The sequence below is a fragment of the Oryctolagus cuniculus genome, chromosome 9, assembly GCF_051225735.1.
Source record: "Oryctolagus cuniculus isolate XC-2025 breed Fujian yellow rabbit chromosome 9, ASM5122573v1, whole genome shotgun sequence".
NCBI classification, from domain to species: domain Eukaryota; kingdom Metazoa; phylum Chordata; class Mammalia; order Lagomorpha; family Leporidae; genus Oryctolagus; species Oryctolagus cuniculus.
Genome location: NC_142875.1, coordinates 103375455 through 103444447, shown reverse-complemented (window position 1 = coordinate 103444447; position 68993 = coordinate 103375455). Strand labels below are relative to the sequence as shown.

The 68993-nt window shown below is 54.0% G+C and overlaps 2 protein-coding genes and 1 long non-coding RNA gene across 6 annotated transcripts; 2 read left to right on the top strand and 1 right to left on the bottom strand.

The window, feature by feature from the left end:
- Positions 1–8469: 8469 nt before the first annotated feature.
- LOC127492056 (uncharacterized) lies at positions 8470–9555 on the top strand. Its single transcript, XR_011378982.2, has 2 exons — positions 8470–8865; positions 9314–9555. It is a non-coding gene; the product is annotated as an uncharacterized LOC127492056 (long non-coding RNA).
- A 21815-nt stretch (positions 9556–31370) lies between these two features.
- PLEKHG6 (pleckstrin homology and RhoGEF domain containing G6) lies at positions 31371–51686 on the top strand. Of its 3 annotated transcripts, none has more exons than XM_002712866.6 (16): positions 31388–31520; positions 32559–32760; positions 33944–34093; positions 35858–36022; positions 36391–36486; positions 36715–36765; positions 37101–37250; positions 38156–38266; positions 38422–38571; positions 38770–38907; positions 42384–42503; positions 42740–42872; positions 42998–43113; positions 49582–49718; positions 50692–51387; positions 51497–51686. In XM_002712866.6, the coding sequence occupies exons 2-16, from the start codon at positions 32626–32628 to the stop codon at positions 51504–51506; spliced, it is 2358 nt and encodes a 785-aa protein (XP_002712912.3). In that variant the 5' UTR covers positions 31388–31520; positions 32559–32625; the 3' UTR covers positions 51507–51686. The 3 variants fall into 3 exon arrangements, with proteins under 3 accessions (XP_051706154.2, XP_002712912.3, XP_089160697.1); XM_089304571.1 differs by lacking the exon at positions 31388–31520 and adding an exon at positions 31777–31914; XM_051850194.3 differs by lacking the exons at positions 42998–43113; positions 51497–51686 and having other exon boundaries at positions 31371–31520.
- Positions 51687–51838: 152 nt separating this feature from the next.
- Positions 51839–67143, bottom strand: TNFRSF1A (TNF receptor superfamily member 1A). 2 transcript variants are annotated; one of them, XM_002712835.5, is made up of 10 exons: positions 66780–67143; positions 59682–59832; positions 59328–59456; positions 58898–59047; positions 58653–58731; positions 54079–54152; positions 53860–53976; positions 53526–53554; positions 53022–53331; positions 51839–52928 (listed from the first exon to the last, which is right to left on the bottom strand). In XM_002712835.5, the coding sequence occupies exons 1-10, from the start codon at positions 66816–66818 to the stop codon at positions 52621–52623; spliced, it is 1386 nt and encodes a 461-aa protein (XP_002712881.1). In that variant the 5' UTR covers positions 66819–67143; the 3' UTR covers positions 51839–52620. The 2 variants fall into 2 exon arrangements, with proteins under 2 accessions (XP_002712881.1, XP_017198891.1); XM_017343402.4 differs by lacking the exon at positions 66780–67143 and adding an exon at positions 60813–61200.
- Positions 67144–68993: the final 1850 nt, after the last annotated feature.

Genomic DNA, 68993 nt, shown 5'->3' with positions numbered 1-68993 from the left:
CTTGTTCACTCCCCAATTGGCCGCAACAGCTGGAGCTGAGCCAATCCGAAGCCAGGAGCCAGGCGCTTCCTCCGGGTCTCCCACACAGGTGCAGGGGCCCAAGCACTTGGGCCATCTTCTACTGCTTTCCCAGGCCATAACAGAGAGCTGGATCAGAAGTGGAGCAGCCGGGAATTGAACCGGTGCCCATATGGGATGCCGGCACTTCAGGCCAGGGCATTAACCCTCTGTGCCACAGCACTGGCCCCTATAAACAACTTTTAATTTCATTTTGCCACCTTTTTTGAAGCCCCCTGCTGTAAAGGCAAAGAACTCTAAGAATTTGTGTACTGTTCTATCTGTAAAACTCCAGTCTATAAGATAAAAATAGTCTTGCTTTTTTAGAGGTCATTTTGTGAGTGCAAAAGGCACACTGGACACAGGACAGATGGAGCACTGACTTGGGAGCATTGCTATGAAGCAGGGAGCAGAAGTTCTATCCAAAGAGGTCTATCCCCTCCGTGCTGCCATCTGGCCCCTGAAAACTGGGGATGACTAACATCACAGTAGTAACAGTACCTGTGCCACCTGCTGGGGATAATTATTAATGAAGAAATACATGGTAAGTGCTTAGGATGATGGCTGGCATGGAGGAAGTATCTAACAGGGGCAGGTGTTTGCCTGAGAGGCTAAGATGCTACTTGGGACACTCACGTACCATACCCGGGGGCCTGGCTGTGAGTCCAGCTGTACTCCCAGGATTCCAGCCTCCTGCTTCTGTGCGCCCTGGGAGGGAGCAGGGGACAGCTCAGGCATTTGACTCCCTGCCACTGATGTGGGAGTGTCACCCTAACAAAAGCAGCTTCCCTTCCCTTTTCACAATTCACTTGGCAGGTGTGGGGGGTGAGGTTTACATTGGGCACGGCCCTTTCTCCTTTGGAAGTCAACCTGCAGGACCTGCTGTGCTGTGTCACAGCAGGCAGAGCCCCTGCCGGCATCCTATATGGGTGCTGGTCCCAGTCCCAGCTGCTCCACTTCCGATCCAGCTGCCTGCAGATAGTCCAAGTGCTTGGGCCCCTGCATCCATGTGGGAGACCCAAATGAAACTGCTGGCTCCTGGCTTCCACTTGGCTCAGCCCTGGCCTTTGTGGCTATCTGGAGAGTAAACCAGCAGATGGAAAATCTCTTTAGCTCTTTCGAATAAAAATAAGAAAATCTGTTTTTTTAATCAACCTGCTAGCCAATCTGGGGGGAAGAGCATGTTTGGGACAACAGAGTCCTCTTCCCTCTGGGCAGCCATGCTAATAACCTCCCCCTGCATGGGCCCTCATCTCCCCCAGCGTGCAGTACCCCGGGGCCAAGTTTTGTCGGGTACCAGGAGACCTGGAGTGACCTACCAGCTCTCAGCTTCAGCTGTTGCAGGCATTTGTGGAATGAACAGGGACAGAACATCTCCATCTCTCTGCCTTTCAAATAAGTAACAGCATTGTAAACACAAAGTATCCAGCAAATGTTAGTTCGCTGCAGCGATCATCCTGTGAATGCCTGATCAAACACTGTTTGGCTCAGAGAACCACCAACAGTCAGGGTTGAAGGAAATAAAACAAATCTTCGCTGTGACTCAAAGAGCAGTCACCAAGACACATTCTTTCCAAGGTGTTCATCAGGAAACAACGAGGATGAGAAGCTACTTCCTCCCTGATGCGTGGAGTGCGCTGGTCTGAGAGGCAAGGTGTTTGTGTCCGCGTTTTTATGGAGAAATGATTCACAGAACACAAACTTTCACCATTCTCTGATACACGGAGTGGGTGTTAGTCCATTCATTATGCTCACAACCATCCCCACTAATTCCATCATCCCAACATGGTACCCCCTTATCTTGAGGACGGGAGTTTGGTGTAGCAGCGAAGACACTGCTGGGGACACTCGCATCCCTTCTCAGGGGTCTGGGTTCAAGTCCCAGTTCCGCTCCTGATTCCAGCTTCCTGCTCCTGAGCACCCTGGGAGGCAGCAGTGATAACGTAAGAAATTAGGCCCCTGGCCCCCACACGGGAGACCCTGATTGAGCTCCTAGCTTCCAGCTTGGACCTGGCCCAGCCCTGGTCATTGTGCACATTTGGGAAATGGACCAACGATGAAAGATCTGTGTGTGTGTGTGTGTGTGTGTGTGTGCCTGTCTGTCTTTCAAACAAATGAAAATTAATTTTTTAAAAAGAAAGCAAGCCCATATATTGTGGCAGTCAGTGCAAATTCTCTCCATCCCCCTAGCCCCTGGCAACTGCCAGTTCTCCATGGATTCTCCTGTTCTGGACATTTTCTGTAAATGCGATCCTATAATATGTCGTCTTCCGTGTGACTTGCTTCACTTAGCATAATGCTCTCAAGGTTCAAGACGCTGAGGCATACAGACGTACCTCGCTCCTCCTCGTGGCCAGGTAGCATTCCACCCGTGGGTACGCCACATTTTGTCCATCCAGCCGTCACTGGACGGATATGTGGTTGTTTCTGCTTTGGGGTCTGATGGATGCTGCAGCGATGAACATTCGTGTGCAGGTTTAAGTGTGAACATGTCTTCACTTCTCCCAGAAGTAGACCAACTCCTGGAACTGCTGAGTCATCTGGGACTCTATTTGACCTTCTGAGAACCTGACAAACTGCTGCCCACATTTTTTTTTTGTCTTATTTTGTTTTTGTTTAAAGGTTTATTTATTGAAAAGGCAGTTTCAGAGAGTGAGAGTGAGACACACACACACACACACAGAGAGAGAGAGAGAGATCTGCTGGTTCACTCCCCAATTGGTCACAATGGCCAGGGCTGGGCCAGGCTGAAGCCAGGAGCCAGGAGCTTCTTCCAGGTCTCCCACATGGGTGCAGGGCCCAAGCACTCGGGCCATCTTCCACTGCTTTCCCAGGCCATTAGCAGGGAGCTGGACCTGGAAGCCCGAAGCGGAGCAGCCCCCGCTTCTATCTGGTGCCGGTATGGGATGCCAGCACTGCAGGCAGTGGCTTTACCCACTATGCCACAATGCCGGCCCCAGCAATTAGTCATTTTGACTTTCCTACCACTGATATACAAGCGTTCCCACTTCTCTATAGTTTCACCAACTTGCTGTTTTCCATCCATTGTGGTTTTGATTTGCATATCTCTAATAATTAATGATGTTAAACATCTGTTCATGAGTTTATTAGCCATTTCTTTATCTTCCATGGAGAAATGTCTATTTAAATCCTTTGTTGATTTTTTTAACTGGTTCTGTGAGCTGGCAACATGGCGAAGCAGATTAAATTGGTGCCTGGGACCCAGCATCTCGTATGAGTGCCTGCTCGAGTCCTGACTGCTCCACTTCTGACCCAGCACCCTGCTGATGGCCTGGGAAGAGCAGTGGAAGACAGCCCAAGTGCTTAGGCCCCTGCCACCCATACAGGAGACCTGGATGGAGTTCCAGGCTCCCGACTTCAGCCTGGGCCAGCCCTGGAGGGTGCAGCCAGCTGGGGAGTGAACCAGCAGATGGGATCTCTCTCTCTCTCTCTGTTGCCCCCTGCCCCGTAACTCTGCCTTTCAAATAAAAATAGATACATCTTTTTAAAAATAACAAAAACATTTTAATTGCTTTGTCTTTCATTGTTGGGTTGTAAGAATTCTTTATATATTCTAGAATCCTGGGCCCTTACCAGCTATGTGACTTGCAAATGTTTTCTTCCATTCTGTGGATTATCTTTCCACTTTGTTGCTAGTGACCTTTAACCCAAAAAAGTTTTGAATTTTGATGAAGTCCATTTTACCTTGGATGCCTGTGTATTTGGTGTCATTTCTAAGAAACCATTGTCCAATCCAAGGTCACACAGATTTTCCTTATGTTTCCTCCCAAGATTGTGATAATCTTAGCTTCTACATTTACATGCTTGCTCTATTTTGAGTAAAATTTTGTTTGTGATTCTCGATTATGGCAGCTTCAAGGTAGGTTTTGAAATTGGGAAGCGTGAGCCCTCCAGGTTTGCTCTTTTGCAAGTTTACTCCCGTCAACCTGGCCCCTTGAAACTGCACGAACTTTAGGATCGGCTTGTCCCTCTCTGGGGAATAAGGAGTGCGTGGCACCTGAGATCCATGTGGTAACCGCCGTGTTAGCAATATTAAGTTTTCCAGACAGTAAGTATATAATGTCTTTCAATTTATTTAGAACATCTTTTATTTCTTTTAACAATGTGTTTTCAGTGTGTGAGTCTTGCACTTTGATGAAATGTATGCAGCAGTATTTTATTCTTTTTGATGTTATTCTACATGAAATTATTTTCTTAATTTCATTTTTGGATGGTTCATGGCCAGTATGTAGAAATGCAACTGATTTTTGTATCCTGCAACTTTCTTATGTATTAGCTCTAACTATTTTTGTGTGTGTGGACTCCTTAGGGTTTTTATGTACAAAAGACTGACTTAAGGTTTTTTGACTTTATAATGGTGCCAAAGCAATATGCACTCAGTAGAAACCAGACTTCAAACTTTTTTTTTTTATAAAGATTTATTTATTTTGAAAGCCAGAGGATAAAGACAGAGAAAGAGATCTTCCAACCACTGGTGCACTCCCCAGACAGCTGGATCAGGCCAGAACCAGCAGCATAGGACTCCATCCGGGTCTCCCACCTGGGCGGCAGGAACTCAAGCACTAGAACTACCACCTGCTGCCTCTCAGGGTGTACGGCAGCAGGAAGGAGGAATTGAAATCAGAGTGGCTGGGACTCAAAGCAGATCTCTGAAAAGGATGAGGATTCTTGAAGCTACAACTCCGATACAGCCACAACATCAAAACCTTATCATGGGGCCGGTGCTATGGCAAAGCCGCCGCCTGCAGTGCCGTAATCCCACATGGGCTGCACCACTTCCAATCCAGCTCTCTGCTATGGCCTGGGAAAGCAGTAGAAGATGGCCCAAGTGTTTGGGCCCCTGCACCCACCTGGGAGACCTGGAAGAAGCTCCTGGCTCCTGGCTTCGGATGGGCGCAGCTGCTCCAGCTGTTGTGGCCAATTGGGGAGTGAACCAGCAAATGGAAGACCTCTCTCTCTCTCTCTCTCTCTCTCTCTCTCTGTCTCACAGTCTCACTGTCTCTCTCTGCCTCTCTGTGTAACTCTGACTTTTAAATAAATAAATAAACCTTTAAAATAAAAAAAAATCTATCACTTCCCCATGATTTCTTTTTAAGAAATTGGGGCCTGGCTCTGTAGCGTAATGGGTAAAGCCACCACCTTCAGTGCCAGCATCCCATATGAGTGCCAGTTAGAATCCCGGCTGCTCCACTTTTTTTTTTTTTTTTTTTTAATTTTTTTTGACAGTGAGAGAGAGAGAGACAGAGAGAAAGGTCTTCCTTTTCTGTTGGTTCACCCCCCAAGTGGCTGCTATGGTGCACTGCACCCATCCAAAACCAGGAGCCAGGTGCTTCCCCCTGGTCTCCCATGCGGGTGCAGGGCCCAAGCACTTGGGCCATCCTCTACTGCACTCCAGGGCCACAGCAGAGAGTTGGACTGGAAGAGGAGCAACTGGGACAGTGTCCCAACTGGGACTAGAATCCGGGGTGCCGGTGCTGCAGGTGGAGGATTAGCCTAGTGAGCTACGGCGCTGGCGCGCGGCTGCTCCACTTCTGATCCAGCTCTCTGCTGTGGCCTGAGAAAGCAGTGGAAGATGGCCCAAGTCCTTGGGCCCCTGCACCCTCATGGGAGACCTGGAAGAAGCTCCAGGCTCTGGTTTCAGATCTGCCCAGCTCCAGCCATTGGGGCCATTTGGAGAGTGAACCAGCAGATGGAAGACCCCTCTCTCTCTCTCTCTCTCTCTTTGCCTCTCTATAACTCTTTCAAGTAAATAAATAAAATATTTTTAAAAAAGCAAAAACATATTATTGGGTATATTTTAAAAACACTTTGGTAAATGGTAAACTTCACGTCCTATTTATTTACCACAACTTTTAAAACTCTGTGACATTCTACACCAGACCATGGAGAACTTTCCAGGGCAGCCGGGGGTCAGATAGGGACCTGGCTGCCACCGTCTCCCAGGGGGAAACCATCAGCCTCAACTTCTGAGCACCAGGCACTTGCAGACTCAGGTGCTGCTGCTTTGGCAAACCGTCTTCCCCCTGGAAGTTCTGCACGGTTCTGGCTTCAAGTTTCACCTGCTTATTTGGCACTGTCTGCCAGCCATGAAGCACTTGATGCCATTCCCAAGTCTTGGAACCACGAGACACGTCCTCTTGATTTAGTGAGAATCATCAGAAAACAAAAACTGGGTGGGGACTGAGCTGTGGTGCAAATTATCTGGCACTGGGGCCGGCGCCGTGGTGCATTAGGTTGATCCTCCACCTGCAGCACCGGCATCCCATATGGGCACCGGTTCTAGCCCCGGCTGCTCCTCTTCCAATCCAGCTCTCTGCTGTGGCCTGGGAAAGCAGTAGAAGATGCCCAAGTCTTTGGGCCTCTGCACCCATGTGGGAGACTTGGAAGAAGCTCCTGGCTCCTGGCTTCAGGTCAGCACAGCTCCAGCTGTTGCAGCCATCTGGAGAGTGAACCAACAGGTGGAAGACCTTTCTCTCTGTCTTTCCCTCTCACTGTCTGTAACTCTACTTCTCAAATAAATAAATAAAATCTTTAAAAAAATGTATCTGGCATCAAGCTGAATCCCCTCATGAAGATTACAAATACTATCCTCCTCACTGATTTAAAACAGAACTATTATGGTTACTTTTTAAATGTTTTAGGAGCCAGCATTGTGACACAGAGGGTTAAGCCGCCATCTGCAATGCTGGCATCCCATAGAAGTGCGTTTGAGCCCCAGCTGGGTTGCTTGGCTTGCCAGTCCAGCTCCCTGATACTGCGCCTGGGAAAGCAACAGAGGATGACCCAAGTGCTTGGGCCCCTGTCACCTATGTGGGAGACCCAGAAGAAGCTCCTGGCTCCTAGTTTTAGCCTGGTCCTGCCCTGGCCATTGTGGCCTTTAAGGGAATGAATCAGAGGATGGAATATCTCTCTCTCTCTCGCTTTGTCTCTCCTCCTGTCTCTGTAACTCTGTTTTTCAAATAAATAAAAAATGAATCCTTGGGCCAGTGCCCGTGGCTCACTTGGTTAATCCTCCGCCTGTGGCACCTGCATCCCATATGGGCACCAGTTTCTAGTCCCGGTTGCTCCTCTTCCAGTCCAGCTCTCTGCTGTGGCCTGGAAGGGCAGTGGAGGATGGCCCAAGTCCTTGGGCCCCTGCACCAGCATGGGAGACCCGGAAGAAGCTCCTGGCTCCTGGCTTCAGATCTGCCCAGCTCCAGCCATTGGGGCCATTTGGGGAGTGAACCAGTAGATGGAAGACCTTTTTTTCTCTCTCTCTCTTTCTCTCTCTCTCTCTGCCTTTGCCTCTCTGTAACTCTGCCTTTCAAATTAATTAATTAATTAAAAAAAAAAAAAAAAAGAATGGACTGATATTTCTTGCCCTGAGTGCTTCACAGGGCTTCCTATGAAAAGCAAATGAGAAAATATACATAGAAGTGGTTCAAACCTGTGCAAACGCAGCATCTTAAAAATGCATCTGCCCCCAGGCTTCCCTGTAGGTCTCATCCGTTATTAAGCAACTTGCCCCCGCCCCCAGCTCTGTGTGTCCAAGTCAGACAGCTGCCTTTTTTTTTTTTTTTTTTTTTTTTTTTTGACAGGCAGAGTGGATAGTGAGAGAGAGAGAGAGAGAGAAAGGTCTTCCTTTTGCCATTGGTTCACCCTCCAATGGCCGCCACGGCTGGTGCGCTGCGGTCGGCGCACCGCGCCGATCCGAAGGCAGGAGCCAGGTGCTTCTCCTGGTCTCCCATGGGGTGCAGGGCCCAAGCACTTGGGCCATCCTCCACTGCACTCCCTGGCCACAGCAGAGAGCTGGCCTGGAAGATCGGCAACCGGGACAGAATCCGGCGCCCCGACCGGGACTAGAACCCGGTGTGCCGGCGCCGCTACTTGGAGGATTAGCCTATTGAGCCGCGGCGCCAGCTAGCCAGTTGCTCTTGCCACCAGCCCTGCAGGAGATCCACTCTGCTTGTCCCTGGTGCAGAAAGTGGCCAGGACCCCTGGATCTGGCTCTCACCACTCTGCTCCTGGGGTTTCTCTGTCTGCTCTCCTCTCTTCAGCACCTGAGCTTCTCCCCTAACTGTGTGGAGGGAGCTGGGCTGCTGGTTAGCATAGAGCCGACCCCCTTCACCCCACTCAGCCTCTCTCCCACCCCTTCCCAAGGAAGCCCACACCTGGGACTCCACACACAGTGCTACCCTCCCCCCACACACACACACACCTTGTAGGCTGGGACTCTGAGCTGGTTCCCAGCCGGAAAGGGAGAGGAAGGCCTCACCCTGCAGACTCCACCCGCTCGGAATGGACTTATGCCTCATTGTTGCTGGGAACCATGGAAACCCCAGGTGACAGTGAGTCAGACCCAGTAAACAGGAGTCTCAGTATACTGGTTGCCTGGGACACCCTCAGGGCAGGGCCCCGGGGTCTTAGGTTTGGCCACTGATACTAGGGGCTGGCCAGAAAGCACAGGTAAACCCTCCTGAGTTCTTCCCTTCCCATCTCCCCCACTCCCCCACCCCTCCATCGTCAGCCCTGGCCAGCACCCTCTCGGCTCACCCCTGCCTCACTGCCTCCCAGACCCTCCCACCCCGTGAGAGTCTCTTCCCTATTCTGACTACATAAACACCAGTTCACCCTTCAGCTGTCAGCTCCAATGCCAGGGACTGAAGTTTGGCCTCTCCCAGAGTCTACAGATGCAGCTGGCTCTCCGGGGAGCCTCAGGGTCCCAGGCTCCGTCCTGCTCTGCCAGCCCTAGGACGAGCTCTATCGTCTCTCCTTCCAGGAGGACAACATCTTCAGCCCAAACAGCAGGTAGGAGATGGGGCGGGCAGGCATGCAGGCTGTTGCATGACCGCCCCCGGGGACCTCAGGCCAGTGTGAGGACAGCTCCTATCCACCCTCCCTCCCAAACCATGCCCACCTGGAGTCGGGCACCTGCCGCGTCTCTCAAGCTACCTGCCCCTTCCCATGCGTCACCTCCTCCACCTGACTGCAGGTACAACTTTCTATCAGTGGTGCACAAGAGTGGGGCAGAGGGAACCGTCTCCTGCCACAGCCAGGGGCAGGAAGTAACTTCCAAAATTAGAAATGAGATAGAGAAAAAGAGAGAGTGCTATATCCCGAGTGTTGCCATGTACAGATTCACTCTTACAAGAGTCAGGGTTGGGGCCAGCGCTGTGGCACAGTGAGTTAAAGCCCCAGCCTACAGCGCCTACATCCCATATGGCGCTGGTTCTAGTCCTGGTTGCTCCTCTTCCAGTCCAGCTCTCTGCTGTGGCCTGGGAAAGCAGTAGAAGATGGCCCAACTCCTTGGGCCCCTGTACCTGTGTGGAAGACCTGGAAGAAGCTCCTGGCTCCTGTCTTCGGATCGGCTCAGCTCTGGCCATTGCAGTCATTTAAGGAGTGAACCAGCAGAATGGAAGACCTCTCTCTCTGGCTCTACTTCTCTCTGTAACTCCTGTCTTTCAAAATAAATAAAATAATTCTTAAAAAAAAAAAAAAGTCAGAGTTGGGCCAGGCCAATCCAGGAGTCAGGAACTCAGCCCAAGTCTCCCACATGGGGTGCAGGGACCTCAGCATTTGAGCCATTACCTGCTGCCTCCCGGGGTGCACATTAACAGAAAGCCAGCATTGAAATCAGAACCAAGGGGCCGGTGCTGTGGCACTGCGGTAAAGCCACCACCTGCCATGCTGGCATCCCATATGAGCACAGGTTGGAGTCCCGGCTGCTCCACTTCCAATCCGGCTCCCTGCTAATGGCCTGAGAAAAGCAATGGAAGATGGCCCAAGTGCTTGGGCCCCTGCCACCCACGTGGGAGACCCGGATGAAGCTCCTGGCTTTGGCCTGACCCAACCTCGGCCATTGCAGCCATCTGGGGAGTGAACCAGCAGGTGGAAGATGTCTCTTTGTCTCTCTCTGTCTCTCCTTCTCTCTGTTAAGTCTGACTTTCAAATAAATAAATAAATCTTAAAAAGAAATCAGAGCCAGGACTTGAACCCAGGCACTCCGCTATTGGCTGGGTGTGTTAACTGCTAAGCCAAAGGCCCACCCCTACAGAGAATTTTAAAACAGTCACAGAGCCAAAGCCAGCCATTCTCTGCCACCTCCTGAGCCAGCAAGTCTAAATAATGTCAGTGAAGAAATAGTCCTCCCTGAGAAAATGCTTTAGGAGTCTGAGTTCTAAACCCAAACAAACACTACAGTTACCAGGGAGTTTCAAGATGTGAATCGGAGGTTGGCGCTTTTTTTTTTTTTTTTTTTTTTTTTTTTTACAGCTTAGCCCTTCAGAAGCATTATATTCCACACAAACCTCAGTTCCCAAAACTCACTGTACCAGGGGTTCTTGACACGCAAGGACTCAGTGACACGTGCTCCCTTCCAGAAGTTTCTAAGGGTCTTCCGGGCTCAGCCAGGGCCTCTGCCAACCCTGAGGAGGAACTGTGCGTCCCTGTGTCTCCCCAGTGGAGGCATGGGGGGGTGGGGTGGGGGGCTCGGAAGAGAAGAATGCATTCCGGTTGGGGGAGGGAGCTGAACGGGTGTGGGGTCAGGTCTCAGGAACTGACCCACCGAGGAGCGCACTGCACAACCGGAAGACGCCTTTGCACTGTTTGATGATGGTGATGGCGCTCGCGCTCCAACAGCTAAGGGCTGCCCAGTGTGGTGAGGTCTCTTGGGCCGGAGCCCGCGGAAGGACAGGTGCGGGATGTGATGGGTGAGGGACATGCGGACGGCTGTGGCGCAACTGCCTTCCCTGAGTTTCTGACAGTGACGGCCAGAAGAAGGAGACACAGCAAGGGAAGAAGAAACAGGAGAGGCACCCGTGTGTCGGACAAGGACGGCAACTGAGGCCAGCCAGTGGGGCTGGGAGTCTGTGGGCTCCTTCAGACATGGGTAGAATGTCCTTCACAAGCAAGCTGTCGGCTGTGGCTGGAAAGCCTGTCTCCAGACTGACCGGCACCTCCCCCACTCATAGCTTCTTGTGCTGCATGTGTGACCGTGCGGCCTTAAATCACACCTTCAGGGTGGGTGCAGTCTTCCACCCAGAGATGGCAGGGGAAGGGGCTGAGCCCCTGGGGAGTCGGACCAGCTGCAAGAGACCCTGGCTATCTTGTGTATCCTTGCAGTTTTAAACCACGCCTTCAGGTTAGTTGCCATCTTCCACCCAGAGCTAGCAGAGGAGGGGGCCGAGCCCCTAGGAGACGGACAATCTCCAGGAGACCCCCACTGTCTCCATGAGCCCCACGCCAATCAACATGCATATGTGAAACCCCCTGTCCAATGGGCACCCCCAATAGGATAACCCAATGAACAGAGAGTCACACCTTAAAAACCCAGGACACGTCCTCAAAGCCGGTGTCCCACTCGGGCACTCCACGGGCTCTCCTCTCGGACCAGACGCTTTCTCTGTCGCTTGCCAATCAAAAGTTTCTGCCTCTTTGCAAATTGTTCCCCAGCTTTTTCTTTCTTTCTTTCTTTTCTTTTCTTTTTTAAGTTTTTTTTTTTTAATTTTTTTTTGACAGGCAGAGTTAGACAGTGAGAGAGAGAGAAACAGAGAGAAAGGTCTGCCTTCCGTTGGTTCACACACACCCCCAAATGGCCGCCACGGCCAGCGCTGTGCTTCTTCCTGGTCTCCCATGCGGGTGCAGGGCCCAAGCACTTGGGCCATCCTCCACTGCACTCCCGGGCCACAGCAGAGAGCTGGACTGGAAGAGGGGCAACCAGGACAGAATCCTGTGCCCCAACCGGGACTAGAACCCGAGGTGCCAGTACCACAGGCAGAGGATTAGCCTAGTAAGCAGTGGAGCCGGCCACCAGCTTTTTATTTCTCTACTAAGCTGAGGAAGAGACCCCAAGAGACTCGCTCTGGCAACCGCCCTCGCCTCCGTGACCGGTAACATTGATGACCAAAGACTCTGCGTGTGCTGCCCTGACAGAGCCGGGAGGGGAGTGAAGGGATGAGCGGGTCGATGGAACCAGCACAGAAGCAGACACTGATGGTGAAGAGTTTGTACAGAGGCAGCTGGCATGGCGGTGCAGCGGGTTAAGCCATCGCCCGGGACGCCAGCATTCCATAGGAGAATCAGTCCAGTCTGTTCCACTTCTGATCCAGCTCCCTGCTAATGCACCTGGGAAGGCAGCAGAGAGAGGATGGCCCAAGTCCTTGGGCCTCTGCACCCATGTGAGAAACCCAGATGTAGTTCAAGGCTCCTGGCTTTTTTTTTTTTTTTTTTTTTTTTTTTTTTTTTTTTTTTTGACAGGCAGAGCGGACAGTGAGAGAGAGAGAGACAGAGAGAAAGGTCTTCCTTTGCCGTTGGTTCACCCTCCAATGGCCGCCGCGGCTGGCGCGCTGCAGCCGGCGCACCGCGCTGATCCGATGGCAGGAGCCAGGAGCCAGGTGCTTTTCCCGGTCTCCCATGGGGTGCAGGGCCCAAGCACCTGGGCCATCCTCCACTGCACTCCCTGGCCACAGCAGAGGGCTGGCCTGGAAGAGGGGCAACCGGGACAGAATCCGGTGCCCCAACCGGGACTAGAACCCGGTGTGCCGGCGCCGCAAGGCGGAGGATTAGCCTGGTGAGCCGCGGTGCCGGCTAAGGCTCCTGGCTTTGGCCTGGCCCAGCCTTGGCTGTTGCACCCATTTAGGAAGTGAACCAGTAGATGAAGATCTCTCTCTCTCTGTAACTTTGCCTTCCAAATAAATAAATAAATCTTAAAAAAAAAAAAGTTTGTACAAATTATAGCAAAATGAAGACATCACAGAGAATGTATCAATTCTTATATGAGGGACCAATCTCGTGGCATAGCAGGTGAAGCTACCACCTGTGACCCAGGCATTCCATATGTGCACTGGTTCAAGTCCCAGCTGCTCCACTTCCAATCCAGCTCTCTGGTAATGGCCTAGAAAAGCAGCAGAAGATATCCCAAGTGTTTGGGCCCTTGTACCCACATGGAAGATCTGGAAGAAGCTCCTGGCTTTGGCCTGGCCCAGCCCTGGCCATTGCAGTCTTTTGGGGAGTGAATCAACAGAATGCAAGCTCTCTCTGTTCTCTGTTGCTCTGTTGCACCCTCTCTCTCTCTCTCTCTCTTTTTTTTTTTTTTTTTTTTTTTTTTTGACAGGCAGAGTAGATAGTGAGAGAGAAAGACAGAGAAAGGTCTTCCTTTTGACGTTGGTTCACCCTCCAATGGCCGCCATGGCTGGTGCGCTGCGGCCGGTGCACCACGCTGATCCGAAGCCAGGAGCCAGGTGCTTCTCCTGGTCTCCCATGGGGTGCAGGGCCCTAGCACCTGGGCCATCCTCCACTGCACTCCCTGGCCACAGCAGAGAGCTGGCCTGGAAGAGGGGCAACCAGTGCAGAATCCAGCGCCCTGACCGGGACTAGAACCCAGTGTCCGGTGCCGCTAGGTGGAGGATTAGCCTAGTGAGCTGCGGCGCCGGCCAACACCCTCTCTCTCTGTGTAGCTCTGCCTTTCAAATAAACAAATAAATCTAGATTTCGGCTTGTCTTTTCTTTGTAACTTACCTGTAAAAGGTGAAAAAAATACACATGTATGGTAATCAGGGGTTCATTCCTTTGAGTTTTCACCCACTGTCTACTGTCATGGTGCTGAAACCTTATTTTAGAAATGGATCAAGTCCCAGGCTGTATGTGGCTTATTCTGGGCATGGTTAAGCCATTCTGCACATCTAAACTTAGAAGAGTCAGACAAATAAGTAAACACCTGGGTTCTGCCTTTTTTAAGTTGCTTTCTTTGGGAGCTGCCAGCAGGCAGTTGATAAAGTATGGCCTCGAAGCTGCATGGACTATGGACAGTCAACCTTAGGTACTCAAAATTTGCAATGTTGCAAAACAGGTGTATATCCAGGAACTCACATGCTGTTGCTTTGTACTTCTGGTCCCATGCCAGGAACATTTGCTTTCATTGTTACTTGCTTTTTAAACTTTGTCTCGCCACTTAAAGAAAATATGTTTTTGACACAATTTGCCTCAAATCCATTCCAAATTGTATATTTGTTTTCCAATTGAAAAAAAAATTACAATGACCACTCCCTCCCAAAAAAGACACAGAAATAACTTACTATTCTTGTGTCTACTCTAACTTTTTATTTGTGTTTAACATTTAAAACCATGAAAAGGAAAGCAAATTGTTAACTTGGAAGATTTTTGTTTGGTTGGCCGGTGCCACAGCTCACTTGGCTAATCCTCCACCTGCGGCGCCAGTACCCCGGATTCTAGTCCCGGTTGGGGCGCCGGATTCTGTCCCGATTGCTCCTCTTCCAGTCCAGCTCTCTGCTGTGGCCCAGGAAGGCAGTGGAGGATGGCCCAAGTGCTTGGGCCCTGCACCCGCATGGGAGACCAGGAGGAAGCACCTGGCTCCTGGCATCAGATTGGTGCAGCGCCGGCCATAGCAGCCATTTGGGGAGTGAACCAACAGAAGGAAGACCTTTCTCTCTGTCTCTCTCTCTCTCACTGTATAACTCTATCTGTCAAAAAAAAAAAAAAAACATAGTAAGTTGAAAGATTTTTGTTTGGTAAGAGTGAAATAGGCAGCCATACAGGCTAAAATTGATTAGGTTTGTGAGCTGGAAGACCATGCCTTCACCATGCCCCTGTGTGACTTCACGCCCTACCTGATAGCTTCACCACGCCCCTGTGTGACCTTACACCCTACCTGATACCTTTGCCACGCCCCTGTGTGACATCAGGCTCTACCTGACCATACCTGAGCGCCCACCTGCCCACAAGCCATGCCCCTGTGGAAAATATATAAAAAGGCAAGGAGTGTCCCAAAAGGCTCTTGCTCTGCCTCTGCTTTGCTGCCGGTGATAAGCAGTGGATAGCAGCTCAAGGGGCTTGCTGCACGTGGCTTTGGCCTGCTCTCTGAGTGATATGGATGCTACCCTAGTTTCCAGACTTTCCCCTCTCTCCAACCTGAACTAAAGCCCTCACTTTCCTAGATACCTCTCGCACTAAATAAAAGCCTAAAATGTACCATGCTGCCTCATTTATTTGTGCTGGTATTTAGAATTCTCTAAATACTAGGCAAGAACCCTCTTGGACTTACTAATATTGGGGATTTATTATTAAGCATATGATGAAATCATATGGCACCCCAAATTCTGGTAGCACATGAGGCACCCCAGATAGCACTTCTGGGAAACTTTCAGGAACCATGCTTTTGTATAAATTTTAGGGGGTAATGTCCGATTTCAAGAGCCTACATGAAATAGCATTTCAATTGCAGTTACCCCTGGATGCAATTTTGTCTAATAGAGGAAAAAGATTTTAAAAAATAATCCATGCCCCATCAAACACCTAGGATATGACACGGCCTCTCACACCCTCTTCCCCTGGGTTCTAAGAGAGAATACTTGCAGTGTAAAAGCTTCACAGCCCAACAGAAAGACACTTCGAAATAGTGGTTTTGGAAGGCAGACAACAACATACAATGATTAAGACACTGGGCCACGCACGTGCTGCATCAGAGTACCTGGGCTATTCCACTTCCAATCCGGCTTCCTGCTGATGCAGGATGTGGGTCCCTGCTACCCACAGGGGAGACCCGAATGGAGTTCCAGGCTCCTGGCTCGGCCAGCCCCAGCTATTGTGGGCATTTGAGGAGTGAATTAGCAGATGAAAGGTCTCCCCACCCCAGCTCCATCTCTCTTTCTTTCAAATAGATTAAAAAAGAGAGATTTGTAAATATCGGTTTTGGTTAATCCTCTTTCAGTTACCACAAACCATCACAGATCTTGCTGTCTTCTTTGTCATGTTCCAGGATGTTTCAAATGTTCACTGAAGATGGAACTAAAAGATGAGCTTATTTTTTGAAATCCATGCATGCAATGAGTCTTCAAATATTTCATGAAAATCTGAATTATGAAAAAACTATAGATGGATTTCAATTTTTTGGCACCAAAATAAACTCCTGTTTTTAAAAAAATTATTTATTTGATTTTTTTAGATTTATTTATTTATTTGGATGGCAGAGTTACAGAGAGAGAGAGAGAGAGAAAGAGAGAAAGAGAGAGATCTCATCTGCTGGTTTACTCCCCAAATGTCCACAATGGCTGGAGCTGCACCTATCTGAAGCCAGGAGCCAGGAGCTTCTTCCGGATCGCCCACTTGGTGCAGGGGCCCAAGCACTTGGGCCATCTTCTACTGCTTTCCCAGGCCACAGCAGAGAGCTGGGTTGGAAGTAGAGCAGCTGAGACTTGAACTGGCGCCCATATGGAATGCTGTCAGTGCAGGCAGCGGCTTTACCCAATGTGCCACAGCACCGGCTCCCAAAATTATTCATTTGAGAGAGAGAAAGCGTTACCATCTACTGGTTCACTCTCCAAATGCGTGCATTGGCCCTGGGAAAAAAGCAAAAGCAGAAACCAGAAACAAAATCCAGGTCTCAGCCGGCACCGCAGCTCAATAGGCTAATCCTCCGCCTGCGGTGCCGGCACCTCGGGTTCTAGTCCCGGTTGGGGCACTGGGTTCTGTCCCTGTTGCTCCTCTTCCAGTCCAGCTCTCTGCTGTGGCCCAGGAAGGCAGTGGAGGATGGCCCAAGTGCTTGGGCCCTGCACCTGCATAGGAGACCAGGAGGAAGCACCTGGCTCCTGGCTTCAGATCAGCATGGTGCGCCGGCCGCAGCGGCCATTGGGGGGTGAACCAACAGAAAAGGAAGACCTTTCTGTCTCTCTCCCTCACTGTCTAACTCTGCCTGTCAAAAAAAAAAAAAAAAAAAAAAAAAAAAAAAAATCCAGGTCTCCCAGGTGGGTGGCAGGGACCCAGTTATTTGGACCATCACCTGTTGCTTCCTAGGGTCTGCAATAGCAGGCAGCTGGAGTCGGGAGTGAATAAACCAGGTACTCGGCTATGGAATGCAGGCACCCTAACCAGCATCGTAACCACTAGGCCAAGTGCCCTCCCCAACCTTTCTACTTTTACATTTGTATTTATTTGAAAGACAGATACTGAGAGTGAGATACAGATCTTCTATCTGCCGCTTTACTCCCTAAATGCCCACAATAACCAGGGTTTGGTCAGGCCAAAGCCAGGAGCCCAGAACTCAGTCTAAGTCTCCCATGTGGCTGGCAGGGACCCAAGTCCTTGAGCCATCACCTGCCGCCTCCCAGGGTGTGCATCAGCAGGAAGCCTGATTGGAAGTGGAATAGCCCAGGTATTATTTTTTAAAATCAGGGGCAGATTCACAGCTCTGCCTGCCAATCGCCTGCTGCCCCCACCCCACAACTTTCAATTTCGTCTTCCATGAACTTTGTGAAGTTTCCTCATAATGTCTTCAAGGGGGAAAGTGTGAAATCAAGAAGATACTCTAGAGGCCAGCGTTGTGGCGTAGCCGGTAAAGCCGCCACCTACCACACTGGCATCCCCTGTGGGCACAGCGTTCTGGCTGTTCCAGTTCCAATCCAGCTCCTTGATAATGGCCTGGGTAAAGCAGCAGACGGCCCCTGCCACCCACGTGGGAGAACCAGGCGGAGTTCTTGGCGCCTGGCACAGCCTGGACATTGCAGCCATCCAGGGAGTGAACCAGTGGGTGGAAGACCTCTCTCTCTCTCTCTCTCTCTCTCTGCCTCTCCTTCTCGCTTGTAATTTTGACTTACAAATCAATAAGTATATCTTAAAAAAAAAAAAAAAGCGACTTTAGCCCCTGTTGGAATGTTCTGGATTCAAACCAGGAAATACTGGAGGTGACGGCACCTGACATCACGCAGGTGACAAGCCTGTGGCAGAACTCCATGCCTTAGCTCTCTGCGTTAAATATACTCACGTGTCTTCCAAAGCTCAAGGACAGTCAGATCTGTTACGAGCCCCTGCTCCTGGTAGTGGATGGCGCTGAGCCTGTCGGGGTCATTGTCCTTTGTGGATTTTGCATGACTTCAAGGTTAGGGAATGAAAAGTTTCACATTCATTTTTTTTTTTAAGATTGATTTATTTATTTGAAAGGCAGGGTTACATAGAGAGAGAAAGAGAGGCACAAAGAGAGAGGTCTTCCATCTGCTGGTTCACCGCCCAATTGGTCACAATGGCCAGAGCTGGGCCAGTCTGAAGCCAGGAGCCAGGAGTTTCTTCCAGATCTCCCACTTGGATACAGGGGCCCAAGGACTTGGGCCATCTTCCACTGCTTTCCCAGGCCATAGCAGAGAGCTGGATCGGAAGTGGAGCAGCCAAGACTCTATCCGGCGCCCATATGGGATGCCGGTGCTTCAGGCTGGGGCTTCAACCCAATGTGCCACAGCAAGGGTCCCCACATTCACTTTCAACAGATGAAGATTACATCTTCAAATAAAAGGAAGGCACATCAGAGGCACTTCCATGTTCTATATTTTTGTTTTCATTTATACAGACTTACAGAAAAATAATCTTCATTAACTTTAACTCTGAAATTATTGGATAATGGAAAGTTTTTTTTAATGTATTTATTTATTTATTTCAAAGAGTGGCAGAGAAAGAGAGGGAGAGAGAGAGAGAGAGAGAGAGAGATGGAGATCTTCCATCCTGTGGTTCACTCCCCGAATGACCGCTACAGCCAGGGCTGGTCCAAACCAAAGCCAGGAGCCAGGAACTCCATCCAGGTGTCCCACATGGGTGGCAGGGCCCCAAGACCTTGGGCCATCTTCTGCTGCCTTCCCAGGCCCACTAACAGGGAGCTGGATTGGAAGCAGAGCAGCCAAGACCTGAAGCATCACTCCAGTATGGGATCCCAGCACTGCCAGCGGCGCTTAACCGGCTATGGCACAATGCTGGCCTCTATGTCCTTGCTTTTCTTTGTTAAATTTGAGTATATGTCTCGAGCTTGTTATCATATGTCAATCATTTCTCTACTCACTCATTTATTCCTACCGTGTTCTTACTAACTTAACTCTGTGATGTGATTCTTCTACACACGATGCTTGAACAGTATCATGAACCCATCTTTCATAAGCTCCAACTTATTACCAATATAATCTCTCCCCTTCTTGGGAACTTGCTCTGATATCTACTCTAGCAACAATTATTTATTTATTGATGTGTTATATTTGTAGCATAAACATAAACCCCTTACATAAACATAAACCTCTTCTAAACACCGTATAGTATTCACTCAGTTGGTCCTGGTCGCAGTCTTACTAGGTAGAGCCTATTATTAAGGCGATCTGAGACACAAAGAGATTAAATAACTCGCCCAGGGCCACACGGCCAGCCAACAGGCAGCAGAACCCGATTCAAATCAAGACTAACAACCCACTGAGCACACTGCCTGTCTGTGAGAAACCAGAGTAGGGGATGGCAGGGATCTGCTTGTGCCTTTGAAGTGCAGTTGGCTCCCTTGTCTGCACCTTCCGGTCCAGCCCACCTCAGGTCTGCTGAACTCCACTGAGAATAAATCCTGTCTGTATGAACACGTATGGACTTTTCTTCCTGCTGTTATTTCCTAAACAACACAGTTGAACAAATTCACACAGCATTTGCATCGCATTGGGTGTGATGAGGCATCTGGAGGTGTGCATGGGCCATTTGCAAATGCGATGCTGCTTACAGAAGGGACTTGAGCCACGGTGGATTTTGGCTCCCTAGGAACCGGGAGCCATCCTCTCACAGATGCTGAAGGGTGACTGGACAGCTCCATTGAATTTGTTAGGTTTAATATATATTTTAGGGGCCGGCGCTGTGATGTAGCGGGTAAGCCACTAGCTGCAGTGTCGGCATCCCATTTGGACACCGGTTCGAGTCCCAGCTGCTCCTCTTCTGATCCAGCTCTCTGCTATGGCCTGGGATAGCAGTGGAGGATGGCCCAAGTCCTTAGGCCCCTGCACCCACGTGGGAGACCCGGAAGAAGTTCCTGACTCCCAGCTTCGGATCGGCACAGCTCCAGCCATTGCAGCCAGTCGGGGAGTGAACCAACAGATGGAAGACCTCTCTCTCTCTCTCTCTCTCTCCCCCTGCCTTTCCTTCTCTCTCTGTGTAATGCTGACTTTCAAATAAACAAAATAAATCTTAAAAAAAAATATGTAGCAACTTGCTAACTCTCAGTATAGGAGACTGACAGCCATCTGATATTTAAAATATATATTTTTAAATATATTTCTTGTTTTATCAATTGTATGTTAACAATAATTCTAGTAATAAGTAGAGAAAATGCAAGGGAGGGGCTGGCGTCATGGAGTGGTAGGTTAAGCTGCTGCCTGAAATTCCAGCATCTGACATCAGAGCACTTGTTCAAGTCCCAGCTGCTCTGCTTCTGAGCCAGCTCCCCGCTAATGTACCTGGGGAGGCGGAGGAAGATGGCCCAATCGCCTGTGCCCTGCCACCTATGTGGGAGATCAGAATGGAGCTCCTGGCTCCTGACTTCAGCCTGGCCCAGCCCTGGCCTCTGTGGCCATTTGAGGAATGAACCAGTAAATGGAAGAGTCTCTCTCTGTCTCTCCTTCTCTGCCTTCCATTTCATCTTTCAGATAAATAGAATAATTTTTTTTTTAAAGAAAAGTGTGTGTGAGAGGAAATGGGACAAAATGCTAATAATTCACAAATTTAGGTAAAGGGTATGCAAGAAGTCATGAGATTATTCTTGCAACTTATTTAAAAGTTTCAGTTTTTAAAAATGTAAGTGAATAATTACATTATTAAGAACATTACATAATGTAATAATTAAATTATTAATGATGTTAGTGACATTAATAATAACATAATGACATTAATAGTATATTAAAAGTTACCTTAAAAATATAAAAGAGGGGTAGCATTTAGCTTAACAGTTAAACACCCAGTTAACATGCCTGCATACTTGGCTTTGGTCCAGTTTCCCATCAATGTAGACCCTAGGAGGCAGTAGTAATGGCTCAGGTACTTGGGCTGTTGCCACCCTCATAGGAGCCCTGGATTGAGTTCTGGGCTCCTGGATTTACTCCAGCCCTGTCCTAACTGTTGCTGACCTTTAGGGAGTGAACCAGCAGATGGGGGTGCTACTTATCTATCTACAATCTATCTTTCTCTTTCTGCCTTTCAAATAAATATTTTTTAAAAATTCATATACACACACAGGGTAATTTAAAATAAACTATATATCTACAGGGGTGCGCACTTGACACAGCAGGGAAAACACTGTAGGGTACCAGCATCCCATATGGGAGCTCCTGGGTTCAAGCTCTGGCTCTGCTCTAGAATCTACTGTAGCTAAGGCACATCCGACAGTGAGGGTCAGGTAGTTGAGTCCTGGCGTCTGCCTGGGAGACTCAGACTAAGTCAAGAGTTCCTGGCTTTGGCCTGGCCCAGCCCCAGCTGTTGCAGGCATTTAGGCAGTAAACCAGAGATGGAAGACTTCTGTCTGTCTCTGTCCCTCTGCCTTACAACTAAAATGAATGTAAACAAATAAATCTTTTTATAAACCATGTATAAGAAAAAATATAGACCCAAAAAGCATGCAAGGCTGTATATAATTTTCCATAATTCTTTGGGTATTAGTAACAGGTACAATGTTCGAGGTCAAGTTTAAAGGGACACTCCTGGAAACTGCATGTGACACTTTTGCTTTTGTGCAGCTGGCCTGTATGCCTCATCACAGGCTAGCTCCAGGAAATCAGACCTCACAACAGAGACATGAATGTAAGAGCCGTAGTCAGACAGGCTCTCAGATTCAACACCTAAGGAGGAGAAATAGCCCCTGAGGCAAAGGGGGTGTGAGGAGAGGATGCCACGGCCACAGAGGCCTAAGCAGAGCCCACAGGCAACGCAGGAGCTGGCCCCAGTTGGAATGAGAGGCCAGGCTCCGCCATCAGTGGTCACTGGCTGCAGACTGCTCTGGGGGAGGGGGCAAAAACTTGGGTGAGGCAGCTCAGCTTGGGGGGCAGACTCCACTGAAGCTATCGACAATGGCCACTGCGTCCCCATTTTATTGACAAGGAAGTTGACAAGGCCCCAGCGCTGCTCATTCGTGTACCCACTCTCTGTTGCTGCCTAACAAGCACCCACAAAGCCTCCTAAACAGCAAGTGCTGACTTTTTGCACATGAGGCTCTAAGTCGGCTAAGTCATCCTGCGGCTTTGGTGCAGGCCAGACTGACTACAGCTCAGCTAGGGAAGACTGAGGGACTGAGGGCAGCACTGGGCCAGGCTTAAAGGACATGCAGGGGTTGTCACTGTGAGACACTTGAATCCCATATGGGAGCACTGGTTCAAGTCCTGGCCACTCCCTTTCCAATCTAGCTCCCTGCTAATTGCCCAGAGGATGGCCCAAGTGCTTAGGCTCCTGCACCCACGTGGGAGATCCAGGTAGAGTTCCAGGCTCCTGGCTTCAGCTGGCCCAGCACTAGCCATTGCAGTCATTTGGAGAGTGAAGCAGAGAATGGAAGATATCTCTCTCTACTACCTTTCAAATAAATTAATTAATTTAAAAAAAAAAAAAGGACAATTAACTCCACCTCTTCCTGCCTCCCCCAGGCACTGCTGGAGAAGAAAGAAATCAGAGACAAACTGGAGGGCCCAGAAGGAAAGAAGTTTTCTAAATCCCCTGTCTGTTTTCTCCTCTACTACTGGGCTTTCCCTGTGTCTGCCTTGGGTACGCACTGGGAGGCCAGCATGCTGTGGGTGATCACACAAGGGTACTGCAGACAGTTCATGGGAAAATGGAATTAGAAGACAAGTTCAGGGGTGGGCACTGGCTTTGTGGTTCATGCAGAGGATAGGACGCCTGCATCACACGGCGGAGCGCCTGGGTTCAAGCCCCAGCTCCAGCTCCCGACTCCAGCTTCCTGCTTCTTCAGACCCTGGGAGATGGTGGTGAAGGTTCAAATAGTTGGGTCCCTGCTACCCACATGGGAGACCTGGGTTGACTTCTCAGCTCGTTTTTTTCTTTTCTAAGATGCATTTATTTAAGGGTCAGCACTGTGTCATAGCGGGTAAAGCTGCCACCTGCAGTGCCGGCATCCCATGTGGGCGCCGGTTTGGGTCCTGGCTGCTCCAGTTCTGATCCAGCTCTCTGCTGTGACCTGGGAAAGCAGTGGAAGATGGCCCAAGCCCTTGGGCCCCTGCACCCACGTGGGAAACCCAGAAGAAACTCCTGGCTCCTGGCTTCTTTTTTTTTTTTTTTTATAAAAGATTTATTTATTTATTCAAAAGTCAGAATTACACAGAGAGAGGAGAGGCAGAGAGAGAGAGAGAGAGAGAGAGAGGTCTTCCATCCAATGGTTCACTCCCCAATTGGCCGAAACGGCCGGAACTGCACCAATCTGAAGCCAGGAGCCAGGAGCTTCCTCCAGGTCTCCCATGTGGATGCAAGGGCCCAAGGACTTGGGCCATCTTCTACTGCTTTCCCAGGCCACAGCAGAGAGTTGGATTGGAAGTGGAGCAGCCAGGACTAGAACCAGCGCCCATAGGGGATGCCAGCACTTCAGGCCAGGGCATTAACCCACTGCACCACAGTGCCGGCCCTGGCTCCTGGCTTCTGATCAGCAGAGCTCCCGCCATTGCAGCCAACTGGGGTGTGAACCAGCAGATAGAAGACCTGTGTCTCTGTCTCTGTCTCTCTCTCTCTCTCTCTGCCTCTCCTCTCTCTGTGTAATTCTGACTTTCAAATAAATAAATATTAAAAAATTTTTTTTGCTTTTCTTGAGTAGAAGTATGGATAACATTTATTGAGTAGAAGTGTGCTTTATGGCACAGTAGATTAAGCTGCCACCTACAATGCCGGCATCCCATGAGTGCCTGTTCAAGTCCTGGCTGCTCTACTTCTGATCCAGCTCCCTGTTAGTACACCTGGGAAAGCAGTGGAAAACGGCCCAAGTGCTCAGGCCCCTGCACCCATGTGGGAAACCTGGATGGTATCCCAGGTTCTTGGCTTCAGCCAGGGATAATAGCCATTTGGGGAGTGAACCAGTGGATGGGAGATCTCTCTGTCTCTCTGTAACTCTGCCTTACAACTAAATAGAGACTCTTTAAAAAAGGAAGTGTGGGCAAGATTACCAAAGAGAGGACAAGCATGGTCCTAGTAAAGGTGGGGAAAATTAGGAGGGCGTTTGGTAGGGAACAGAGGGGAGCATGAGAGAGGCTGAAGAGAGGCTATGAGGAGGGGGTGTCTGGGAGAGTGGGGTGCCTGAAGACCTCGGGCAAGAAAGGCTGTGTGCTGAGTGGCATGGCCCTGGCTCCAGGCCAAAGACTTCTGGTGAAGACCAACCTTGTTTCTCCAAGCTTTGGAATTAGGGCTGAAGCCGCACGTGGTTTCTTGCTACACCGCAGACTTACCCCACGGCAACCCATTAACCCATTTGCTTTCCCAAGGGCTAGATGCTAAAGGTACGGGCTTAGGAGTAACACAGATTTGAATTCAAATCCCAACTGTTCTTCTTGCTGACTTTGTCATCCTGAACCTGTTATGTAACTTCTCTGAGCCTATTCCACATCTATTATAGGAGAATGATAATACCAACATCACGGAGTTTTTGTGAAGATTAAATGAAATAAAAGATGTAAAGTACTTAATTACACCTTGCACATAGTAATTGCTTTATTAAAAAGTTAGCTGTTATTATGATGATCCTAAAGGCTAGTTAATGTCATGGTCATTTTGCATGGAAGTATACAAGACTTAGACAAGTCAGATCCACCTGCCCCAACAACCTGTATTAAAGATGTATTCATGAACAAGGATCCTGGCACCAACAGAGACGGCTCCAGCCTCTGAGAGCCATGCCATGCTCTGGGCCAGGAACAGCCCATGTGTACTCTCAACACAACAAGCCAGCACTTGCAGGAGCAGTAAGGGATGCACAGGGTGGTGACTGAGGCAGCTGCATGGATTACTGCAAAATTAGGATAGAGTCCAGCATAGAATGGGAGTGAGGTCAGATGAGGACAGCTGTCCTACATGCTCATGGTGACCGTCCTGGTTGGAGGCTGCTGCTTAGACCAAATACCCACTCTAAAGCTTTGTTAGGGGTGCCGGCGCTGTGGCATAGCTGGGGAAGCTGCCACCTGCAGTACCGGCATCTCATATGGGCGCCAGTCTGTGTATCAGCTGCTCCACTTCTGATCCAGCTCCCCGCTATGGCCTGGGAAAGCGGCAGAAGATGGTCCAAGTGCTTGAGCCCCTGCATCACAGGGGACACCCAGAGGGAGTTCTAGGCTCCAACACTGGCCATTGTGGCCATTTGGAGAGTGAACCAGCAGATGGAAGACCTCTCTCTCTCTCTCTTTCTCTCTCTCTCTCTCTGTAACTCTGCCTTTCAAATAACAAATAACTTTTTAAAAACTAAATAAAAAATAAAGCTTTGTTACATGTAGGAATTAAATCCCAGCTCTTCTGTATTCTGGCTTTGTGACTTGAGTCAAACTCATTTTTCTCTGAGACTTAGTTTCGCATCTGCCAAATGGGATAGTAACAGCAGTTCTGGCCTCCTTGTTGGGTTGTCATGAGGAGAAAACTGTGCCTGGACACAGCATGGTCTTCACACTGAGAACGTGCGCTCCAAAGGAAGGCGAAAGGCACAGGGCATATGAACCTGCTCAGACAACCAGAACTGGGGTTCAGTTATACCAACAGGGGTGCAGGACGCAGGGAAGGGATTCCCCAAAGCATGAGGAAATCAACCTTGAGCTGGAGGTATTTGGGTCAGAGCTGAGACAGAACTTCCTGAAAGTCAAGGTTGTCAAATGAAATTAGAAATAATGATTTAGCCTGGTTCGTTCCCAGGTTTTGGCACCCAAAAAAGAAAGAATGAATGACTTAGAGTGTGGTGCTAGTGTCCACCCTAACAGGAAAATCTTTGCATCTTCCTGGGCTGGGCAAGCTGTGTCATCATGGGTCAGGCGGGGACAGGTCAGACATCCTGGACAAACGCACCTCCAAGTACACGCACGCGTGCAAGGGCTGGGCTGAGACCCTACAGGAAGCAGCCAGGGCCACGGCCCAGCGGGCATCGGATGTGGTGGTGCAGGAGATGGGGGCTTGGAGGCAGGGCTGCTCCGGCTGTGAAGACACCTGCAAGGGCCTCCGACTGCCTGATTGTGTGTCATTTGTGAGCCACCTTCAGGCTGAAGAAACTTGAGGATGCCCAGGTGCCCAGGGTCAGTATAGTTCTGGAGGAGGAAATCCAATGACCACGTGGAAGGCTGGGGCTTGAAGGAATTGACCACCCTCAGAGGTCAGACCCCGGAGAAGCATTGCTACAGGCTGCTGGGCAATGGCAGGGCCCCTTTGAGGAGGACACTAGGTAGCACTCTGCCCAGGCAGAGCCACGTGGGTCCCGTCCAGCTGGGGGAGGCCAGGGCTGCCCCTCCAAGACCAACTCAAACCTCATTGCATTTCCAGGAGGTGCCACTAGGGGCAGCCATGATGCCCAGGTGGAATAGTGCAAAGCTAGAAAGGCAAGAAATAACATGCCCGTGGAGATGGTTTACTTTCGAGGTGCCCCTGTCATTTCTGGAAGTCTGAGCTGTCTGGTGGGAGACAGGAGTGGGGAACACCCCTCACCTCTTCTGACCCACCAGCCTCACCTTCTAAGGATGCACCTCAGCCGCCATGGCCCTAGTGGTTGGGTGATGAGTGCGTGGCCCCTCTGGAGCCGATGGAGCAGGAAGGAGGGTAGCAGTCAGGGCACAGACCTGGACATCAGACACTCAACTCCAAGGTCTGCCCTGGGAAATCCCAGGAGGGTCAATCTCCTTTGGAGCCCCTCCAGCTCCTCTTCTACCCCCTCTTGCCCGACCATCAGATTCCACCAAAGATAGAGGCCCCACACGTCCATCATGCTCCAGCCTTGGCTCAGTGTAAGAAAAGTAACTGACACACATCTTCACGCCAGACAGCAGCTCTTCCTGCTGGGCCACCATCATCCACAGACTCCTTCTTAGCATCGCATTCTGGGAAAGCACTGCAATCCACCAGAACTGGCTCACAGGCTGTCCTGCAGGGTCAGGATCCCTTAGAAGGATCATGTAAGAAATGCTGAAAGCCGGCGCCATGGCTCAATAGTCTAATCCTCCGCCTGCGGCTCTGGCACATTGAGTTCTAGTCCCGGTCCGGGCACCAGATTCCATCCCGGTTGCCCCTCTTCCAGGCCAGCTCTCTGCTGTGGCCAGGGAGTACAGTGGAGGATGGCCCAAGACCTTGGGCCCTCCACCCCATGGGAGACCAGGAGAAGCACCTGGCTCCTGCCTTCAGATCAGCGCGGTGCGCCGGCTGCGGCGGCCATTGGAGGGTGAACCAACGGCAAAGGAAGACCTTTCTCTCTGTCTCTCTCTCACTGTCTACTCTGCCAGTCAAAAAAAATTTTTTTAAGTAAAAGATAAAAAAATTAAAATAAAAAGTAAAAAATAAAAAAAATTTTTGAAAAAAAGAAGCTGAAGCCACAGTCAGGAGCCAAGAATGTTGAGCTGAATTTATGGAAAAATTTCAGGTATAAAAAAAAAAAACACCAAGGTGCTTCCTTTGGGAGGTGATAGAGAGAAAGCGTGTCTATAAAGCACCTGTAAGTACACCACTAGTTGGTTCTGCCTGGGTCCCGCAGCAAGTCGGATCAGCTCAACTTCCAGACATAGAGGCCAGTCCCATGCCATGGCCTCCTAGGTGAGGGGCTGGTCCCTTCCAGGGGCTCATGTGCAAATAACCACAGTATTAGGCAGAGTAAGAGTGGTGTCTTCTAAGGAAACGCTGTGTGGTTTCAGCCTCTGGCCTAGTGATTGAAACATCGTAAAGATGCCATCCTTCCACATCGGGCTGCCCAGGTTCAATCCCCAGCTCCACTCCTAACACCAGGTTCCTGCTGAAGCAGACCCTGACTGCTCATGCGGTCTAGTCCCTGCCACCCACATAGGAGAATTGGATTGAGATCCTGACTCAGGACTTCCAGCTTCCACTCCAGCCCCTTGGAGGACATTTGGGGAATGAACCAGCAGACAGGTACATTCTCTCTATCTCTCTCTCTATCTCTGCCTCTCAAATAAAAATTAAAAATTTTTAAATATTTATTTGAAAGGCAGAATTACAGAGAGAAGGAGAAACAGAGAGAAAGAGATCTCCCAACCACTGGTTCATTCCTCAGATGGCTGCAACATCCAGGACTGGGCCAAGACAAAGCCAGGAGTCAGGGCCGGTGCTGTGGTGTAGCAGGTAAAGCTGCTGCCTGCAGTGCCAGCATCTCATATGGGCACTGGTTTGAGTCCCGGCTGCTCCACTTCCAATCCAGCTCTCTGCTATGGCCTCGGAAAGCAGTACAAGATGGCCCAAGTCCTTGGGACTCTGCACTCACATGGGAGACCTGGAAGAAGCTCCTGGCTCCTGGCTTCAGATCGGCGCAGCTCTGGCCGTGCAGCCAAGTGGGGAGTGAACCAGTGGATGGAAGACCTCTCTCTCTCTTTCACTCTTTCTCTGCCTCTCCTCTTTGTGTGTAACTGTGACTTTCAAGTAAAATAAATAAATCTTAAAAAAAAAAAAAAGCAGGAGCCTGGAACCCCATCTTGTTCTCCCACATAGTGGCAGGGCCCATGTACTTGGCCCCTCATCTGTTGCTTTCCCAGATACATTAGCAGGGAGCTGGATCAGAAATGGAGCAGCTGGGATTCGAACAAGTGCTGATACGGGATGCCAGCTTCTCAGGCAGCTACTTAATCTGTTCCACAATGCCGGCCACAAACAATTTTTTTTTTTTTTTTTGACAGGCAGAGTGGATAGTGTGAGAGAGAGAGACAGAGAGAAAGGTCTTCCTTTGCCGTTGGTTCACCCTCCAATGGCCGCTGCTGCCAGTGCGCTGCGGCCGGCGCATTGCGCTAATCCGAAGCCAGGAGCCAGGTGCTTCCTCCTGGTCTCCCATGGGGTGCAGGGCCCAAGCACTTGGGCCATCCTCCACTGCACTCCCTGGCCACAGCAGAGAGCTGGCCTGGAAGAGGGGCAACCAGGACAGAATCCGGCGCCCCAACCAGGACTGGAACCCGGTGTGCCGGCGCCACAAGGCGGAGGATTAGCCTAGTGAGCTACGGCGCTGGCCCACAAACAATTTTTAAAAGAAAAAAAGAAACACTGTGGCCAGAGTCGCTTAAGTGGGGAGGGAAGTGGCCAGCCTGGCGGGGGGTGGGGGTCATCCGGAAAAGTTTCCTGGAGGGTGTGATGCAGGGGAGGACCTGGAAGGAGGCCAGGGTGGACAGGGGAGGGCAAGGGCCCAGCTTTGGGGCACCGTTTGAGCAAAGACATGGAAGCTGGAAAGCCAAGGCTGACCCAGGGCAAGGACTCAACCAGGGATGGAAACCACAAGCAGCAGACCAAAGGCAGGTAGTGGAATTGGGGTCAAAAGGTGGGGAAGCTTGAATGCTGGGAAAAAGGTTTGTCCTAGACAGCCACTGGAGCTGGGCAGCTTTCCACTACCCCCTTCCCAATTTCCTGTAAACACGTTCTTCCACCTCTCTGAGTCTTTGCCTATGCTGTTCCCACCTCCAGAAATGCCCTTCCCTCCCTCTCTGCCCAGCAGGCTCCTAAGCATCCCTCAAGTTCCAACACAAAGTTCACTCCTATGCGCCTGTGGCTCCCGATTCTTTCCCTCTGTCTGAGTGTTCTGCTCCGCTGCGTGTCTGCGGCAGGGTCTGTAGCCCCTAGGGGCCTGAGACTGTCTCACACTACTCTGTGCTCCTGCTACCCTGCACGGGTGGACGTTGCCAGTTAACGCAGAAGGAAAGGAGAGAGGCAGCGACGGCGGGAAGCAGTTCTACTCTGGCCTCACCTGACCTGACGTGTCCCGGCTCAAACCCTCAGTCACTCCGGGCAAGGAGAACCCAGGCTCCCATGCACTGCCTCCACTGTGGGGCCTCCTCATTCTAGGTGCTCCTCTCTCTTCGCCCTGGGAGCTGTAGGCTGGGCGGGGCTCAAGGTCCCGCCAGGTGAGCCCCCCATGCCCACCTCAGAAAGTCACCCTCGAGCTGTGGTCCTGGACAGCAATGGGGTCAAGTGGAGGGCCTGAGGGGGGATCAGCACTGGAGGAGAAACTGAGGCAGGGCGGAGGAACTTGACTCAGCACCCAGGGGAAAGGGCTGAGTGGTCCAGGTAGCCTCCTAGGATCCAAAGTCCAGTGACCCCCAGTAGAGGCCCAGCCTCCAACCTCCCAGCTCTTTGGATTTCATTCAGCCCCTGGGCTGTGTCCCCCTCTCATTCTGTCCCAGGAGTCTCGTCTCCACCACACAGAAGGGGCTGCGAGGGCACCAGTGAGAAGCAACAGAATGTGAGCCCCGCCTCCCAGCCCACACACTTGTGCCTGGCCACGCCTCTGGCTTCCACACTCCAGCTTTCCCTGGGAACCTCTCCTCTCAAGAAGGTTGAAGATAGGCCCTGGGGCAGCGGTGGGTGGAGATTGGACCTCAGCCTCTCGGGAAGTGAAAGGGTTAACTCTCCCCAAGGTCCACTGAGCCAGTCTAGCCAGCTCAGCCCAGGGCGCAGTAAGTCCAGGCTTGTCCCGTCCTGGTGCTCGCTCGCTCAATGTCAATTTCCCCTTACCCTCTCCTTCCACCTCCTTCTGGGAGACACAGAAGGGAAGCTAGGGGCCTCTGGCACCAGCTATCTCTGGGGTGTCATTTAATAGGGCCAGTAATGATCGCATCCTGGTTTATTAACTCTTTCCCTCATGGCTAAGCTTGTCATCCCTAAGCTCTAGCTCTCTCTGGCTCTCTCTCTCTCTCTCTCTCTCTCTCTTTCTCTCAACAAACAGGAACAAGGCAGATGCTCAATTAGTTGCCCAGCCTCAAGCCAGGGAAGAAGTGTTGCACCAGGCCTCAGTGTGACACCTGGCACCTGCCCCCTCCCTGGAGCCAGGCAAAGTCCAGAGACATCCACCTGACTGTCAGGGCAGGCAAGCAGACGATGAATAGATAACAGACACACTTTGGACTCCCGGCAGCCCGAGAGCAGCCAGAGCGCCGCACCGGGGATCCCTGAGACCCCCGCATACCCTGCCCGGGAATGGTCTAAGACGTGGTGGGTGGGGGAGGGGACAGCGGGCCACCCGCTGCCGGAAGAAAGGGAGGTGGGCGCTTGTCCCGAGTCACTTGACCAGCATCCTCGAGGCGGCGCCTAGCCTCTCATTTATCCCTCTGGACTCTGGCGCCTCCAGGGGGTCTAAGCGGCCCCAGTCCCTGCTCCCGGCCGAGGCGTAGGTCCGGGTGCGAAGAATAGCGGAGGCCGCTGCGAGGGGAGCGGAGGCCGCTGCGAGGGGAGCGGAGGCGGTGGTTGCGCCTTAAACGGGATGCCCCTATCCCCCAGCCCCGCTGACGCCCGCTCCACGCCACCCGTGAGAGGCCCCAGGTGAGGGGCGGGGCCGCCGGCCGCCCCGCCCCTCCCTCCGCCTGTCTCTCCCCGCCCGGCCCGGTGCTGCCCGGGTCCCGCGGGCCGCTCGGTTCTAGTCCCAGGCTGGGCAGTGGAACCGGCATCGCTGGGGCTGCGGCCGGCGACGGGGAACCCCGTGGCGGGGGCTGGAGCGCGTGTAGGGGGCAACGGGACACCTGCGGATACCGGTGAGCGGCGGCGCCGGGGCTGCGCGGCCGGGGGGCGGGGCGGCGGGGGAACCAGGGGCCTGGGAACTGGGGCCCCGGGCGGAGGCCAGGCCTCCCGAGGGAGGGAGGAGTTGAGGAGTGGGCCATAGCTAAGACGCGGCCGGAGTAGAGAGGACCGGGAGGGAGACAGAGCCCTCAGGGGGCTCACTAGGAGGGCGGAGAAGGGGCCCACCTGGGCGCTGCTGTCAACCCACCTCCGCTCTCCAGGCCCTGCCTACTCAGAGGGAGGGTCCTCCGTCCAGGCGTAGGGGAAGGAGGGAGCCCAGCCTCGGCCACCCGCAGCTCCGTGTGATGTTTGGGAGACAAGGCTGGTCTCTAAGGCCCCCTACATCACTTCCCCCCCAGGAGGAGCCAGGTAAGGGGTGGGGGCAAACCTACAGGGTCTCTGTCACAAGCGGCAGGAGCACAGTGAGAGGCAATTAGGAAAGGAGGAAGGGTGGTTGTGTTTCAATGTTAAAAACTGCACTTAGGACCCTTGAATTTGAACTTCATACCGTTTTCCATTTTCCTGGAATGTTATTTTTCTTTTGCTTTTGTTCGATGATTTAAACATGAGAAAACCAAGCTTAGCTTGCAGGCTGTACAGAAAGGGGTGGCAGCCACCCGCACCCAATCTCTGGCCTCCCTGCCACTTTTCCTGGGCCATGTAAGGGACGCTGGGGTCTCTGTAGGTGCAAGGGAACCCCCCCCAACCTTGGGTATCTGGAAAGCCGGGGACCTGCCTGTGACCCTACTCCCAGCTGCCCCAGGACTCCAGCATCCTTTGCCGCCATGGCAGGAGATTGTACCCCCAACTGTGCATGCACCTGAGGAAGGGTCATATCTCCAGGGGGCTGGTGGGGCTGTACTCACCCCACCCTGTCCCCAAGTCATAGGTGACACTGCCATGCAGACCCCCAGCCAGCAAACGAGCCCTGCATCCGCCCTACACCCTCTCCCTCCCCGCACTCCCCACCGATCCAGGCTGGCCCTTGCATTCCTTTCTTTCTTCTCCTGCAGTCTCAGGAGACCCCTTTCTCCAGAGCCTGGGAGCCATGACCCTTTGGAGGTGACCCAGGAGGGCGGGATGCAGACCTGCAGTCCTCCGGATGAGGGGCCCCTGCGCGGACTGGTGGCGTCCCGCATTGAGACCTACGGGGGCCGGCTTCGGGCTGCTGCCCAGAGCCCCAGTGGCGGCTTTCATCGAGGAGGCGTCGTGCTGGTGAGTGCAGGCAGTGTCCCGTAGGTGACCTGGGTGGGGCAGGAGGGAGGACACCAGGCTGTGGAGTGGCTGTCCTGTCGCACACTCACCGGCTGCCCTATTCCTGTCCCTTCCCCTATTCTTTCCTGGGTTGCGAGGGCAGCACCTGGGTCAGGCTCCCAGGGCTTCACACCCCAGTTCCAGGCAGCTGGGGCGGGAGAGGCAGAGAGCCAAGAGGAGCCAGCCACAGGGGAGGTGCTGTCAGACAGGTCCCAGGCACGGAGTGGTCACCAAACCCCAGAGGTGGCACCTGCCCGCCCCCCCTCTCTACTTGGGCGGAGTCTGCGGGTTGCCCGCACCTGCCTCCCTCTGAGTCAGGGCAGCGAAGACCAAAGGTTCAGGGTGTCCCTACTGTTCAGCTTGGTGGGGGGGGGGGGGTCCCTGGCTGCACCTGCTCCAGCTCCTCCTGCCTGGCGGCTCAGCCTCCTAGTTCCAGGCTTCCCCTCCACCTCCGGAAGAGTTCTGCTTCCAGCTTGGGGTATGCCCTGCTGGCTGGACGGGGATTTGCCCCTCAGAGACGGGGACTGTCCCAGGCTGCGGGCAGAAGGGACAGTAGGAAGTCCGCAGGGGTAATTCAGGCCACAAGCAGATCAAGGAATGTGACCAGGCCTGCCCGGGAGGACATGCACGTCTGTGGCTTCCACCTCTCACACGGAAGAACAGCCGCTCCCAGCTCGGCCCCACACAGGCTGCTGGCTCCCAAGGAGCAGGCCACACATGTGTGAGCCTTGGTCCTCGTGTGTGAGGCAGGCTGGTCACAGAGCAGGGCAGCCGCGAAGGACCCAGGATGTGGCGTGTACCTGTGCACGCAGGACCAGTGGGCAGACCCCAGGGGTATGCACAGCCAAGCCCAGGCATGTGTGTGCCTGCACGCCTGCGGGGGAGGAGGCCCTCGATCCTGCCCCCAGGCCCTTGTGGGGAGCCAAGTAGGCATGCCCCTGCCCAGCTCAGCTTGGCCTCCCTAGCACAGCCGCTGTGACTCAGGGCAGGAGCTGCCCACACCCAGCGGGTTAGAGGGGAGAGGTGAGCCAGCCAACTGGCAGAGTGGGGGATGACGCCTCAAGCCAGGCCTGGCCCTCCCAGCTTCTCTGGTCCTTCTGGGAGGAGGGAGGCACCCCCAGAACTCACCCTGCCCCTCCCCCAGGATCCCGGTCTCCGACACCTCCAGCACTATATCCCCTTCACCAAGACTTCCGGCCTGAGCCTATCTCCCCTGAGGTTGCGAGAACCTGAGCCCCAGAAGAGATATGGAGACCATCTGGGAGCTGGCCCTCCTCTCTCCCCCAGACTCAAGGTAAGGGGTCCCTCTCCTCCCACTCCTGTGTCACAGCCCCTGCTGGGATGGCCCCTGCAGCCACTCAGTCCCAGCGAGGCCTCAGGGGATGAGCACACAGGCCAACGAGGTTTGGCCCCGCCGTGCCTCCAAGGGCTTGGGGACCCGCTGATGGACGCGTCCACACTTGGTCCACACTTTGGGCACAGTGACTGTGACCCCAGATACTGTGATAAAATGATAGGATAATTATTAATATATTTTAATAAATTTTCAGCTGTTTCTTTGAGAGACAGAATGAGAGAATTCCTATGCACTGGTTTGCTCCCCAAATGCCTGCAAGGGTTGGGGCTGGGTGTGGGTGGAAGCCAGGAGCCAGGAACTCAATCCAGGTCTTCTACATGGGTTACAGGAACCCAGCTACTTGAGGGTCTGCCTTAGCAGGAAGCTGGAGTCAGGAGCTGGGAGTGAAACACGGGCAGTCCGATGTGACACAGAGGCATCTTAAGCGGTGTCTTACGTGCTAGGCTAAATGTCCACCCCCTAAACTATTCACATTAAACTCTCAGCTTCTGGAAATGATGGTGTAATGTGAGAGCTCCATATGCTCCTTCCACCCGTGCCCAAGTCTCACATCACCTCCACCCCAGTGGGAGCCTCACCTCTGTGGTTCTGAGCCATGTTGGGGATGGAGTGAGGGTCAGGAAGATGCCTTGTCCACAGTGCTTGGGGCCTCCCCAAAACTTGTCGGTTGTAAGCTGTGCTGCTTCAAAGAGAGCATCATTCGGCATGGGCAGATGGCAGAATGCTGCCCGAGGGGCGGGCATTGTAGTACAGCAGGGTAAATTACTGCATCTGCTTAAGCCATCTGCATTGCTGTCAGAGAGGTGGTACAAGTCTGGCTGCTCCACTTCTGATCCAGCTTCCTGCTAATGCACCTGGGAAGTGGCAGATGATGCTCAAGTTCTTGGGCCCCTGCCACCCACGTGGGAGACCCAGATGGCTCAGCCCTGGCTATTTTGGCCATTTTGGGAACAAACTAATGGATGGAAAATCTCTTTATTTCTCTCACTCTCACTCACTCTCTGTCTGCCTTTCAAAAAAACAAGTACTTTTTAAAAAAAGATTTATTTATTTGAAATTCAGAGTTACACAGAGAGAGAAGGAGAAGCAGAGAGAGAGAGAGAGGTCTTCCATCCGCGGGTTCACTCCCCAACAGGCTGCAACGGCTGGAGCTATGCTGATCCAGAGCCAGGAGCTTCTTCCGTGTCTCCCACGCGGGTGTAGGGGCCCAAGGTCTTGGGCTTATGTTCTACTGCTTTCCCATGGCATAACAGAGAGCTGGTTCAGAAGAGGAGCAGCTGGGACTAGAACCTGAGCCCATATGGGATGCCGGCACTGCAGGCAGCAGCTTTACCTGCTACGCCACAGCGCCAGCCCCACAAGCACATCTTTTTTAAGACTGTTGCCTGAGACTCATGGTTCCCCTAAGTCCTGTTCTGGTCTCTACCTGAAGCTCCCTCTGAAGGGTTTCATTCTGTCCCTGGTCAGGGAGCCCAGCTCTCTGCTCAGGGATCTTGGTGTGGATGCCTCTCTAACCCTACTCCAGCACTGCCTTTTTCCCTGTAATTCCAACCAAGCCAATCCTGGTCCCCCACACCCACCTTGTCCCCAGTCACGCTTGCGGCTCGCCACCACGTACCTGACACACACACAGCCCTCTGGGAGCCAGGGGCACTGGTGCCCAGCAGGTGGCAGGACTGAGCCCCATCTCCTCTCGCCCAGGAAGTCACTCAGGCCCACGAGCTGGAGGTGAGGCTGCACACGTTCAGCATGTTTGGGATGCCCCGCCTGCCCCCTGAGGACCGGCGGCACTGGGAGATAGGAGAGGGCGGCGACAGTGGCCTGGCCATAGAGAAGTCCTGGAGGGAGCTGGTGCCTGGGCATAAGGTAGGCCTGCAATAGCGTCTGACCCCATGGCCCTACAGACCTGCACACACCCCTCACCTCTGCCCTGGAGGGGGGGGGGCGCCTGGGGAAGTGGGTTCTCCTGGAAAAAGCATTCAGAGACACCCTGATCTAAGTCCACACCCCAGCTCTGCCACTTCCCAGTGGCAGTGAGCCACTGAGTTCTGAGCCTCAGTCATCCCATATGTAAAATGGGAGCAAAACCACCTTCACGCTGGCCAGTTGGTTTGAGGATGAGAAGCCCAGGTACAGAGTGCCCAGGACCTGTGAAGTAGATCCAGAGGCACTGAACAAATGGCACCTGCCATTCTTACCATTCTTAACCTGAACCAGCACTGTCCCCACCTCAGGAGATGAGCCGAGAGCTTTGCCACCAGCAGGAAGCACTGTGGGAGCTGCTGACCACCGAGCTGATCTACGTGAGGAAGCTCAAGATCATGACAGATGTGAGCCTCCCCCTGCTACCCCCATTCTCCCAGGCCAGGAGGCCACCCGGGGAGGGAGGGGCAGGACACCAAAAATGTGCCCAGTTTCAGAGCTGTGTGGGTCTGGGGAGACAGGTAGGCAGCACTCATGTTGGTGGAAGACTTGGGGGTGACCCGGAAGGGCTAGGCAGGGGTCCCGAGAACAGGGAGGGCAGGCTCTGAGACCCTCATCTCTCTCCCTGCATCCAGCTCCTGGCCGCCGGACTGCTGAACTTGCAACGAGTGGGGCTGCTGACGGAAGTGAGTGGGAGCTCCGCGGGGAGCCTGGGCAAGGGAGTAGGGGTCGGAGAACCCTCCAGGTTGCCCAGCCTGACTTCTCATCCCTCCATTGTCTGAGACACCCCTGCCTTCCCTACTCTAGACCCCCAGGCAGGTGGCAAGCCCCCCAGTTTCCCAGGACTCAGCCCGCTGAGGCTGCCGTGCCGCCGAGGAGGAAGGGAATGCCGTCCTTGGGACACTCCTTGGCCTGTTCCTCCCCACACCTCTGCCCAAAGCCTGGGCCCTTGTGTGTGCATGGCCAGCGCTGCCCGGCAGTGACCTGCCAAAGCCACGCTGCAACTTCCTGCTCCCCCCAGGTATCGGCGGAGACCCTGTTTGGAAATGTCCCCAGCCTGATCCGAGCCCACCGCAGCTTTTGGGAGGAGGTGCTGGGGCCCACCCTAGAGGAGACGCGTGCCTCGGGCCGACCCCTGAACCCCGTCAGCCTGCAAAGTGGCTTCCTGACAGTGAGTCTTGGGGAAGGACCATGCCAGATGGGGCAGGACTGGGAGAGACCCGAGGGGTCTGTCTGCAGGGTGTGCCTATGGGACTCAGACCCCTTAGGGCACAGCTCCTACCCCAAAACACCAGCTCACCTCCCGCCTGGCATTCTGCAACTTGGCTGGCTGTCGCAAGGCTTCCCTGGTCTTCTGGAAGCTATTATGAGATGCAAATGCAGCCATCCACGAGCAGAGTTCTGCCTCAACACCCCTCAACCACAAAATCTGAATTCTTGGACACACAGCTAGGGACAAGCAGAGAGCCCAAGGGAGTGACCCTCATGATGCCTGAGAGTGGGGATCACTGGCTACAGGAGCACCTAGGACTTGGAGAAGAGGAGCACAGAGAGTGGAGGTTAAGAGACAGCAGAGGGCCTGGGGTCCAACTTCCTCCCTGGTTCTACCCAGCCTGGAAAGTGTGGGCCCTGCAGGAAGCTGTGGCTGTTGGGTGCAGAGGGAGTTCCAGTTCCCCTGGACCATGGCACCTCCTCCCACAGGAGTGGGGTTTCTGGGCAGCCCTCAGGTCACTCCTGCCCCTCCCCGGGGTGAAATGGGACCTATGGTGTCCTGCAAATGATCCGGCTGAATTATTGATGGTGGGAGAGTCGGTCCTGGGCTGCAGGGCACAGCAGACACTGTGACGGACAGAGCTCAGGGAGCAGCAGTGGGTCTGCCTGTCTCAACCTCAGGCTCCTGCTTGGAATCCACAGACAGAGACCTGGTGTGAGAGTGAGCGGGGAGTGGGGGGTGGGGATGGGCAGGAGCTGGAACAAGGGCCCAGGGGGGCTCTCACACCCAGCTGCCATGCCCCGCAGCCAGAGCCTGTGATCATGCCCTTCCCTTGTCCACTCCCACCCCATCTCCCCCTCCAGTTTGGCCAGCGGTTCCAGCCCTATGTCCGTTACTGCCTGCGAGTGAAGCAGACCATGGCTTACGCCCGGGAGCAGCAAGACACTAACCCTCTCTTCCATGCCTTTGTGCAGGTGGGAGAGGGGCACCAGGGGAAGGGGCAGGGGTGCAATTATATGGCCAGGTCTTCCCCAGTCTCCAGTGGGGGTCCGAGGCTGAGTTTACCCCACCAGGGTGAAGCAGGAGGGAGCCTGCAGACTCCTGAGCCCCGCCCCCTCTCGCCCAGCAGTGGTGTGAAAAGCACAAGAGCTCAGGGAGGCAGATGCTGGGGGACTTGCTCATCAAACCTCACCAGCGCATCACCAAGTACCCCCTGCTGCTCCAGGCTGTGCTGAAGAGGAGCCCTGAAGCTCAAACCCAGGAGGCCCTGGGTGCCATGGTAGGTGCCCAGCAGGGTTGGGACCCTGGGAAGCTGGAGGCTATGGAATGGAACCTGATCTCCGGGGATTCTTGAGGGCTTCTTGCATCACGTGGCATTGACCCACCCCACCTGATGTGGCACGCTGCCGTGTCATCGGCTGGGTGGGAGGTATGAGGTTGGGAGCTGAACTGTACCCCCTTCTGCACCTGCTCCGAGATTGCAGCTGTGGAGTCTTTCCTGCGACACATCAACGGGCAGGTCCGCCAGGGTGAGGAGCAGGAGAGCTTGCTGGCTGTGGCCCAGCGCATCGGGCCCTACGAGGTGCTGGAGCCATCCAGTGACGAGGTGGAGAAGGTGAGAGAGGGCAGAAGGGCGGTCCCCAGAATGCAGATGAAGGAGAGGCTGGAGGGGAAGGGGCAGAGGTCAGGGCACTCTAAACTTGAGTGCCACCAATGAGATATGCCATCCTTCTTTCCCAGTGGTGAGGGCCCAAGGGGCAGGGTTCAAGAGTAGAAAGGAATTCAGAAGAAATGGGTAGATGCCTGGACACATGCAGTCTACCAACATTGAGCCATGAAGATATAGAAAACCTAAACAAACCAATAACCAAGATGGAGACTGTATCAGTAATAAAGTCCTTCTCAATAAAGCAAAGTCTGGGAGTGATTAGCTTCACTGCTGAGTCCTACCAGATATTTAAAGAACTAATTCCAATTCTTCTCAAGCTATTCAAAATGATTGAAAGGGAGGGAATCCTCCCAAACTCCCTCTATGAAGTCAGCATCACCTTAATTCCAAAACCAGAAAAAGAACAAAGAGAATTATAGACCAATAGATCTATGAACATAGGTGCAAAAATCCTCAACAAAATACTAGCTAATCAAATCCAACAACACGTCAGAAAGATCATCCACCCAGACCAAGTGGGATTCATACCTGGTATGCAGGGATGGTTCAACATATGCAAATCATAAATGTGATACATCACATTAACAAACTGAAGAGTAAAACCCATATAATTATCTCAATAGATGCAGAGAAAGCATTTGATAAAATACAACATCCTTTCATGATAAAAACTTTAAGCAAATTAGGTATAGAAGGAACATTCCTTTAAAAAAAAAAAGATATATTTATTTGAAAGTCAGAGTTACACAGAGAGAGGAGAGCCAGAGAGACAGAGCGGTCTTCCATCTGATGGTTCACTCCCTAAATGGCCACAACAGCCAGAGCTGAACCAATCCGAAGCCAGGAGCCAGGAGCTTCTTTTAGGTTTCCCACAGCGGTGCAGGGGTTCAAGGAGTTGGGCCATCTTCTACTGCTTTCCCAGGCCATAGCAGAGAGATGAATGGGAAGTGGAGCAGCCAGGTCTCGAACCAGCGCCCATATGGGATGCTGGTGCTTCAGGCCAGGGTGCTAACCCACTGCACAACAGTGCTGGCCCTGGAACATTCCCTAACACGAGGCAATTAATGACAAATCCACAGCCAACATTATATTGAATGGAGAAAAGTTGGAAGTATTTCCACTAAGATCCAGAACCAGACAATGTTGCCAACTCTCATCGTTGCTATTTAATATAGTTCTGGAAGTTTTAGCCAGAATCATTAGGCAAGAAAAAGGAATCAAAGGGATACAGATTGGAAAGGAGGAAGTCAAATTATCCTTGTTTGCAGATGATATGATCCTACATATAGGGAAGCCAAAAAACTCTATGCAGACTATTGGAACTTATAAGAGAGTTTGGTAAAGTTGCCTTTGTATACATATACAATGCCATGGCTGAGAAAGAACTAATAAGATCAGTCCCATTCATAGTAGCTACAAAATATTTAAATACCTTGTAAGAAACTTATCCAAAGATGTGAAAGATCTCTGTGTTGAAAATTACAAAACATTAAAGAAAGAAATAGAATAAGACAAAAAGAAAAGAAAAAATCTTCCATTATCATGGATTGGAAGAATTGATATCATCAAAATATCCATACTACCCAACGTAATTTACAGATTCAGTGTGATCCCCATCTAAATACCAATGGTATCCTTCTCAGAGCTAGAAAAATGAAGCTAAAATTCATATGGCTCCACAAGAGTTCCCAAATAGATAGAAAAATATTAAACAACAAAAATGAAGTCAGAGGCATCATAATACCAGATTTTAAGACACACTACAGGGCAGTTATAATCAAAACAGTCTGGTACTGGCACAAAAATAGACATGTGGACCAATAGAACAGAATAGAAACCCCAGAAGTTAATCTACACATCTACAACCTACTAATCTTTATGAGCTAAAATCAATTCCCATAGAAAGGATAGTTTCTCCAACAAATGGTTCCAGGGAAATTGGATCTTCACATGCAGAAGCATGAACCAAGACCCCTACCTTACATGTTATACTAGAATCAACTCTAAACGGATCAAGGATCTAAATCTACCACCTGATACCATCAAATTACTAGAGGAAAACATAGGGGAAACTTGCGAGACATTGGCATAGGCAAAGACTTCTTGGAAAAGACCCCAGAAGCACAGACAACCAAAGCACAAATAGCAAATGAGAATACATCAAGATAAGAAGCTTCTGCACTGCAGAGGAAACACTCAGCAAAGTGAAGAGGCAACTGACAGAATGGGAGAAAATATTTGCAGACTATGCAACTGATAAAGGATTAACTTCCATAATCTATAAAGAGCTCAAAAAACTCAACAACAGCAAAACAAACAATCCAGTCAAGAAAGGGCAAAGGACATGAGCAGTCATTTTTCAAAGGATGAAATTCAGATGGCCAACAGACACATGAAAAAAAATGCTCAGGATCTCTAGCCAACAGGGAAATGCAAATCAAAACCACAATGAGATTTCACATCACCCTAGTTAGAATGGCTATAATCCAAAAATCAATACATGCTGGCAAGGATGTGGGGGAAAGGTACCCTAATACACTGTTGGTGGGAATGTAAAATAGTACAACCATTATGAAAACAGTATGGGGATTCCCCAGAAATCTGAAAATAGACCTACCATATGCCCCAGCTGTCCCACTCTTGTGAACTTACCCAAAGGAAATGAAATCAGCATATGAAAGAGTTATCTGTACCCCCATGTTTATTGCAGCTCAATTCACAATAGCTAAGATATGGAATCAACCCAGATATCCATCAACTGAAGACTGGATAAAGAAAATGTGGTATATGTACACCATAGAATACTACTCAGCTGTTAAAATATAATGAAATCTGTATTTTGCAACAACATGGATGAAATTGGAAACCATTATCCTTAGTGAAATAAGCCAGTCCCCAAAAGACAAATAACACATGTTTTCCCTGATCTGTAGTAACTAACAGAGTACTCAAAATGTGAGTATAGGAGTGAAGTTAACATTTTTATATTTGATTATTGCTTACAGCCCTTGTCTATGCTCTTGACGATCAGTAGTTTTTCTTCTTACTACTTATTGAATTCTTTACTTAGTGAGGATTAAGCTTGTGATTATGAAAGAAACTGAAAGTATGCCATTGTAAAAAAAGAAAAGGAGAAGGAGGGAGGGTGGGAACATGGGCAGGAGGGAGGTGGGGTGGGAAGTATCATTATGCTCTTTAATCTGTATATATGAAATGCATAAAATTTGTTCTCCTTGTATAAATAATGTTTTTGAAAAAGGTAAAAAGAAGGCACTGGGATGCTCCCTGCAGCTCCAAGTGCAATGTGGGACAGTGGGGGAGGGAAGGATAAGATGCTGGTGGCAGAACAAAGGAGCCACCCTTGGCTGGGATGCAGAGGAAGCCCGCCCGTGCCCTGATCCCCTTCCCTCTGTGGCCCTCAGAGCCTTCGTCCATTCTCGACCCTGGACTTGACATCCCCCATACAGGGGGTAGGACCTGAGCACACCAGGCAGCTGCTGCTTGAGGGACCAGTGCGTGTGAAGGAAGGCCGAGAAGGCAAGGTGAGGGGCATGGCGGGGGCAGGGTGGGGAGAGAGAGGTGGTCCCAGCTAAACTCTCGCTGTTTGCATGGCCCTGAGCCAGCCACTTCCCCTGCCTGTAAAGCAGAGATGAGACCACACCGACACTAGCATCCTACGCTCTGCACCCGGCCCTTCCGTGCATGCATGCGTTCTGGTCCCAGGCCAGCCCTTCGCTTCCCTTCCCTCCAGCCGACCCTGCCTCTTTTTCCTACGCAGCTGGATGTGTACCTGTTCCTCTTCTCCGATACACTCCTGGTGACCAAGCCTCAGCGCAAAGCGGACAAAGCCAAGGTCATCCGCCCTCCACTCATGCTGGAGAAGCTTGTGTGCCGGCCACTGCGAGACCCCAGTATGTCTGTCCTGGGCGGGGGGAACCTCTTCCTTCTGCCTTCCTCTTGGTGAGGAGTAGGAGGGAGCTCAGGCCCGGGGCTCAGATAAGGCCCTGCCCTTGAAGCAAACTTTCTGGTTCCCCAGGCAGCTTCTTGGCCATCCACCTCACAGAATTCCAGTGTGTCTCTAATGCCCTCGTTGTGCACTGCGCCTGTCCAACAACTTGTGCCCGATGGCTGCAGAAGATCCAGCAGGCCCAGGTATAGGGAAGCCAGGCGTGGCAGGGGTGGGCTGCGGCCCCTGGGTCTCGGAGAAGGGAGAGCTCAGGGGAAGAGGAGGTGACAGAGGTGTAGGTGGAGGCAGGTCAGATTGGAGCAGCAGTCCCTGAAGTGTGCCCTCCAGAGGGAGACCGGGCCTTGACCATCTGTAGAGGGGTGTAGAAAAGCCCATGGCCATCTCCCATGCTAGCCACTGGGAAGGCCAATGCATGGTATCCTGAAAGTCTGCATTCCCTGGACTAATAACTTCCAGGCTTCATTTTCCACTCCCAGACATTCCTGGGTACAGGTACTGGTGCAAGGGGGCCAGGGAATCAGACAAGAAGAAAATGTCATTCCTGCCTTCCAGGACTATGCACTGTGACCTGGTTAGAGTGATTAGTATGCAAATAATAGAAGCAAGCATCCAGAGTGGACCTGGGACAGGGCGGGGAGTGATGCATCGTCTCTGGGGAAGAGGACAGAACGGGAGGAGGGCAGGCTGAGGAGGTGATGTCTGGACACTGCGGGCAGGGTGGGGTGGATTCCAAACGTGCGGCGGCCAGGAACCTGAAACGTGCTGTGTGGTGAGCGGCAGGAGTGGCTAGGACAAGGGCAGGCTCTGCCACATGGGTGCCATCTCCGGGCGCCGTGTTAAGGAGCTTGAACTTTGTCCTGTACGTGACATGGAGACAGTAAAGCTGTTGAGCAGAGACCCAAGGGTGATAAAAGCAGGAGGAGATCAAAAGAGGAGAGATCCAGACAGAGCTGGACTCCATCCTGCCACAAACTTGGTGGCTCTAATACAACAGAAACTTATTGTCGAAGTTTTGGAGGTCGCAAGTTCAAAACCAAGGTGTGGCCAGAGCCCAGCTTCCTCCCAAGGTTCTTCCCAGCCTCTGGTGGCTCCAGGCCTCCGTTGGCTTGCGGGGGCGTCACTCCCAGCTCTGGCTCCGTCTTCCTGCAGGCTTCCTGTCTATATGTCTCTGTGCAAATCTCCCTCTGATTTCTCTTATGAAGACACAGTCATTAGATTTGGAGTCCTCTGTAAATCCAGAAAAAATCTCATCTTGAGATCCTTAATTTAGGATCTGTGCACATCTGCAGAGACCCTTTTCCCAAATAAGGTTGAATTCACAGGTTTAGGGGGTTAGGACTTAGACATATTTGGGGGAAGCCATGATTCCATCCAGTGCAAAAAACTGAATGGTCAAAAAAGAGTGAAGATTTGAGTTGGACTTTTTTAAAAAAAAAAAAATGTGATAGTCTTGTTTACAATCTATTTTTTATTTATTTGAAAGACAGAGTGATAGAGAGAAAGAGATCTTCCATCTACTGTTTCACTCCCCCAAATGTCTGCGACAGCCAGGAGCGTGGAACTCCACCTGCCCCTGCCCCTGCCCCCAACACCCACCCTGAGGAGCACTGTGACACTGAGGTGGTAGGAGAGAGCGGTGGGGGAGACGTCCCAGGGGCTTTTGGAAATAGGAAACAGGCCTGGAGTTCCGGTGAGAATTAAGGATGACAGATGGAGCCTGGGGTCTGCTGGGCTGCCACTTCCTCAGGTACCCGGAGGAGGCAGCAACAGACTCCAGGAAGCCACATGTTGAGGGCAGGAGAGGGAGAGGCACATGGCCCTCCGGGTGAAGGTAGCCTCCGTGTGCCTGCTGAGCCCACTCCCACAATCCCCACCGTCTGCATGGCCGGGGTCTCCTCTCAGCCAGCTTCTCCTGGAGTGAAACTCTCTCCTCCAGGCTGCACTGCCTGGCTGCGGCTGCGGGAGAGCCAGAGGACAAAACCGGAGCCAGCGTCAGCATTCAGAGAGCCGCTGCATCCCGGGACAGCAGGCGGGGTAGGAGGCCACTTCCAGAAATTTTTTTTTTTTTTTTTTTGACAGGCAGAGTGGACAGAGAGAGAGAGACAGAGAGAAAGGTCTTCCTTTGCCATTGGTTCACCCTCCAGTGGCCGCTGCGGCCAGAGCACTGCGGCCGGCGCACCGCGCTGATCCGATGGCAGGAGCCAGGAGCCAGGTGCTTTTCCTGGTCTCCCATGGGGTGCAGGGCCCAAGCACTTGGGGCATCCTCCACTGCACTCCCTGGCCACAGCAGAGAGCTGGCCTCACTTCCAGAATTTTTTCCCCTTCCCCTAGTGCCCAGTCACCTGACACCCTCCACCCTCCCCAACCATGCCATCCTCCACTTTCTCGCTTTAGAACCCCAGGGGCCACTAAGAATTGCTGGTATTTTATAAGCAAAATAGTGCAGCCCCTACCCCACCCCAGGCTCCCTCCAGGCTGGTAGAAGGAAAGTCACTTCCAATACACATCCACACTGGACACCAAGGCTCCTGCCTCCCTTAGCTAAACAAACAAGCCTGGAACTCTGAGATTCGTCTTCCTGCTATTGTCTCACAGCAGATTCCTAGGGAATCCTTGCTACCACCGCCTTAGTGTTGAGGATGTCTTTGCTCTGTTTCCGAGAACTCTCCCCAGGGCTCAGACTGGTGTTTTTTCCCTCCCCTGGCGGAAATGTCCATGCAGATTTATTCCTAGTGGGTCTGGAGCCCAGCCAAGGTGGCTTGTGCTTGGAGGAGAAACAAGCTTTCAATCCCGGAGAGACCGAGGCGTGGGGAATGCCCACGTTGCGGGGCTGGGAAGAGGGGAAGGATGAAAGGAAGGCGACCGGAAGCACTGTGGGAGAGGAGACCGAAAGCTGGGCTGACTGCAGAGCGCCAGGGCAAGAGGCAGGGCTGCAGGGCCGGGGGCCCGCCTCGCCCCCACCTGTGTTCTTGGCTGAGCTCCCTCACTGCTCTCAGCCTGGCCCGGTCTGGGGGACTCCAGTGACAATGGGAGCCGCCACGTGGAATAGATGGGAGAACTCAGTTCATTAGAGACCTGGCCCACAGCCACCTTGCCTTTTTTTTTTTTTAAGCATTCTATTTTTAAAAAAGATTTTTATTTATTTATTTATTTATTTGAAAGGTAGAGTTATAGACAGTGAGAGGGAGAGTCAGAGAGAAAGGTCTTCCATCCGCTGGTTCACTCCCCAAATGGCTGCAATGGCCAGAGCTACGCCGATCCGAAGCCAGGAGCCAGGAGCTTTTTCCAGGTCTCCCACGCGGGTGCAGGGGCCCAAGGACTTGGGCCATCTTCTACTGCTTTCCCAGGCCACAGCAGAGAGGTGGATCAGAAGAGGAGCAGCCAGGACTAGAACCGGCGCCCATATGGGATGCCAGCGCCACAGGCGGAGGATTAACCTACTGCGCTACGGTGCTGGTCCCTAAACATTCTATTTTATTTATTTCTTTGAAAGGCAGAAAGAGAAAGAGAGACAGAGTTCTCCCATCTGCTGGTCACACTCAAATACCATCAGCAGTAGGGCTCAGTCAGGCCCACGCTAGGAGCCTGAAACTCAATCCAGGTCTTGCACGTGAGTGGCAGGGACCCATCACCCGCTCCCTCCCAGGGAACCCATTCGCAGGAAGTTGGAATCAGGAGCTGAAGGGAGGTGGGACTCCAGTACGGGATGCAAGCAGTGTCTCGCAGTGGCTGGTGGCGCCTGGGCTGGGGAACGCACCAGCATCTGTAGCTCGGAAGTGGCCGATCACTTGCGGTGCAGTGTTGGCGCTCCGGGAGGGGAGCAGGTGAGCCCAGCAGCACCTCTGGGCAGCAGAGGCAGGAGGCGTAAACTGCCCGCTGGCACAGAGGGAGAAGAGCCCCCAGCTTGGCAAGGGTGTCGCGTGCTGGTTCAAGCACCCGTTTCCTCTTTCTCCCTCCCTGACTCCCTCCCCATGAGTCTCCTCTTACCCAGGCTGAGAAGCAGCCCCCACCCCCTCCCCAGGACTGGTGGAGAGGCTGTGGGGAGCAGCTGCCTCCCCTGACGCTCAAGGCTCCCCCAAGGAGGAGGACACGGAGCCGGCTGCGTGGAGGCTGGCACTGGGCGCTCCTAGCAGAAACCCCCTTTTCCTGTCAGTTCTTTCCTCCCACACAACACCCCTCTACTGGGCAGCCCAAACATAAACTTGAACTTGAATCATGCACGGCAGAAGGGCACCTCAGCAAGACAAGCAAGCCACCCTGCTCTGCCGTCCTCTCTGGCGCCCCACACCGAGCCAGGATCCCATCCCCTGCCCTGGCCCAGAGCCAGTCACAGGAGACTGTGCAGTTCATCCTGCTGCGTCACTCTGGGCTGAGTGACTGCACAGAGGAGACATCAGCCCGATGTCCCAGTGCCATCCTTGCTCTGCACCCCCGTGTGCCTCTGCCCTAACGCGGTCCTCAGTGTCTCCGGAGAGGCTCTGGGGAACTCCAAGTGCTAGACTTGGAGTCGCTGACTTCTAGAAGCTGGGAGATATTAAAGATATTTACCATCTAGTGCAGCAGGGGCACCAGCCAAGGAGAACAGAGTGTCCCGGGCCCTTGGCTGTGCCCAGGTTAACCCTTTACTCGCCTGGGCATGGTGGGGGTCCCTGGGGACCCAGGCAGCAGCATTTCCTTTCCAGCACGGAAAGACTTCAATATTCTAACAATGATAGGGCCGCCCCCGCGAGCACTGAGCAGTGCATCCCACAGCCGCTGGCGCCGGGCTGCTGCCTGGGACCTCTCCCCCGGTTCCACCGCCTTCCCTCCACTCCCCAGGCTGACGTCCTCTTTACCCTTGAAGGCTGCCCTTGGAGAGCAGAGCACTCACTGAACTAGAAGTCCACTTGTGGGCCCCCCCAGCTCGGCTTCCATTTGCCTGTAGGACTGGGAGACGGTCACTTCATCTCTCCAAGTCTAGTTTTCTCATCTGCAAAATGAGCTAATAGCCATGCCCCCCCCCCCACTCTGCAGACAAAGGGCCTTGTATCTGCTTTGTAAACCACTTCTCAGTGTCACTATTTGGCTCTGATGGCACCTGCTGAAAGGTTGAGGGAAGTGGTAGGTGTTTGGCACAGCAGCTCAGACAGACTTGGGATGCCCGCATCCCATATCAAAGTGCCCGGTTCGAGTCCTGCCTCTGCTTCTGATTCCAGCTTCCTGCTGTTACGCACCATGGGAGGCAGCAGGTGATGGCCCCAGTACTTGGTCCACGTCACCTGTGTAGGAGATAGGGATTGAGTTCTCAGCTCCTGGCTACTACAGCTTTCTCTCTCTCTCTCTCTCTCTCTCTCTCTCTCTCTCTTTCTCTTTCTCTTTCTCTCTCTGCCTTTCAAATAAATAAAAATATTTTTTAAAATGTTGGGGCTGGCATCATGGCCCGGTGGATGATGGTGGAGCCAGCGACACTGGCCTCCAGTGTCAGAGCACTGTCTCAAGTCCCAGCTGCTCCACGTCCCATCCAGCTCCCTGCTGATGCGGCTGGGAAGGGAGCAGAAGATGGTCCACGTGCTCAGGCCCCTGCACCCGTGTGGGAGACCCGGATGGACTTCCTGGCTCCTGGCTTCAGCCTGCCCCAGCCCTGGCTGTTGTGGCCATTTGGAGAATGAACCAGCGATGGAAGTGTCCTCTCCCTCTCCTCCCTCTCCCTCTCTCTCTCTCCCTCTCTCCATCCCCATCACTCTGCCTTTCAAAAAAAAAAAATCTTTTAAAATGTTGAGGGACGGGCCGGCGCCGCGGCTCACTAGGCTAATCCTCCGCCTTGCGGCGCCGGCACACCGGGTTCTAGTCCCGGTTGGGGCGCCGGATTCTGTCCCGGTTGCCCCTCTTCCAGGCCAGCTCTCTGCTGTGGCCCGGGAGTGCAGTGGAGGATGGCCCAGGTGCTTGGGCCCTGCACCCCATGGGAGACCAGGAAAAGCACCTGGCTCCTGGCTCCTGCCATCGGATCAGCGCGGTGCGCCGGCCGCAGCGCGCCGGCCGCGGCGGCCATTGGAGGGTGAACCAATGGCAAAGGAAGACCTTTCTCTCTGTCTCTCTCTCTCTCACTGTCCACTCTGCCTGTCAAAAAAAATAAATTAAAAAAAAAATAAAATAAAATGTTGAGGGACGAAGACAGTGTGTGTCCTCTCCTCAGAGCACAGTCTCCCTTTCAACCCTCTGAGGGACAGCAGAGTCCACAACCCAGGACAAAGCCTGCCCGGTGTCAGGGCAGAAGCCTGGAACCCCAGAGAGGGACGGGCCTAGTACCATTCAGAGCTCTCAGACCACCATCACTACCAATCAGGGAGGGCTTCCTGGAGGAGGGGGCAGACATGCTAGAGGACTTGCCAAGGAGGCATGAGAGGCAGGAAGACCTGTACAGGTAGGAAAACAGGCACCCCGCTCTTCTCGCTCACCCCCACCAGAGAGTTTGGTGCCACCAAATATTAGCACACCCCACTGTACGCACCCCTTCTGCAGCTACTTAACCTAAGAGTCTCTGTTTCTCGGGAGTAAACTGGAGGTGACACTGTCTCCTCGCAGGATTGTGAGGAAGACTAAGCAAGGTCATGGGTGGAGTGCCTGGCAGGCACCAAGCGATCAATACGTAAGGAAAGCGTTCCCTCCCTCCCCAGGCCAGCCTACAGAAGCTGAAGGCAGAGGAGTACGTGCAGCAGAAGAGGGAGCTCCTGGCCCTCTACCGGGACGGGGACCAGGACACCAGGCCCTCCACGCCGTCCCTGGAGGGCTCTCAGAGCAGTGCAGAGGGAAGGTAGGAGCCACGTGGGCACCCCGAGGCAGGGGGGTTGGGAGGAGGAACCCCACAGGCAGAGGGTGGCACACAGCATGGGGGGCACAGAGGGGGTAGAGGAACACGGACAGCAGGCTGGCCCCCGCTGTGAGAAGGGGTGCTTGCTGCCATGTATAAGTCAGCCAGCCTGGGGCTGGCACAGGGTAGAGGATGCCAGAGCGTGGCCCGTAGAGCTCTGGGACAGATGAGGGTGCAGGCTCCAGGGTGAAGGCGGGTGTGGGTTTGCAGACATCGGAGATGCTAGGACCCAGCCAAGTCCAGAGACCCAGAACATGAGGGGTTCATCCAGGGTAAGACAGGGCCCCTCACCATGGGATAAGCTCAGGAGAGCACAGGGCCACTGGGCAAATACCACCTACTTGGTACAAGGCCTTGGACCAGTGCTTATGGATAAAGCTGCTGAGAAGCCTGTCTGAGCTTACAGTTGACCCAGGGTGAGCACAGAGCAGGTGGATGTGTTAAAGGAGTAAGTGGAGGAGAGGCCGGCGCCGCAGCTCACTAGGCTAATCCTCCGCCTTGCGGCGCCGGCACACCGGGTTCTAGTCCCGGTTGGGGCGCCGGATTCTGTCCCGGTTGCCCCTCTTCCAGGCCAGTTCTCTGCTGTGGCCAGGGAGTGCAGTGGAGGATGGCCCAAGTGCTTGGGCCCTGCACCCCATGGGAGACCAGGAGAAGCACCTGGCTCCTGCCTTCGGATCAGTGCAGTGCGCCAGCCGCAGCACGCCAGCCGTGGCGGCCATTGGAGGGTGAACCAACGGCAAAGGAAGACCTTTCTTTCTGTCTCTCTCTCTCTCACTGTCCACTCTGCCTGTCAAAAAAATAAATAAATAAATAAGTGGAGGAGAGCTCGCAGCTGGATGCCGTGCTCAACGGAGACCTCCTGGGCTTGCACTTGGCTCCTGAGCATGCGACCCTGACCACCTGCTGTTCCCTGCAGGACCTCTGAGTTCTCAGCCGTCATCCCCCAGCTGGTGGTGACGGAAGACACGGATGAGGATGCCCCCTCCGTTCCCGACGATGCCTCGGACTCAGGCTACGGCACTTTGATCCCAAGCTCCCCCAAGGGACCCCACTCTCCGCTCAACCGCCTGCGCTCCAGGGCCTTCCGACGAGATCCCCGCCTCACCTTCTCCACCCTGGAACTCAGAGATGTTCCCCTGCGGCCCCAGCCGCCTGACCCCAAAGCTGCTCAACGCCGAAGCGCCCCCGAGCTGCCGGAAGACATCCAAACAGGAGTCAGCCATCCGGGGACGGACCCGCGCCCCTGGTCGCAGGAGGAAAATGGGGTCTCGGTGGGCGAGAACGTGGTGGCGGAAACCCTGCACAGGGCCCGGCTTCGTGGCCAGCTCTGCCCCTCCCCTTCCCACACGGACTCGGCCGGGGAAAGCCCCTGGGAGTCCTCTGCCGACGAGGAAGAAGAGGGGCCTCCGTTCTCTGGGCCAGCCCGCAGGCCGTGCGTCCGGCCACTCAGCGCTGAGGACATGCTCCGACAGATCCGGGAGGAACTGGCCACGCAAAGGATCGAGGGAGCTACAGAGCCCGGGGACGGCAAGCCTCGGAAGCTGACCCGCGCCCAGCTGCAGAGGATGCGGGGTCCGCAAGTCATACAGTTGGACACGCCCTTGTCCACTTCGTAAGTGCTGAAGGGGAGCTGGCGGGGGGGGGCGGGGGGGACAGACGGGGGGCGGGGCCTCTTCCACACCCCTGGACCCTCGCCTACTGGCCACCTCCTTTCTTTTCAGAGAGGTGTGAGCATCGGGGAGGAAGGCTCTCCCGGAGAGTGCTGGTCACCCCTGCCCCCACACTACCTCAAGGACCACACTTCCCGGCACCTGCCTTCTGCTGCGAGGACTCTGGCCATCTGGCCATCAGGAACTGTAGATTTATGTACCACAGACACCCCTGCGCCCCCCCTAAAGTTGTGCATAAAAACGGCTGCGTGGGTGGCATTGCTTGAGCCTGGGAAGATGGGGGTGTGTGTGGGGGGGTGCTGTCACCGCGCGACTGGTGGGCCCTCTGGCCCTGGGTTGGGACTTTCCCCACCCCACCCCTCAGGGTGCAGATGCCCACAGAGACAGACCATCCCCGTGGGAGTGGAGCTTTAATTTCTGGGTTTTAGTGAATTTACAAAAGCCTGCCGCTCCGGCTGGAGGGCTCACTGTTCTGCCCTTGGCCCCTGCCCCAGGACGCGTCCGGGCAAGGGGCAGAGGGGCGCCAGGGTTCTATTAGTGTGACACAACTGATATAAACATGCTTATCTGCTGCGAGAGAGGTCCCCGGACCTACCAGGGGCCGGAGCAGCTCTGCTGGGCCCTCCACGTCCTGTAGTCCACAACCACCCACTCGGGCCCCGGGCACGCTCAGCCTCGGGAGCACTCAAGCGGGCACAGCTGGGCGGTGCTCCGGCAGCTGAGTTTGAAACGCTGTGTGTGTGCACGGAACGGGTAGCACCAAGTAAGTGGCTGCTAGTTCACGCCTGCCCCTCCAGGATCCGCTCCAGAAGAAAAGGCCCAGAGGGCATCTCCCAGGGTAGGCTCCTCCTCCGAGGCGGGGACGGGGACCAGGAGGAGGGACACACAGCGCCTCCGACGGCCTCCAGGCAGCCAGGGGCGTGGCTCCACCGGGTGAGGCGGAGCGAAGGGGGAGGCGGGGCCACGCCTCGCCTCCTCGAAGTCCTCCTGGCAGCCGGGGGCGTGGCTCCATCAGGCAAGGCGGAGCGACAGGAGGGGGAAGCGGGCCATGCCGCGCCTCCTCGACGTCCTCCAGGCAGCCGAGGCGTGGCCTCACAGAGCGGGGCACTCAGCGTCCTTCGGAGAGGGCGTGGCCTCAGGGCGGGGCACGCAGCGCCCCCCAGAGGGGCGTGGCCTCACCGCGGAAGGCGGGCCTCCGACGGCTGGGAGGCGGGGCCGCCCAGCACCGCCTCGATGTCCTCCAGGCAGCCGAGCAGGTCCATGTCGCGGAGCACGCTGCCCAGCAGGTCCAGCGTGGCTTCGTGGCGCGGCGTGCGCTGCCGCCAGGCCGCCAGCATGCTGTACTGGGCCTCGCGCAGGCAGCGCCCGTTCTGCAGCTCCAGCCGCTCTATCTCGTGCTCGCGGAGCCCCAGGCGCCGCACAAACTCCCGCCAGCGAGATGGGGGCACGCCGTCCACCACGGCATACAGCGTCACGGGGTCGGCTGTGGGGACGCGGGGCGTTGAGCCTTCTGCGGCCGCCCTCCACCCGGCCCTGCTGCCTCCCGGAGCCGCGCCCGACCCCGCGAGGAACTCACTGTCGGGGCGCTGCTGCGGGGCCACCGCCGCGGGGGCGCTGCAGTCCTCCCACTTCTGAAGCGGGGTGAGGATGGGTGTGGAGGCCAGGGCCGTGGTGTGGACGGGCTCAGCCTCCCGGTAGGCCAGGGCCACCCCTCTGGAGGGCGGCATAGCCCTGAAGCTGGGCCAGTCCTCACGGGGAAAGGTGGAAGTGGAGTTGGTACAGATGCCCAGGTCGGGGCTGAAGCCGGGGATGGGGCTGAAGCCTGGAGGCGGGCAGACTCCTGGGGCAGGGGCGAGGGGTTTGGCAGGAAGACCTTCAAGCTCCCCCTGAAAGAGAGTGGGCACAGCGTTAGTGGGGGAGGGGAAGGCAGCCTCAGCCCTCATTCTGGTTGGGGGTTGGGGCTGGAGGGAATTAGGGGAGCCCCCGAGTGGGAGCAAGGGTGATCCCAGGTGATCGGGGTGTTACAATGATAAGGAGCAGTCAGGGAAATTTGGGGGGCAGGTCTCTGGTTTCATCTCACCTCTTTGACAGGTGTCGCTTTCCCACAAACTGAGAAAAAAGAAACAGAGTATAAATTTCACTTCCCCTCTTCTCAGGCCTGGCGCCCCGTCCTGGGGTTGGCAGTGGGGACTTGTGGTGACATGCCTCACGGCTTATGTGGCCCCAGGGACAAGAGAACTAGCGACAGAGCGTGACCTCCCCCTAGCCACTCAGGGCCCCCCTCCACCCACAGAGTCCTGGGCAGTGAGATGGGGGACCCTCCTCCTCGCACCCCCCACGCTTGCGTGTCTGAGCCACCCAGCCTCCTCCCACAGGCTCCCCAGCGCCCTGTCCCCTGCCAAGGGCCCCCTCACCAATGGAGTAGAACTTGGGCTTCCACCGCCGCTGGTAGTGGCACATTAAAACAGTGAAGAGCAGGGAGAGCAGGCACAGACCAAAGAAGATCACCAGGGGCAGCAGCACTGTGGCGCCTGCAGAGCGAAGTTCATGGTCAGGGGATGGGTGGGGGGATGGGTGGGTGGGGGAGGGGCAAGGACTGTAGAGGGCAGCTGGGCGAGGGCGCTCCTCCTCACCTGAGTCCTGAGAGCCCTGGACGTTCCCGGTCGGGGGCAGGCACAGTTTCATGCACACTGGGTTCTCCTTACAACTGAAAGAGGAGACGGCGATGGTGAACAGAGGCCCTGCCACTGGAGAACACACACACACAGATACACAGCACGGACACACGCAAAACAGATACACAAAACACACAGAGATACACAAGCAAAACACAGACACAGAGATACACAGCACGGACACACGCAAAACACAGCTACACAAAACACACAGAGATACACAAACAAAACACACACACACACACAACACGGACACACGCAAAACACAGATACACAAAACACACAGAGATACACAAACAAAACACAGACAGAGGTACACAGCACGGACACACGCAAAACACAATACACAAAACAGTCACAGAGATACACAAAACACAGACACAGATACCCCAAACACAGACACACAGAGATACGCACAGATACACACACAAAACACACACATACACAAAATACAGCGATACACAGACACACAGATACACAGCACAGACACAGGCAAAACACAGAGACACAAAACAGACAGATACACAAACAAAAACACGGACACACAGATACACAGCAGACACACACAAAACACATACTCAAAACACACAGACACAGAGATACACAAACAAAACACAGACACACAGGTATACACGCCGATACACAAAACACACACATATACAAAACACTGAGATACACAGACACACAGAGATACACACACAGGACACACCGAATCACATAAATCACACAAACTAAAAACAAAGAGACACACAGACACACATAGAGATTGTATCTTTGCCTCACAAACATCTTTGCTATCTCTTGATATAATGAGGCTTAACCTGTCCTGGGAACTGATGCCAAAGAAACCGTCACAGAAGATGATACATTTTAGAATCGGAAGGGATCGTCAGAGGGGCGGGCACCGAACAGCAAGTTAGGCCTTCACTTGGGACACCGCATCTTGTGTCAGATGCTTGGACTGAGTCCTCGTCTCCACTTCCCATCCAGCTTCCTTTTAAGTGCGCCGGGGAGGCAGTGAAGGTAGCCTACGTGTCTGGGTTCCTGCCACCCACGTGGGAACATGGGAGACCCGGATGGAATTCCTGGCTTTGGCCTGGCCCAGTCCTGGCTGTTGTGGGCATTTAGGGAGCGAACCAGTGGATGGAAGAGTGTCTCTGTCTCTCCTTCTGTCACTTTGCCTTTCAAATAAATCAATCTTAAAAATAAAAGACTCTATAGAAAAATGTTAAACATGGTCAGGGTACGAATTCCAACCCATCCCTGGCTGGCAGTCTGGACTCTCAACAAGCCGTGTACGAGTTCCAACACCATCCCTAGCTGGCAGTGTGGACTCTCAACAAGCCGCATCTCCTCCGAGCCCAGCTTCCACATCAGTACAAAGGGCAGCGAACCCGACCCTCGGGACTGAGGACCGAGACTGGCACAGTCCGTGTCCCAGAATTGGTCGCTGTCACTCAAGTTGTTATTGTACCGCTGTTTTGCTGATGAGAACGTGGCAAAGGATGGCGCTAGCTACAGGACCTGACCTGACCTGTGTGAACATTAAGCCTATGTGTGCGCCTCTGTAGGACCAGCTTGTCTCCTGTTGGGACTGCCACTGGCAGTGTGGCCTGCCGAGCGCTCCACGGGAGCAGGGGCACGCCCTGAGAAGGTGTGCTCACAGCAGAAATCTGAAAGCAGGGAAAGCCATACAAGTCCTTTCAACAGCAGCTGAAGCTTAGTGGAAAAAATAGAAAAACAGCTTTGTGTCAGACATTCTGTAGTATTTTTGTTATTCTCACAAGAGTTAAAAAAAATTTTTTTACTTGAAAGGCAAAGCAACAGAGAAGGAGAGAGAGAAAGAGAACTTTCCATCCACTGGTTTGCTACCCAGATGGCTGCGACAGTCTGGGCTGGGCCAGGCTGAAACCAGGAGCTGGGAACTCCATCCAGGCCTCCCTCGTGGGTGGCAGGGACCCAAGTACTTGGGTCACCTCTGCTTTTCCCGGGCAGGGGGTTAGAAAGGAAGTGAAGCGGCCAGGACTTGAACCCTGTGCTCTAACATGGGATGCCAGAGTCAAAGGCGGAGCTTAGCCCACTGCACCACCACACTGGCCGTGGCTCTCACGGCTTTGTCAAACGGCGTCACTATCCTTACATGAAAGGTGAGGAGTTGTGTGTGACTAGCAACTAAGACACCAGTAAAATGCCTGAATCCCATGTTGAAATGTCTGGATTTGACTTCTGGCTCTCGAGTCCAGCTTCAGCTAATGTCCACCATGGGAGGTAGTAGTAGTCACTGAAGTATTTGGGTCCCTGCCACCGATGTGACAGATCTGGAGTGAGTTCCTGGCTCCTGGCTTCCAGCCCAGTCCCACCATTGCTGCAGGCATTTGAGGCCTGAACCAGTAGACGGGAACATGTTCTGTGTGTGTGTGTGTCTCTCTCTACCACTCAAATAAGTAAATAAATTGCTTTTTAGAAATATAAGAAAAATGAGGCTGCACTGTGGTATAGCAGGTTAAGCCTCTGCTGGAGACAATAGCATCTGGTTTGAGACCTGGCTGCTCCACTTCCAATCCAGCTCCCTGCTAATGTGCCGGGGAAAGCAGTGGATGATGATAAGTCCTTAGACCCCTGCCCCCTGTCTGGGAGACCCAGATGGAGTTCCAGGCTCCTGGCTTTGGCCTGGCCCAGCCCTGGCCACTGTGGGAATGAACCAGTGGATGGAAGATCTCTCTGTCTCACTCTCTGTAACTCTGCCTTTCAAATAAATAAAAAATAAATCTTTAAAAAAAAAAAAATCTGGGGCCTGTGCTGTGGCTTCGCGGGTTAAAGCCCTGGCCTGAAGTGCCAGCATCCCACAAAGGAGACCAGGAAGAAACTCCTGGCTTCTGGCTTCAGCCTGGCTCAGTCCTGGCTGTTACAGCCACTCTGGAGAATGAACCAGAGCACTGAAGATAGCTGTCTCTCTCTGTCTCTGTGTAACTTCTGCTTTTCAAATAAATAAGTAAATCTTTTTTTTTTTTTTTTTTTTTGACAGGCAGAGTTGTGAGAGAGAGAGAGAGACAGAGAGAAAGGTCTTCCTTCCATTGGTTCACCCCACAAATGGCTACTACGGCCGGCGCGCTACGCCAATCCGAAGCCAGGTGCTTCCTCCTGGTCTCCCATGCGGGTGCAGGGCTCAAGCACTTGGGCCATCCTCCACTGCACTCCTGGGCCACAGCAGAGAGCTGGACTGGAAGAGGAGCAACCGGGACAGAATCCGGCGCCCCGACCGGGACTAGAACCCGGTGTACCGGTGCTGCAGGCGGAGGATTAGCCTAGTGAGATGCAGCGACAGCCAATAAGTAAATCTTAAAAAAAAAAGATCTTGAAAACACAAAAAATAGAAATAAATAAACAAACAAAAAAATAAGACTGAGAGATGTTCAGTAACTTGCCCACAGTTGCACAGCCAGTACATGGTTAGGCTGGGACTTAAACCCAGGACAGTTCACTGAGAGCCCTCCTCAGTTTCTTTGTTGCAAGGGAGTGTGTAAGAACAGCCTCTGTGGAGCCTAAAAAGGTTAGGGGGCTTGGTCAAAGCGACTAGGGAGAAGAGAGAGTATTGCATCAAACCTAAAATGCTGTCAGTACTAAGAGATGGCATTGTTTACCGTATACACACAGAGCTGCCAGGTAAGCCTAAGCCATCATACTTCCTCAGATAAGGTCCGATGAGAGAGACCCCTTTTGCCCAAGGTCTGAAGACCTGAGCTGGACTACAAGTTCCTGGGGTATGTACTTCTTTCCCCAAAGACTTCTTAAAGAGTTGAAGAGGGGCAGGTGCTTGATACAGCAGTCAAGATGCTGCTAGGGATGCCTGCATCCCACATGGGACAGGGTATCCAGTCCAAGTCCTGGCTCCACTTCTGATCCAATCCTGGGAGGCAGCAGGTGGTGATGGCTCAAGTACTTGGGTCCCTGCCATCCATGTGCGAGACCCAAATTGAGTTCTTGGCTTCTGGATTTGGCATATGGAGAGTGAACCAGAGGATGGGAGATCTCTGTCTCTGTCTTTCAAATGAAAATAAATTTTAAGAAGTTTTGAGAAACAAGTTGGGGGAGTGGGCAGGACTGTCTGGTGTCTGTTTGTTTTTTTTGAAGGATTGATCTGAAAGGCAGGGAGACAGAGAGAGACAGATCTTCCATCTACTGGTTCACTCCACAAATGGCCATAACAACGGAGTCTGAGCCGATCCAAAGCCAGGAGCCAGGAATTCCACCCTGGTCTCCCATGTGAGCAGCAGGGGACCAAGCGCCTGAGGCCATCCTCCACTGCCTTTCCAGGCACACTGGCAGGGAGCTGGATATGAAGCAGAGCAGCTGGAACTTGAACTGGCTGGCACTCTGACATGGGATGCTGGCTTCACCAGCCGCACCACAACACCCACTCCACTATCTGGTGTCTCAATGAAGTGCCCGCCACTCAGCCAGCCCCTGCCAGTCACCCTCAGCCACAGCTGTGGGACCCCATGCCACACCCCGCAGCTGGCAGAGATACTCACTTACTACAGGGGACGCACTGGTTTTCTCTTAGGAAGAAGCCTGCATGGCAGTCACACACGGTGTCCTGACTCTCCTGGCCTGCGGGGAGAAGCAAGCACGGCAGCTACAGGGGGAGCGCCCTGCTCCCCGAGGGCCCGAGCGAGTGAGGCGGGGTGGGGGAGGCGGCCCCCCAGCGTGCAGCCCGTGGGAGTGGGCAGGAAGGGGAGCGCCACCCTCCTCTGGGGACCGGGAGGACCCTGCTCACAGGGGATGATCACGGTGCCGTTGAGGCAAAGGCTGCAGTTGGAGCACTGGAACTGGGTTTTTGCCCAGTAACGCCGGTACTGGTTCTTCCTGCAGCCACACACGGTGTCATGGTCCACTGTGCAAGAAGAAATCTCCACCTGATTCCTCTCTGGTAAGAGGACAAGGTGGTGCATGAGTCCTGCGTCCCCCTCCGCGACAACGCCACTCACCCTCTCTCCGCACCCCTTCATTCTCAGACACCCCTCCCGCGTGTGTCTCTGTGCCACACGCGCACACATGCACACTGTCCCACGCCTGCACACACACCCCTGCCCCCCCTATGGGCACTGATTTGTGGACGTGCACTCCCACAGGGACTGGGTAGGCACGCGGCTCAAGCCAGCAGCCTCTCTGTCTCCGCAGGGCCCTGGCCCTCTCCCCAGACGCACCCTTCCGGCATTTGGAGCAGCTGAGGCACTGGGTGAGGTGGTTCTCCGAGGCGGTAAAGGTGCCGTTTTCACACTTCCTGCAGTCCGAGTCCAGGCCTGGGCCAGGACAGTCATTGTACAAGTAGGTTCCTGAGAACAGGGCATCGAGGTCAGGCTGCAGCTGAGAGCTCTGGGAAGAAGCCCCATGCTACAGAGCCCAGCCAGAGAAAGCAGGGAGAAAATCCCAGCCCAGGAGGGGCAGCAAAGATAGGGCACTGAGGGCAGGAAGCACAGGTTCTAGAACATCGGGGAAAAAGCCACGCAAGGGAGCAGGGGCCCCATGCCTGGGCAAATCTGCAAACCCCTGTCTCCTACCTTTGTGGCACTTGGTGCAGCAGATGGACTTATTTTGAGAGTGGTTGTATTTTCCCTGGGGACACACAGTCTCTCCCTTCTCCCAGTCCCCAAGGTGAGGGACCAGTCCAGCAACCCCTAGGGGGTGTATTTCCAACAGAGCCAGGAGCACCTGGGGAAGAATCAGGAAGGAGACACCCTCAGGAGAGGTAGGGGTAGGAGGCTCAGACACAGCAAATCGAAAACCTCCTCAGCTCCAGTCCCTCCTCGGGGAGGCACCCCCCACCCCCACCCTCACTCCCCTGCCCGGGCCACCGCACACTGAAGTTCTTCCTTGACAGTTGGCACCGTGTGATCTGGTACTGAACTGCTCTCCAGGTATCCTATGTGCTGATTTCTGTCCCTTCAGCTCTTGGCCTGGGGGCTCCGGGCCCTAGGCTGTTTTTTTATCCTCATTTGGAGTCCCTTAGAGTAGCTAACAGTGATACACACAGGGCAGATGTGCAAGAAAATGTCTGGACCAGGGCCTGGCAGGTCCCCCCATTCTGGCCTTTTCTTCCAGCAGGCAGCCCGAGAGATTAGGGAGCACCACTCCATGTGGGAACGGGGGTCACAGGGTTCTTTCCATGTGAACCCTCACAGAGGTGGGCAGGCAGGCTCTGGGCACTTTCCTGGATTATGTTCTACTGGTGGAAAGTTTCCTGGAGCAATCAGATCGGGGTCGAAGCCCCTGCTCATCCTGGGCAGCCGGAGAGCTGGAGGAGGAGCTCCTTTAAGCCTTTGTGGCGAACCTGAACCTGACGAGGGAATCCTGCGCTGACACTTCCCTCCCACCAGTCAACCTCCACAAACACTCCCAGTTGGCAAGGACAGACAGGGAGGGGACTGAGAGGGAAAGTTCAGGGGTCAGGGATGGGATAGGCAGGTGACAGATTTAGTTGCAGGCAGGAGTGGGCGTGAGCAAAGGCAGTCACGCAAAACTAGAGTTTGCCAGAAGCAGATGATTCAGCTCAAATGACCATTAGGACAGGAGCTGGGGGTTTGCCAGGAGTCCAGAAGCCCTTTGCACACCAGGGCGCTGGGAAACGGGTTTTACAGCCTCTGGCCAAGTCCACAGCACCCACACGGCCTGCCCTGCTCTAGCCTCCGTACCGACAAACAGAAGCCGGGAGTCAGCGAGCAGCTCCTGCGCACACTCGCTTCTCTGATCTCTGCCAGCTTCATTTCTCTCGTTCCCTGGGCCTTGACTTTTTTCTCTGCTGCTTGGAGCCGCTTTGTGTACAGATAACAGGATGTCTTCAAAGGATGTTAAACATGGAGGAGCAGACCAATCAGACCACAGACACCCAGCCCAGGAGAGCAGGGCCTGACAGTCCACAGCGAGCAGCTCCAGCCTCCCCAGCTCCACAGACTGGAACGGGTGGCACCTGAGTCACCCACTGGGTGATGCTGCAGCCACAGCCGCACAGAGCTGGAAGAGGGCCAGCCACCCACTGCGAGCCCAGCAGACAAGGAGGCTCTCCCATCCAGAAGCCAGGGGCTGTAAGGACAACAGGAAGGGCTGGTTATGGGAAGAACTTCCTAATCCTAAATGTGTGGTTTATTTCCCCAAAGGAAGAACTTGGAGCCTGTAAGGTCACTGACACTTCACGTCTCATTAAGCAGGCTTGGAGGTGAGAGCGTCAGGAAGAGAAACTAGGGGCTCTCCAGTCCTGGATCAGCCCTGGGGGGAGCTTCTGGAGGCCTCTGGCCAGTGAGGGAGGCGCCTGCTTGGAGGAGGTAGGGAGAGAGGTTCTCTCGGGTCGCAGGCCTTTGGGGGTTAAGTCAGATCCGGGAAAGAGAAATCTTTTCCCAGCAGCTCCGCCCAGTGACTCAGGCCAGAGGGAGGGAGGGGATGGAGAGGAGAGGAGAGGGAACTAGCAGCTTCCCTAGCTCCTCAGGGGTCATGAGTCAGCAGAAAGAGCCTAGCCAGCAAGTGGGACCGCAGGCCACCCTTTCCTCCTCCGGGCCAGTCTCTCTATCCCTCCCTGCTACCCTCCACTCCTTAACCGCACCAGGCAGTGGACCCCTGTTCCACTTGGCCTGCACATTTCAGGAAATGCCTCCCTCTCCCCATCCCATCCCAAAGGGAAGTCTCCCTGACCCCCAGCTTCCTCCATTCAGGCCAGTACCCACCCCTCCTTGGGGGTCACTCAGCTCCTTCCCGCCTCTTTCCTTTAGACTAGGCCCCACCCCCGCTCCTCCTCCAGCCTCTGGCAGATAAACCCATCCCCTGGGCTCTCCCGGCAGCCCCCTGGTGCTCCCCAGGTCCAGCAGAGCGCAGGCCAGGCCAGGCCAGGGCGCCCTCCCACCCTGGGTTCACCGCATTCCCACAGTCTGGCTGGTCCTGGGCTTGGGGGCCTCTCTGGAGTCCCAGCCAATCCTGAGTCTCCACAGCCTCTCCCCTCCAAGCACCCTGGCCTCTGAGGAAAACTCCAGAGCCCTGAACACCCACTTCCAGGAACAAGGGAGCTGGGACGAAGGGCTGTTGGGAGGGAAGCAGTGCCATTCTCCAGGCCCACGGCAGTGTTCAGGCCAGCTCGCTCTAGCACCCAGAGGCCAGGTCCCCAGCCTCTGCCGCCCACCCCCCCTTCCCCAGAGGCACCCCTTGTGGCAGCGGCTGGCCTATGAGCCGGGCCAGGTCCTTGACATTTGCATTATCCAGCAAAACAGCAGACAGAGGAGGTAAGCTCCAGCCAGAGTGCAGTCCCCAGGAAGCCGGGGGTGCCGCGGAGACAGTTGGGGGCGGCCCAGCACCCCTCCAACTCCCCCACAGCTTCCGCCTAGGGAGGCTCTAAAGTGTGACTTCCTGTACTGGGGCTGTAGAGCGGGGCTGAGAAAGCGGAGACGGACCCTGTGGGCTAACCCTGACCCAGCCACCTCCCAGGGACCCGTTCGCTGTGCCCTTCTCCCTGGCACTACCGCGTCTGTGCCATCAAAACATGTGAGTTCACCTAAAGTGGAGACCCGAGGGCCTCGCCGAGATGCCACCTCCTTGCCATGCAGGCACCCGTTGATGACACACATTTCCATGACCCAAGCTCGCAGACAGCCCTCTGTGAATCTGACTACCACGAACTGATGGTATCTCCTCTGGCTCTTATCATAATATGGTTATGTTGGTGAGTAGATACAATCTCCCCAAGCAGACCATAAAGCCATGAGAGGAGAGACAGTGTCTCGGGCAGACAGTGTCATTGTGTTGGCCAGCCAGAGGAGCAGATACATACACATGTGCGGATGGCCCAGCGGCTGACCCAGCAGCTGACCTAGCAGCTGACCTGTGCTCTCCTGCTGAACCCAGCCCAACGAGGCGGTGCAGAGGCAGCACCCCCCCCCAGGAACGCATGCATCTCTCTGGGCTGGGGTGGGAGCGGTTCAGACTAGCCCCCACCTCCCCACAAACCTGCACCCAGGTGAATGAGGATGGGCCACAGGTTCCCTTCACTGACGCGTGAATGAGGCACGTGCAAATGATACCCAGGCAGAAAAGAGTTTGCAAGCCTCATTCTGGCCTGTCCCGTATGCATGTCCACTTGGCTATGCCCCTGCCCTCCTGCCTCACTCTCACCTATGTCACCGTCTCACAAATGTCACCCTGCCAACGCCAAGGCCTCAGACACAGCTCTCATCTCGGGATCCTGTCCCTAACCCTGCTGCCACCCTACCTGTCCATTCACCTCTCTGCTCCTTCCTCTGCGGGCTCTCTAGGCCTGCCACGTCCCCTGGATGGCTGCAGCCGTCTTCCAGGTGACTGCCAGGCCGGCCTCTTTCCCGCTCCCATCCAGCCCACGCACTTTCTTATCTGCACGCAGGCTTCAACTTGCACTGGCTGCTGTGTGAATTCGCCTCTCCATCTCCAGAGCCTGACTTAAACATCGCTTCTAGGGGACTGCTGCTTCCCAGGGACGCCTCACTTCTGTTCCGAACACAGCCCAGGCACACGGTGCGCCCCATGAGAACAGGGCCTGAATGAATGAATTCCTCACCCTGAGCCCATGTTCAAGGCTATTGTTCATTCCATTTCTCCCTCACTCCTGCCACATGGCAGCTCCAAACCCACCTTTCTACAAGGTTTTTGTTCTTTACTGTATTCAACGAACAGGTAAGGGGCACAGGCTATGTGCCAGGTTCCCAAGGGGTGCTGGGGCTACTTAGACGGATGACACCGGCTCCTGCTCTTAAAGGGCTCTCGCTGGGCCAAAGACAGCCAAGGCTGGATCCCGGGAGTGCTCTGTCGCAGGCAGGACCCCTCAGCCAGCCTGGGGTAGCTCCTGCATTTCCCGAAGGTGAGATCTGCCCGCCAAGAAAGATTAGCAAACGGGGGCTTGGAGGCACGTCCCCCCAAGCCTTCCACCTCCCATCTGTGCTCTAGGACATCACAACGCATCTGTGGGTATTTTCCTCCAGACTGGTCTGAAATTTTTTTTTTCTGTAAACTGTCTTGGCTCCTAGGCTGGAGGCTCGTGGGGAGCAGTGAAGTCCTGCTGGCTTTGCCACCCCTGTCTTGTATTCACTCCTTTGTGGCCCCACTCACAGGGACACTGCCCGCAGCCATGAATTCTGTGCTGCCCACTGCATGCGGACAACCTGAGAAGTTCACGGGCAGCCTTACGTGTCTGTCTGTCCTGTTCCCTGGTCAGCGCCAGCCGAGGCTCTGTCCTGTGACGGTCATGGCCGCCCTGGGACAACAGCAGCCCAGGACCCAGCACCCTCCTGTTCAGTTACCTTGACTTTCTGTTTTCTAAACACAGGCGGCCACTGAGTACCTACTACTAACAGTGCATAGAAGCTGAACGCCTCTGGAGGGCTGTCTGCTGTGTCCCGTTCCACTAGGCCGTGAACTCCATGAGAACAGGAGTTTGTTCGCTGCTGCGATCTCTACGCAATAGTTAACAAATCGAAAACCACGAGGGGACGGCAGAGAAGTTCACAGAAAATGGAATTCAAAGTGAGTTTATTTTTAGTGAGATCCAGGCTTAGGCACAGTTTTCTCATCATTCGCATTTCCATGAACTTTTTGGAGACCCCTGCCCCTAACAAATATCAACCTGCTTCATCTCAGATCAGCGCTATGAAGCAGGGCCCAGGTGGTGCAGTTTGTACCTGCATGGAGGGTTTATAGAACCTGCTCAAGTTCACGCAGCTGTGATGGGGGCGAGCCAGGGGATGGATCCCCAAAGAGACAGCAGAGGTAAGACCGAGCCCTTCAGCTGGGCAGCTGGAGGGGAAGGCAGATCTGGAGAAGGCAGGGGAGGCAGGAGTGGAGAAGGAAGAGGAGAGCGACCAAGGGCGCTGCTTTGGGAACAGGGGTCCAGAAATGCGGACCACAGCAGAGAAGAGGGGTGGGGGGCCAGCAGGACAGACGAGGTTTCACAAAGGAGGCCCTGGACGGACATCTGGCGCAGAGGTTAAGACGCTGCAGGGGGCCAGCACTGTAGCTCAGTGGATCAGGCCACCACCCTCATATCAGAGCACAGGTTCGAGTCCTGTCTGCTCTGCTTCCAGGACAGCTCCCTGATGATGCTCCTGGGAAGGCAACACAAGACGGCCCAATTCTAGGGCCCCTGCCACCCACGTGGGAGACCCGGATGGAGTTTCTGGCTCTTGGCTTCAGCCTGGCCCAGTCCTGACTGTTGTGACCATTTGGGGAGTGAACCAGCGGATGGAAGATCTCTCTCTCTCTCTCTCTCTCTCTCTCTCTTTCTAACTCTGCCTTTCAAGTAAATAAATAAATGTTTTTAAAAAAAAAAAAAGAGGAAGAAAGGAAGAATAGAAGAAACTGCTTGAGATACAAGCATCCTCTATTAGAGCCTCCGGGTTCAAGTCGTGGCTCCACTTGGGATCCAGCTTCCTGTTAATACACACACCCTCTGGGAGGCAGCAGATGATGGCTCAAGTACTTAGGTCCCTGCTACCCACATGGGAGACCTGGATGCAATTCCTGACTTCTGGCTTTGGCCTGCCCCAGCCCTGGCTGTTGTGAGCATTTGGGGAATGAATCAATAGACGGAAGATCTCTGTCTTTAATCTCTTGTGCGCTCTCTCTCTCTCTCTCTCTGCCTTTCAAATAAATAAATAAACTTTAAAAAAAGGAAGCCCGGCAAGTCTGAGAAACCTCTGGAGAGACAGCGAGGAAAGGAAGGAATGGTGTTGAGACAAAGGTAAGGGAAGTGGACGCGGGCACTGGGTGGGCCGCAATTGGGCAGGGGCCAGAGAAACTGGTCCACACAGGCAGGGAAAGCCCACCCCATGAGGCAGGGCACAGGGCTTGAAGTATGGGCAAGAGGTGAGTTCCCGGCACTGAGGAAGAACGAGGAGTCAGTGAAACAAGGCTGAAGCTGGAGAAAGGAACATTTTCCAGTGACGAAAACAACTTTCTACCAACTTCCCCAAACCAAACTGTAGAAGAAAAAACCAAGGATTGGTGCTCAGGTCTGTGGGCTGCAGGACCCTGGCTAGGCACAGGTGGCAATGCTGGCATCCCCTGCGAGGGGTCAGTCCCGCGGGAGACTCCTACCACGCAGCCCACCCAGGGGTGGAAGGGGTACGAAAGTCCCCCAGTGGGGGAGGCCCAGCCAGGTAGCACCCCAAACCCACCCCACCCCCCTAGGCCCTCTCCTGGACTCCACTTCCCGGCTTCACCAGCCTTCCAAACTGTGGAAGTTTGCTCAGACAGCTTCTGTAGGCCAGCCGCACCCCGCACAGCCCCGCATGCCCAGGCCACTCAGCTGACCAGAGGGACAGAACTCCGGAGCCTCTGGACTGACCCGGAGAGCTCTGACCCCACTCTCCCACTCCTTTCCTTTCCCCGCCAAATCTTGCCCCGCCGCGGCCTGCCCACCACCTCCCCCGCCAACAGTCCGGCCGCCCCAGGCCCGCACCCTCCCCAGGCCTCCTTCACTTTCACCCCTCGCACACTCTCTCCCGCCCCAGCTCCAGGCCGGAGGGCTGGGGACATCAACCGGCAGGGGCTGGGCCGGGGCCGCGCGGGCCTGCGGCGACACCGAGCACACAGGAAAGCCTCGGCCCCTCGCCGAGGAGGGCCTGCCCCGCTCCCGCTTGGGTCCCTGGTCTCACCAGTGGCAGCAGCAGGCCAGGCACGGTGGGGAGGCCCATGTCCGGCCAGCTGGGGCCTCTCACTCCCCCATTGGGGCTCGGGCGCTGGCGGCGGCGGCGGCGGCGGCGGCGGCGGCTGGGGAGGAGCGGGTCAGTCCCGCTGGTCCCGAGGGCAGGCGAGGCGCGGGGAGGGGCTTTGGACTGGGAAATTGAGAGTGGAGACTCAGGATCGGAGACCACGGGCCGGGCCCCAGGGTTCTCGAACCCTAGGCCAGAACTGGAGCCCGAATCTGAAGAATTCAGAGAGATTACAGCCGAGAGGAGGGAGGAGGTGGGAGGAGAAGGCTGAGTGGCAGCAGGCGGTGTTGCAACCCAGCGACAGGAAGAGCCTGGGGAGGAGGCGGGAGGAGGGGTCGAAGGTTCTTTAACTCTTCCGACCCCAGGTAGAGGCAGTGCAGCCCTGGATCTGGCTGCTTTGTGTCCCCCTCAACCCACCGATCTGACCACTCCCAACCCAAACACCAGGTGCAGTGAGCCTGGGTCCCCCACCCCAGCACCAGCCTGACCCAATGGAACAGCAATGAAAAGACCCAGAGTCAAATGCATGGGCTTCCAGCCCAGCTGGGTGGCCTTCAGCCCATAAGTAGCCTGAGACTGTTCTCCAGTTTGCAAAATGGACATGAGCAGCCTCGTGGGCCCGCTACAAGGACTGATTGAAAGGGTCTGCTTCCTGATGCAGGGTGAGCACTCAGTGCGCCCTCATAACCTTCCCCTTGTCCCCAGAGTTCCAGCTCCCTCATCTCCCACTTTCTTGGGAATTTACCCAGCGTCAGTCTTAACCTTAGGTGTCTGCCCAGATCGGGTCCTGGCCTTCGGCCGCTCACTCGTCCAGTCTGAGCGTGGCTCTGTGGCTGACTGTGGGCCATCCATCCCCCAACCCCTCTCCTGAGTCAGGGCTGGCTCAATGTAGCGTTGTTTGTGCGCCTCCCTCCGAGGACACCACACCCAGGAGGATGCCTTGGAAATACAGGGGTCTCCAGGACGTTCAGTGCCCCCTTCCCAACTACTCTGATACATCAACCAGCCCCTGCCCTACAGAAAACTCTGCAACCCTTTGACTTTATAGAAGGGGAACAGAGGTCCAGAGTGCATGCTGTGCCAGGAGACAAAGCAGCCGAGAGAACCCAGGACTCCTGCCTCCTTGTCCCAGGTCCTCTTTGGCTCTGAGACACCCACTGCAGGGGCAGCTTGGAGGGCCAGGGAAAGGCCAGACGTTCCTGGAGGTGGGGGGGGGGGGGCCACACAGGCCGCCCTGCCCACATCCAGGTCAGCTCCATGGGAACCGGCAGGGCTTGGATCAGATCCTCCCCACCAGCTTCCAGCTGAACCTGTCCACATCGGGGGCCCGGCCTGCCCAGAGCCAGAGTAGATAGGGTGAGGAGTCCTGGGGCGGTGGGGATGTGGGGGGCGGCCTGGGCCAGAGACTCCGTTTGTATGAGGCAGACTCCACCCCCTAACTCTGGTGTTTTACACCATTCCTAGTTGTGCAGAACTTCTCACCAGGGATTCCTACAAGAAATAGAACATCCACTCAGATGCTTTCGGGTGCCACGACCTTCCCTCGACTTAGCTCAGCCCTGGGCTTTGGTTGCTGAGGCTGCCGGACGTCCAGGGAGACAGAAGAGTGAGGTCCTCGGGCCTTGGACTTGGCATCACAGCTCTGAACCCCTTCTCCCCTCACCTGCCAGCTGACCTCCCACCCAGCCTGGAGGCCACCCTCCTGGGTCTTCCTGGGCTCCCCCTCTATGGTGCCAGGACAGAGCATCTGTGGATGAGAATGGAGCTTGGATGTCCCCACTGCTGACAGTCCACCCCATCCCCAAGCTCCTGGTCAAAGCTGAGCTCACAGAGCAAGCAGCTCACTGCCAACACACAGAAAGGCCCCAGGTGTGCTAGAGTGGGCCCAGGCAGAGTTTTAGAAGGAGCAGGGTCACTGGCACACAGTGCAGGCACTGGGGCTGGCATTGTATACAGTAGGTTAAACCCTGGTTGCAGCACTGCTGACACTGGCATCCCATATGGGAGAAACAGAAGGGGGCAGATTCGGGATGAAGAGTTGGCTTCGGGGTCCAGGAGTAAAGGCTGAAGAACAAAGTTTCAGGTAAGAGACTCCTCCCATCAAGTCTGTTTCTCTCTCTCTCTCTCTCTCTCTCTCTCTCTCTCTCTCTCTCTCAC

Bases quoted from the DNA above. Each gene is read 5' to 3' on its own strand.
- PLEKHG6 (XM_002712866.6), top strand. From the start codon at position 32,626: ATGCAGACCTGCAGTCCTCCGGATGAGGGGCCCCTGCGCGGACTGGTG. The intron at 37,251-38,155 runs GTGAGTCTTGGG...CTCCCCCTCCAG, and splicing joins TGCAAAGTGGCTTCCTGACA to TTTGGCCAGCGGTTCCAGCC. The intron at 38,572-38,769 runs GTAGGTGCCCAG...ACCTGCTCCGAG, and splicing joins AGGAGGCCCTGGGTGCCATG to ATTGCAGCTGTGGAGTCTTT.
- TNFRSF1A (XM_017343402.4), bottom strand. From the start codon at position 60,884: ATGAAGCTGGCAGAGATCAGAGAAGCGAGTGTGCGCAGGAGCTGCTCG. The intron at 59,833-60,812 runs GTACGGAGGCTA...ATTCTTCCCCAG, and splicing joins CTCCCGGCTTCTGTTTGTCG to GTGCTCCTGGCTCTGTTGGA. The intron at 53,332-53,525 runs GTGAGATGAAAC...ACTCTCTTTCAG, and splicing joins AAGCGACACCTGTCAAAGAG to GGGGAGCTTGAAGGTCTTCC.